Source organism: Kogia breviceps, chromosome 4, assembly GCF_026419965.1.
Source record: "Kogia breviceps isolate mKogBre1 chromosome 4, mKogBre1 haplotype 1, whole genome shotgun sequence".
NCBI lineage: Eukaryota > Metazoa > Chordata > Mammalia > Artiodactyla > Physeteridae > Kogia > Kogia breviceps.
The window spans coordinates 112,086,966-112,147,534 of record NC_081313.1 but is presented as its reverse complement, the minus strand read 5'-3'; the positions used below and the strand labels follow the sequence as shown (position 1 = coordinate 112,147,534).

The following is a 60,569-nucleotide window of genomic DNA, read 5'->3' as shown; positions in this document are numbered from 1 at the left end:
TTTCTGCATCGGGGGGAATCACAGAACTTTGGATCTGGAGGTGCCCTCGGGGACTTACCTCCTATTGCATCAGTGAGGAAACGGGGCAGTTCTCTGTGGTTAACAACTAAGTCAGCAGCCCCAGAAGCTACATTCCTTGAGTCTCAATTCAAGCCCCTTTCCACACAGCCTCCCCTTGGGTTCTCAGAGGAGGTTCTAAACCCCTCTGCACGTAGCTTAATCCATCTTTGCGCTTTGCCGAGCCCTCTACCCACAGCACTTGTTGTCCCTTCCTCCCAGCCAGCTCCCCTTGGGCGAGCAACTAGTTATTCTTCAAGTCTCCAACGCCTGGAAGCCTGGAAGCTCCGGGAGGTCAGGGGTCCTGGTGCCATCCGCAGTGTACGTACGACCCAGCACACTGGCAGAATGAGATGTATGCTCAGTAGACTAATTGTCAAGTGAATGAATGAATGCATGCATGAACGGAAGGTGTTGCTTCCTCAGAGTAACCTGAATGCACCCCTGCCCAATCAGTCCAGGCCTCCATAGTACCTCCCAGTTCCCTCATTGCGTCCCTGCTGGTCTGTGAGCTCCCCCAGGGCAGAGATGGTGGCTACATTCCCCATACTTTACAGAGCCTGGTCTGGAGTAAGTACTCAGGAAATAATGAGTGAAAAACAAGCCTGGGCAAAAGCCTTTCCTGATCTAGGGACAGAGGACTGAGTTTCCTCCCAAACCTTCCCACCGCCCCAGGTAGGTGGCTCAAGGGGTCCCGACTTTAACGCTGAACTTCACCTCTTACCAGGGGTGTGGCTTTGGGAAGCTCCATCATCCACTCTGAACTGCAGGGTACGACAGCAGTGAGGAGCAAATGAAACATGCCCAGTCCCAGTGCGTGCTGAGCACTTGCTACGTCCCTGGGACAGCCAGGGAACACTCGCTGTTTCACTGAACCTTTACCCCCGGCCCCCGGTGCAACAGAGCCTCACACCAGCCGGCACAGAAAACATCGCTTTATTAACTGCGTTTGCCAACACACGAGGAGTGCAGAGGGGTCCTGAAGACACGGGCCCTAGTGGGGGCTGGGCTCTGGAAGACCCCCATGAGTGAGCAGGACAGGATGGGACTGGGAGCTACGCAGCAGCGGCAACACAGAATCATGCAGGGCACGCGGGCACCGGCCACCCCCAGGCGGCCATACATTCTATTGCTCGTGAAGGGTAGCGAACATGGACAATGTACAAAAAGGAGAAATAGGTTTTTGCGTTAATGAAAAATACATTTTTTCTCTACAAAGGAATCTTTTCTAATACAAGAAAATAAATATTGCAACATAAGCCAAAAATAATTTAAAATTGCTCTTTTCAATATATTTTCAATATTTCTCTTGTATATTAACAAATGGCACATCACTTTCATTGAAACAAAGACAGAAGGTGTCTCCTCCTGTGACATTCATATCATCCCCCCACCCCGAGCCGATGTGGAGCACAGAGTGTTGTGCATCTGAGGGACAAAGTAGCAGGAAGTGCCTTAAAGAACAACCAAAGGTCCCAGACTCCAGCCTGGCTCTTTGGCCAATGTGGCCAGCTGGGCCAGGGGCATGGGAAGTGGCCTCCCCAAGGGCCTTGCTACAGGCACCCAGGCCATTCTACAGAGCTTCGGGTATGGGCAGAGGTTGGCCACAGCTGGCAGTAAGCAAGGAAATGCCAAATCCAGCTGCTGCCAACGTCTGTTAGAATCGAGCAGGTGATTCTCTAGCAACTGTCCCCCAGGTCCCATCGTGTGCCCATACACGACACACACAGGTACGCCTGCACTCGGACACACACAAGGTGTGCGCTCTGGAACAGGCTCACACATGCACAGTCCAACACCCGTGTTTGGAAACCTGGGTGGCTTCTCCAAGGAACCTGAGACCTTCACACTGCAAATGCTCACACACTGTCACCGAGTCAGAGCTCATTTAATAAAATAAACCCTTCTACCTTTCTTCTCCTTATTTGTTCTAAAATACATTTATGATCCATAAAAATACTTTCCGTGCACATTATCCTGTCTCACTGTGATGAGGGGGAAGGAGGTAGGCAGCGGGGACTGGGAGGGTGGTGATGACACAGCCCAGATGAGCTCCAGAGCAGCTTCTCCCTCCCTGAGGAGGGCCAGTGAGTGTGGGCAGATGCGGTCAAGCGAAAGATCTGCCTCCGCCTCTGGTCTGGAAAAGGCCTCCTGCCTTCTTCCCAGCTTCCCATCTTAACCTCCGAGGCGGCAAAGCCATAGGCAGGCTGGAAAAAGAGCGAAGGGGCTGTGGCTAATAGCAGAAAGGCCAGCAGTGGGAACCGGTATCCCTGTCCTCTTTGCAGCCCGGTGGACATCCTAGGGGTGGACAGGTGCCTGGCAAGGACAGCTCTAGGGTGTGGCCTGGGAGACCCCGGCCAGCCAGCCTTACAGACACCTGGACTCCGTGCAGGATGTGGGCCCGAGGCATAGCTCAATCCAAAGCAAGAGCCAATCGGGAAAAGGGTTGGAACCCAGAGGCCAACTTGAGTAGAGGCCCTCGGAAGAGTGCTGGCTGCCTGGCCCACCCAGTCCAGACCCTGGCCAGACCCACTACCTTCCCACCCTGGTTCTCTCCCTACCCTCACCCCCAGGGAGCCCAGACTCTGCCTCAGGATGGATGAAGGGTAAACAGGCAAGTACCGAGTCTACCAGACCCGAGCCATTCCTGGCACCCCCATCCCCCGGCAGAGTTTGGCTGTTCTTTAAAGCTCGTCCCTTTTGCTTCCTGTGAGGTCAGACCGAGCAATCCAGCGCAGACAAGGCTGTGGCCCGAGGTGACCCGAAGCACGGGGAAGGAAGGTCTATTCAAAGGCAGTAAACAGAGATGGGGTTGGGACGCTGATGCTGACACTGCACTGGCCACTACTACCAAGGCGGGTGGGCAGGCAGACTAAACTCTACATGGTAGCTCATGCCGTCCCAACGCCCAGAGTCCTCGAAGCCCACTCCAAGTCTGCCCCGATTGGACCAATCTGTCCGACCCTTTAAACTTAGTCATTGTCTTTGTTTCCTGTTTTGATAAAATTCACATGAAACTGAGTGTCGATGATCATGCCACTGTCGTACCTTGAAAATTTGGAGTCGGGGATGGGTGCTCGAGTTGCTTCCCCATCCCGCTGATTTGCGCTTTGTGTGTCACGTGGGGGCAACCCCATGGTAACACTTTTGCCACGCTGGTTTCGCCAATCAGTCTCCTCCCACAGTGAGTCTCAGAGTTCAGGAGAGCTCACAGTGGGCCCAGCCCGGTGATCCGAAATCCAACACCAGCAGCAGAACAGCATCCTCGTCCAAGAGCTTGGGCTCGCCTCTTGGATGTGTGCGATGAACATGTTTCTATACTTGGTTGCTAAAGAGCTCCATTTAAAAAAAAGTCCAAGTGACAAGTTGTCAGGTCCAGGCTGTGCTGTATTATGGTCAAAATATTCTTTGGCATCCACAGAATGATTCGACTGATTCACTGGACTTTTGCAAGGTTCTTGTTGGAGAAGTTCTGGCTTTACCAGTGGCAGAAGTGATCCAGGAGTAATTCATAAAAGAAAGAAAAACACGTTTTCACTGAATTCCTTTTTTTGTTTGTTCCCTGAGCTGTCACCCTGGGGCCACTCCACTGAAACTCTTCAGAGCTACTACCTGGGACCTAGAGGGTGGGGTGGGAAAGGCAGGACAGTGATGGCGGGGAGGGAGGGAATGGCTGGGAAAGGGGGTTAAGGCTCAGAGGGAGAGAGGAACCAGGAAGATCCAGCAAGACTTAAAACAGCCCCAGCAGGCCGTCACTGACGCGTCCTGGGCCCCGGGATCCCACTGCTTTTGTTGGAAAGAGGAGTTTCCAAAAGGAAACCGAGGGAGAAGCTCATCTCTTAGCAGGACTGGGAAACTTGAAAAGGCAAGTGGTCTGGTCTGGTCAGCTATGTGGGAGTGATCAGACCTCGGCCGAGACTGGCCCCGAAGGAAGGAAGGAAGTTGGAGTCCCAGAGCGATTCTCTGCAGTGGGCGAGTCTGAGCCCCACGCCCCCCTATCTGGGCACTGGCCCTCCCTCGCAGCCCTCCGCCGGCACTGGCGGCTGGCTGGCTGGGAGTCCCCTGAGAAAATGGCACAGCTCAGGAAGGATTCTGGGAAGCCCTTCCCAGAGCCGCCGGGCTGGGCACTGGCAGGGGCAGAGCAGCAAGGGAGTGGAGGGTCACGGGGTGGGTGGGCAGGCCTCAGATGATGTGGGTTGGTCAGGAACGGCTGTGGTTCCCTTGAAACCAGCAGGCCCTCTTCGCCCCCTCAGTGCTTTCTCGTATAAGCTCGTTGTGCTTGTGACAGTGAGTAGACTCTGGCTGGGTATCACTTAGCATACTTCCTTGGGGATCAGTGGAGTGCAGCAGGACCCCCCAGATGGACCCCAGTGGGATTTGGGGGCAAGGAGGGACAGGCCCTGGGCTGGCCCATCTGCCATAATAATGCCCAAATGACACTCTGTGTCACCCAGTGGCAGCGGGCTGGAGTCCTGAGCTCTTCTTCACCTTGCCTACGTGTAGCCAGGAGCCCAGCAATACCGCATGGGCCGGGCGGGGATGCTGCCGCGGCAGGGATGGTGCCCAGGACCTGGTGGTGTCCTTGTGGCCAGAGCCATGTAAGGAATCCTAATGTCCTGGGCCAGCACAGAGGAAAGACAATAGTGTGGAATTCGAAACTCTCTTTATATTAAAAATAAAACCACAACAGAGTGGCAGCCTCGAGGGTCTGAGACACTCAGCAGAGATTGGAAATGGCAGTTGTGACTGGGCTGAGGCCTCATGGGTGGACCAGGGCAGGGCCCAGGACAGGGGTAGGGGGTGACTTAGGAGGCCAGTACCCCCATGCGGACCACCTCCTCAGCCCCTGCTTCCCGGGGACCCCGCTGCACCCCGCTGTCCTCGGCCTCCACATCTGAGTCGCTCATCTCCCCGTCAGAGAAGTAGCCATCAGTCTCTGTGTCAAAGTGTAGGCTGACCTTTGGCCTCTCAGCCACAGCAGAAGGCGGTCCTGTCCCGGCATCAGGCCTGGCACTTGGCGATCTCCGGGTTCCCCTGCTCTCTCGGGGCGGCCGGAGCCGGCCTGAGGGCTTGGGACTCGCCGTAGGGCCAGGCACTTGGACACTGGCATCGGCAGCCACTGGGGCTGCCTCGTCCGGGGTCTCGGGGGCCAGCGGTGGGGGGCTCTCGGGAGCTGCTGGGATGGGACAGTCCTCGGCCGTAGGACTGGATGGCAGGTGAGAAGGCGTTCGCCGTGGTGGCTTCCTGGCAGGTGGCCCCTGACCCCCCTTGCCACTGCCAGCATCCTGGCCCCAGGGCTTCTTGGGGGTTTTGTCTGGAGTCGTCCGTGAACCGGGCCCATCCTGTGGTGGTTTCTTCTTGGCAGGCAGGCGGGTGCGGCCACGGGCCTTCCTGGCAGGGTCTCCAGGTCGCAGTGAGGGGTCTCGCATGAAGCTCAGCAGCGTCTCCTCGTCCTGCAGCAGCTCCTCCGACAGCAGCCCCGGAGCAGGGTCCTCGCGGTGCCCATTGTTTAACGACCACTCGCTCATGGCCATGTTCTCTGCCGTGATCTGCACCGACTGTGCCAGCCAGCTGTTGAAGAAGGTGCCGTCGATGGGGAACGAAGTGGACAGGCCTGGCCGAAGGGAGAAAGAAGGCAGGTGAGATGTCAGCAGGTGTGTGTCCCATTCTCCTTCAGGAAGCCCTCTCTGACCCTCCCCTGCACGCCACCGTGCCTTCCTCCCTCTTTCCCTCTGTGCTAGACCCTGATGAGTTATCTTGTTTCGTCCATGCATCCTGCCAACACCGCCAAAAAGCAGGCTCCACACCAAATACCCCTCTCCCCAGAAGGACGTCCTGCTCCTGGGATAGGCTTCACAGTTTGAGAAGCAGAGCGTAAAGTGAAAATGGGGCTCCCTGTTCAAAAATTATTAAGAATTTCAAAGTGGCAACAGCAGAGCATGAAACCAAGCGAGGGCCCTTTGAGATTGCACAAGGTGGATGCCCAGGCCTGCCCATCAACCTGTATCCTGGGGTCATAAGGGATGGAGGAATGAAGGAAAGCGCCCTCGGGCCACCAGGGGGCACTAGATTTTCATGTGTCACTTCTCAGAGCTTCCAAAGCAGGTAACTTGGATATGGGCATCAGGCGTGAACTGGACAGCAAGGTATATCTGGGTAGAAGGGTCCCTTTTGGATGCCAGGGCCAGCTCCAGCTATGGGCGCTCCCTCCTTTACTGAGGTCTTGGGAGGCGGCAGCTGGTGCGACTGGGCTGCCCATTAGATACCAAGTTGTTTCCTTCCTGAGACTGAAGAAAATAAAAGATGACCTGGGGCTTCTACACTAGAGGTGAGGTTGGGAAGGGGACACCACCTCTGCCCTGAGAAGTGCTCTAGAGGAAGCATGTGACATCCTAGGAGACAAAGCCCAAGGCTGAGGGTCCTTCTAGGACTGCTGTGCTTAACGGGGCAGCAGTAAATAGGTCTGTGACAATGAGATGGGCTGGGCCAGGGTCACTCCTATGGGTGTCTCTGGGTGGCTTCCGGAAGATTTGCTGGGGCTGAAGGGAGGCCCATTTGAGGACATTCTGGCAGAGGGAGACAGGGACAGAGAATTATGACAGGCCCTCACCTCCCAGCATGATGCTGGGTTCCTGGAAAGGCCAGGATGGCCTAGCAGTCCCTGAGCTCTTGGGCCCAGTCTCCAGTCTACAAAAGAGGAACTCTCAGGATGCCAGATCCCAGTCTCCTTTATGGCTGGAAGGACTGCGTGAGCAAGCCAGAGCCTGGCTACCCCTCTCGGGCGTCCCACTCTGCAGCAGGGATGCTCGTGGTCCCCATGGCCTTTCGTGGGGAGCTGCAAGTGGAGTGATGGTATGAGCCTGGCTGTGTGCACCAGGCCACTCACCAAGCTGCCCCAGGACTGAGTCGGACCCTGCCTTCACTTTCTCTTTCTTCTCGGGGCTGCCCTTCGGACCCTCGCGGCCTTTCCTTTTCGAGTCGCTCTTCTTGCCCTTTGCTCTCCTCCCAGACCGCTCTGTGTCAGGGAAAGAGAGAGCAGGAGGGAGATGGTTACCCCAAGAAGCCCAGCCGGAACTAAGACCACTGTGTGGCATCCAAGGAGTCCTCCCCATCAGCCAGTGCCTTGCCTTCTAGGTCACCTCCTCCTGCCTCTGTGGTCCAGGCTCTGAGCCATGTGGGACCCGGGATAACTGGGGCTCCAGTGAGTCAGGGAATAGCTAGTGTGGGAGAGAGGGGTAACTGCCCTTGAGGGGCTTGGTGAGGGGCATAGGGTCAGGAGGAGGGTAGAAGACCGCTTTGTAGGACCTGGACTGCAGTTTGATCTATATGGCCTAAAGGTCTCAGGACAGAGTCCTGGTGGGTGGCAAGGCTGGAGGTGAGTGGACAGGGCAGGTCCTTAAATGCCAGGCCAAGGAGCCAGACCTGAAGGTGGACAGGACACTCTGAGGAGGCAAGAGCCTTGGGTTCCACTCCTGACACAGCCATCAGCACCCTTGAGCAAGTCCCCTGCCTTGCTCTCCTGGTCTGCTTTGATGGGAGACTCAGGGTACACACCTGGCCCTCATATCCTTTTAGTCCATGACCACATGGGTTTGGGGAGCCGTAGAACACAATGGAGCAAGAGAGGGACATGTTGTGGTGGGAAGCTGCCAGGAATCTTCTCCCAGCTTCTCAGCCAGAGGCTGGAGGGCTTCCTGAGTAAGCGTTTAAGAGAAGGTTGAGGAGTGTGCCCCCAACTCTGGGAATCTTCCCAGCTCTGCTGTTAATTCCCTGTGTAACCTCAGGCCAGGCCTCAGTCTTCTCATCTATCACATGGGACCAGTGCCTAGATACTTCAGAGAGAGGCTTCTCAAGTCCCCCACTGCCCTCACCATGGTCTGAGCTCCTTCCAAGGGCACAAGACCTTGCACATCTGACCCTGGCAACCCCTCGGCCTCACTTCAGACGTTTTCCTTCTGCCCTAGTTGCAGATAGGCCAGTTTCCCTCCAGTTTCTCTAACAAGACATCTCTGGCCTCCAGGTCTCCAAATATGCAGTTTCCTTGCCCTGTCCTTCACCTGTCAGCTCACAGCTTAAATACACCGCCCCTGGGAAACCTTCTCTAGCCCCCTGGCGAGACAGGCCTCAGCAATACGCCTGTACCCCATGTCTCACCCCAAGGGTCAAGCATCACAACACTGAGGGCATCAGCTTCAAGCAGAGGCAAACCGGTCTTCTCTCCAAATGCCCTGCCCTGACCAAAAGGTGGCCAGTTGCTGCCACTCAGGCCTAGGAGCTGCGAATGTCTCCAGACTCAAATGCGGGGAGGCCGACCCTCCAAGCTCCTGACCATGGTTTTAGAATCCTGTGCCTGTGAGCACTGTACACCTTACCACTCTCCGCTGCCTTCCTGCAGTTGAATGTGTGGCCACAGTGAGTCCTAAGAAGGCTGAGATGTTCTGGCAACACCACCACCATGAAGCCATCCCTGATACCTCTGTCCCTGCACTGGCACCAAAGGCAGCCCCTTGGACACCACTTTCCCAGGTGTCTTTCCAGATGGTGAGCTCCACGAGGACAGGAAGCCTGTCCATTCAGTCCATGGCAGGGTGCTCGTAGTGCCCGGCACAGAGCCCAGCATCCTGTCTACACTCAATCAGTGCTCGTCGAAGGAACCGACAGATGAGAGGGAGCCTGGAAAGGTCGGGCAGCCAGGAAGCTGCCATAGTCCTTGAGGTACACGGTCAGCCCTGTCCTCTACATGGTTGTGACCCACCGTGACCCAGCACCTGTCCTGGGCAGCGCTGGCTTCTGGGGCCAGAGTGGGTGGTGATTCCAAAGCACAGTCGAGGCAGCTCAGCTCTTGGGCAGGGGTGGGGCAGTAGCAGGTTCTCAGTCATTGGCTCTGGTGGTGGCCCGGCAGCTCTCCTCCCTCTACTCCAGGCCCAGCCAGACCCATGGGCTGAGCTGGCAGTGGCAGCCCCTGGCTTAAAAATGTCTCCATCCAGCTATTTCTGCTGCATACAATTCAACATTAGAGTACCATTTTCTGGGCTAAGCACTGCCTTCCTTAACATGTAACCAGTCCAGGAAGGGCCCTGTTGTCCAGCAATATCCACAACTAATTAGTAAGACCACTGTCAGAGCTTCTCTGACCTTTGATTTCCAGATCTGTTAAATGCATGTGATGGCAAAAGCGTAAGACAGAGGGAAAAAAACTGTTGGCGCAGGGCCTGAATCCTGTCAGACAGGGTCCGGGAGAACAAATACACAGGTCCTCTTCCACCTATGGGGCAACTGCCTTCTTCAGAATCGAAACGCAGGCACACAGGGGTTCAGGGAAGCTCTCCAGCTTGAGCCCTTTCTGCCTCAGCACCAGCACAGAGCCGCTGGGACTTCTGGTTTGTACCTGTTCACGTGCAATTTCCTACTGAAGCACTATGGCCCAGCACTGCCTGAGCACCCTGTGAACCAGAAAGCTCCCCGAGGGCAGGCCCAATGCCCACATTGCATCTTTGCCTCCTTGCCTGCCAACACACACCTAGGACCCCAGCAGGCCCCCACCTGGGCCTACTAACTGGATACAGAGGGTAGGGGTGGGGGCCAGTGGCCCCTGACCCTGTACACATGCCACACCAGACCCCAAAGACGCACATCCTCCCTGGGACCCAGCCCCTTGAGGGTGTGCACAGGAGGGGTGGCAGCGGCCGGCAGGGGGGACGCCTACCTCGACACAGATCCTGTTCAATAAGTTTCATCTGCAGGTGGAATATCTGCTCCTGGAGTTTGCAGATGGCGTGTTTCGTTCTCTCGCGCCTTGTCACCATGTAGCACAGATTTCTAACCTGAGGAAGCACAAGAGAGGTTTTCCACCTTACTCACAAGCAACCACCCGGACCTCCCAGCTCTGAGGGGCCACCACTGCCTAACCTGCCCAGGACATCTGGGAATCCATACCCAGGCCCTGAATGCATCCTCAGCCCTGAGCTGCAATACTCTGATCCAAAGCACGGGGCCAAGGCTGTGTCTTGGATCAGAGCCAGCAGCGAGAGCATCTGCGGAGCTCAGGCTGGCGAATCTGCCTTCCTCTTCTCGGCCTAAACTTCCAGGCTGAGTCATGCCAGTGCCCAAGGCCCTTCCAATGTGGCTGCCCTGCCCCGTATACACAGTGCCTCAAGGCTTGTCGGGGCCTCGAGAGGTCACCAAGTTCACCCCTTGGCTCCTGTCCAAGGCTTCTTTCCATTGAAGAAACTTCAGCCACAAGCACCCGGGCAAAAACCACCTCCTATCCTGAGACACGAACGAATGACCGGCACATGAGTAGAGAGAGCTCCAGCAGAATAGCTCTGAGCGGACGGGCTGTCCCTGATGCACTGGGGTCCAGCATGCAGCTGACCCGTGTCCACTTGCTGCACTGGCCCTGAGCCAGGCCCACAGCTGCTCTGGTCAAGGGCCCAAGTGCACTCGGCCATATTCGATCGGCTAGAGACAGAACTCCTCAGGGGGAAGGGCAGGGCCTCTCTGACTCCCTTAGGCCAGCTAGGAAGAGCCCCTTAGGGCCTGGGAGACCAGCTTGCTTAGCCCATGCGACAGGGCCCACCCTGTAGCTGGTCTGGAAGCACCTGAAGGATGGGCCACGTTGCTCCCTGTCCACCTGGCACCTCCCTCTGACCAGTGTGCCATCCCTCACGGGCTGCTCTCAGGCTACATCACACCTCTGGGACCAAGACCAGGCCTCCTCCCCGTCAGGACACTGCCTTGCTCCGGCGCTGTCTTCAGCTTGGGTCACAGTCTCCAGCGGCAACGGGGACAGCGGGCCAGAGAGTGTGGAACTGGAATCCTGGGTCCCACCGGATTCTACCTCCAGCTGGGTTCCGTGTTCAAGGCCGAGTTCAGTCTTCATATCCTTAAACTGCCTGGGCATGACTTGAGAGTTCCAGAGCCCCTGCCTGTTGTCGTGACCATCACTTCTACTGCCCTGGGGTAGCCGTTATCAGACCTCTCTGCTGGCGTGGGCCTCCTCCTCTCCTTCCTGAGCTTAGTCGTGAAGGAGACCCCGGAACACCTGAACCAGGCTAGCAGGCCTCTGGTGAACAGGTTCTGCACGGACTCTCAGCAGCACTCTGCACCCCAGCCTAGACTGTGAACACTAGGCTCTCCTGTGGCTAGCACCTCCCCAAGGGGCAGCCCCCTGGCTCAGCCTGTCCTTGCTCCAGCTCACTGGCACCGTCTGACTTCCTTGCAGATCCCGGACTCCTCTCACATGTCCCTAGGCACAGGCTTGTGTTGGGCCCTGGGCTCAGCTGCGAGCAGTGCCACCAGGGCCCCTTTCTTCTGACAGTTTGCTGCCCAGCAGAGCAGAGAGATGCTGACCAAGTACTGACCCAGGCAGCCCTGACCCAGACTTGGGCGTGGTGAGAAGGTTCCCTGGAGAAAGGGGCAGATAGGCCAGGTGGGAGGTGATCACACAGGGGCACAGGCTGAAGACAAGAACCCAGAGGAAGGCCAGGTAGGGGAGAGGAGAGCAAGGCCTTGTGGCTAGAGTGTCAGGCTCTGAGGCCTGACTGAGCCAGGTCAGGGGGAACTGTGGAGGGATTTTGGTGTGGGGGGGCGGGGGGACAGGGAGCAGGGATGTTTAAGTGCTGAGACCCAGGAGTCATCCTTACGGACCCAGCTCCTCGTCATCTGTTCCCACAGCTGATCCATCAGTATGTCCCATCAGTCCTTCCTGGTGAACTTTTTTTTTTTTGGCCGCCCTGCGCAACTTGCGGGATCTTAGTTCCCCGACCAAGGATCGAAGCCGGGCCCATGGCAGTGAAAGCGCGAAGTCCTAACCACTGGACTGGAATACCACAGGGAATTCCCATTCCTGGTGAACTTGACTCCCTCCCATCCCAATGGCTCCCACCACCTCCTGGACACCCCCATCATCTTCGCCTGGATGGCCAGCTGTTTTTACCTCTCTGCTATCCTGGAGCAATATTCTTGAAATACAAATGTAAATCTTAAAATGTAAATCCTCCTCCCCTTGAAACCTCCAATAGATTCTACACTGGGTTGAATACTGCCCTTTCCCAAAATTTATGTCCACCTGGAACCTTGGATGTAATTAGTTAAGATGAGGCCACACTGGATATGAGTGAGCCCTAAATGCAATGACTAATGTCCTTATAAAAGGCCATGTGAAGACATACTGAGAGAATGCCATGTGATGACAGAGACTGGAGTCATGGGTCTACAACTCAGAGAACGCCGAGGGTTGCCGGCAACCACCAGACGCTAAGAGAGAGGGTATGGAGGGTTTCAGCCTCAGAGCCTCTAGGAGGAATCAACCCTGCCAACACCTTGATCTAGAATTTCTGGCTTCTAGAACTGTGAGAAAACAAATTTATGTTGTTTAAATCACGGAGTTTGTAGTACTTTGTCGCAGTAGCCCTAGGAAACAGATACAGCTTTCTTCCTGTCACACTTAAAAAAAAACAGCCGCAGCTCAGCGCCTTGCCCAATTTGACCTCCCACTGTCATCTCACAGTCTATGTCCCACGGTTCTCCAAGCTCTAGCTGCACTGCCCTCCAGTCCCCTTCTTTCTGTGTCCAGCCCACTTCTGCCTTGGAGCCTTGATATACATTCAACTCTTGGCCCCAAATGCTCTTCAACCCCCTCTTCCCAAGGCTAGACCTCATCCTTCAGGTCTTGGCTCAAATATCACTTCCAGAGGGCATTCCTGTCCACCACGTCTAAGCAGCCCAACCTTATTCTCCTCATATCCTGGTCTCTTTCCTCCTGGCAGTCATGTGGCCAAGTACGCATGGGGACAGTAGCGATGAAGAGAGGTGGATGGATTCGTGGCTACTTTGGAGGCCTAAGAACAAACCATTCAATATATCCAGCCTAAAAGCAGATCAGCCAAGGTCTACTTCCTATTAAAATACAGATGTAGTTTCTTTCTTTCTTTCTTTCTTTTTTTAAAAAAATCTTTTCAAAACACTAGAGCAAGGTTTCTCAAGGCAGGCTCAAATGAATTACTGCCCAAGATTACCCCCAAATCCCTGGGGTGGCTGGTTAAAAATACAGATTTCCCAGGCTTGGGGGAATCTCAAACTCTCTGGAGGCGGGGGCCCTCAAATATACATTTTACATAGCACCAAGGAACCTGAGAACTACTGTCCTAGGCCAAGGCCCTCCAAAGTGAGCTGAATGGGCTATTGATTTTAACAGCTCATCACAGTATAGGAAGAAAATATTGGAACTTCTTAGTGTTTGGGGGTTTTTTTTTGGTCCTATTAGAAATTCTGATTAGGTTTGCTTTTATAATATACCATGGAAGATACAAATGAGATATTGAAAATACATTATATTGGAGGTAAATGCTCAATTTTCTTTCCATGATAAGGGTACATACATTAAACAATCACTAATGTCTGCAGATTCCTGCTACGGAAGATTCTGTGAGAACCAATGGTGCCAACATTCTTTGCTTGGCACTTTGGTCACATTGTGACCCCTTATTCCCACTTCACCCGGGAATCATCCATTACTTCTCTAATTTCTCCCAAGATTCTTGGTAATATAGCTAGCTACCTGTTACTGAATGTTGTAAAATTCCTCGTCCATGATGGCTTTTGGGGAAAACTATAGATACCACCTTAGAAGCCCACCCAGGCTATCGGACTCCTTACATTGTTTTTTTCTTATTATAAAGACAAAATGTTCTCTTTAAAAAAAAATCAAAGAGTACAAACAAGAATCAAGTGGAAAAGTCCCCCTGAACTAGAGCAGGGATCAGTAATAAAAGCACGCTTTACTTTTTGATAAAATTGTTTTGATAACAGCAAGTTTTTCAAAGAGAACCTGGATGTGGGCTGAGGAGAGGAGAGGGGCAGTGAGGACACCCAGCCAGTTATCTTGAGCTAGAATGGCCAAGTGTAGGGGGCATTCATGGAGCCTGGGGAGGCTGTGGTGGGGACAGGGCGTACTGGGCATGAGATGCTGGAGCTAGGGAGGTAGAGGTGGGCTGGACCCAGCCTCCTGATGGTGAGGAAAGCTGTGGAGCAGATGCACAATGAGAGGTCAGACCTAGTGTGGTGAATGATCACTGGGACCAAGGAGGACTCAGAGAGGGAGCACAACTGGGGTATCGGGGGGAATCTGGTCAGAGCATCCACAGGAAAAGTGTTTCAAGACCAAGGGCATGCTTGACTGTGGCAACCACTGCTGAGAAGGCTGGGGGATGAGGATGGAGAAACGGGAGATGGAGGCTCTAGGAGGCCCCGGTGGAAGGTTCTAGAATATGGTGGTGGCAGGAGCCTAGGCAGAGTGAGAAGCAAGGAAGTAAGAACAGTGAGCGATGACAGAAAAGGAGAGAGAGTAACGAGGGTGAGAAACCCATGACTAGAGGGACACGGGGAGGGAGGACTTGCTTTTGAAGATGGGAAAAGGTAAAATGAATTCGGACACTGGAGGAATCCTGGAGATGGAGAGGGGGTGAAGACAAGATAGATACTCCTGTGGTGTGGTGTGGTGTGGTGTGGGGTGTGGGCTGGAAAGAGATCGCTGGGGGGTGGGGAGGGGAGGACATGGGAGAAAAGGGCAGAGAACAGCTACAGAGGGCACCACCGGGCAAGGAGTTGGAGGGTTCTGGTCTGAGGAACAGGAGGTGAGGTCTGCGAAGAGACGGGGGAGCCCTGAGGGAGGGGGGCAGGGGTGGAGACAGGTGGTAATGGGGGAGCCCGGAATGCTGCTGCCTAGTGTCCCACCAAGGTTGGCTGGCAAGCACCCTGGGGGGCTCACCTGCTTACTGCTATAGGATCGCTCCTGGTGGGCTGAGTGCCTCCTACTGGGTGAGGCTCTGCCTGGGGTGTGGCCTTTGTACAGGTGCAAGGGACTGGCAGTGAGCTAATGCCACATGGGGTGGGAGTGAAGAAAGCAGGGGACAGTGAAGGAGGAACCGAGCAGAGAGAATGGGAGGCTGTGGTGAAGAAGGGGGATTGGGGATTTGGGGCTACTGACCCAAAGCAGTTGGAGGGGGTGACACGGTTTGACTGGGTGGAGGGGCTAATGGAAAAAAAATCCTAGAGTTGGGAGCCATGGGGTTGAAGAGCTGGAGGCTGGAGGCCACGGCTGCCCAGGTAAAGACAGGCTTTGGTGGGAGGTTAAGGAGACACAACCCAGGCACCGAGGACAGAGTAAATGGGGTGTGACAACTGCCGAGGAATCAGGTGGCGAGTGTGGGGGAGGGCAGGACCTTCCTCTCCTGGAGAGAGCTATGGGGAGTTCCTACATGTCCATCCCCTGGGGCATGTGTGTCTGAGAGCTGCCCCTGCCCCCTCAGCTCCTCTCAGGCCAGGTAAAACCTTCAATAAACTCCTGGAAACCAGATCCAGAGCCACAGGCAGTGAGGCCCTGCGTAGCCCAAACTACCAGCACGGTTGCTAGGGGACACCAGCCGGTGGTGTTTGTTGGGCTGATCGCTGATCATCAGAGCTGCGATTTTTTTTGTCAGCTGTGAATAACTCTGGGCGGCTGCAGTGGCCATGCCTTCCTGTTGCCTGCCACAGCTGAGGCCTAAGGCTGAAATTTTAGGAAAGTACATCTTCTAGGCTGACCGTAAAATGGGATTTCATGCTGGTGGTAGCATGACCCCTGCTTCTCTCAGCAAAACTCCTGCCTTGGGAGGCAAATCAATCAGGGAGGATGCATGATTCCTGGGCCCTAGCACTGGGCCTACCCTTCCAGTCCTCCCTGGAGCCCGCCATCTGAGCAGCCCACCCTTCTAAGAGACAGAACAGCAACAATAACCACCACTAACAATGGACGGTAGTGTGCTAAGCTCTATCCCCCATCTTTCCTGGGATCTAAGGTCAGCTAGATCCTTATTCCCATTTTACAGGCAAGGAAACTGAAACTCAGAGAAGTAGAAACTGTAACTCAGAAGGCACAGAGCTGGAAGTGCTGGAACTGAATGTAGACCCAGGCTGCACACAGCCTCAGTCTCAACCCCTGCCTGGAATCCTTGATGGATCCAGCCCAAGCTGGCGTGGTGCCCAGAGACAGGCTGGATACTCTTGACTGTTGGCACAAAGTCATGGTCAGAGACTGGGCCTGCTGGCCAGGCCACCAACTGTCATGGTTCTTTGCAGAAAGCCTCCCCCATGGCATAGTTCTCAGCCCTGTTCACTCACTCGAGTCACCAACGCATGGCCGTGAAAAGATCTGAGGCTGGACCAGAGGGGGTCAACTGGCGCATGGCTGTATGACTTCCTCTCCTCAGCCTGCCAGGGCTGTGCACTCCCTGGCCTTGCACTCAGCTGGTGCCCTTCAGCCCAGCCTGGAGGCTGCTGGAGAAACAGCATTTTGACAGGGCCCTCCTGAGCCCTAAGAAGCTGCACAGACTCCAAGGCTGGCCCTGCCTCCTCTTCCTGGGAAAGAGTGGACCAACTCACACCTAACTTTGGAGGGCTTTGTGCCTCAACCAAAGGGGTCTGGGAGGCACAGACCCAGGAGCCCCAGAGCTACCTCAGTATCCTAGCCCATGACAATCTCAGCCCCTGGCTTCACCTGTACCCGTTGACAATGGGGTCGAGAGGTCGGGGGACTGATAAGGGGGTACTTTTGCCCAGGAAATGTACAGAATAGAGAATAAGCCAACAACTCTCTGACAAACTCCTCCCCTATTCAGACCTCAATTCAACTCAACTCTAGAAAACACACATTCCTCCAAGGCTTGCTTCACCTCTCTGAGCCCCACCTTCCCCATCTGCTCCTTAACGATGGCACTATCTACCTCTCATCTCTTTTTCCAGGATGATGGTTCAATAGGTGAGCCCGTCCCCTGACCTCTCCACACAGCCTAGCCAGGGCCAGACATGTGGGCTGAGCAGCACAGATCAGGGAGGTCAGATGTGATGAGTCGTTTGGAAACAGGAGGGCTAAAAGCAGTGTGTCCGTGCTCAAGACCCTGGGGGTGGAGACTCGAGGGTGGCCTGAGGACAAGTGTGGAAGAAGCTTTGGTCTCGGAAGGATTTGTACCTGATGGCCCTGGGAGACAGGAGGCTGGGCTACCCAGGAAGTGGTGACTGCAGCGTAGGTGGCCCTGCTCTCTGTCCTGGCTGGAGCCGTGGACATTTGGTGACCCTCCTGCCCCCACCCCCCGACCTTCTGACCTGGTAGCAGGCTGGCTGCCAGGCAGTCAGCTCCCTCCCAGGCCAACAGGGTCATTTCCACGTGACCAGGCCTCAGGGCAGTTGTGTGGGGTGAGGGAGGGTGGAGAAGCTGGGTCCAGTTTCAGATCTCTCCACCTCCATGCCCCCCTGCCCCGCCCCACCCAGCCCACAGCAGAACATCTGCTGAATTGCTCTAACCATATTCTACAGACTTGCCAGCTGAGACACGCCTAAGCAAAGCAGCTAGCCTTAAGTCACACACAGCCCCCTTGATGCTTCCACCCCAGCATGGTCTGGGCAGCGGGCGGGCATGTGAGTCTCTGTCCCCCTGACATGACCCCTCATACTCCGAATCCTAGAACTGAATGTCCCCCAGAGGAGAGGCCAGAACAGCACCTAGGGTTCAGAGGACCGGATCAAGGACTTGAGACACCCTGCTTCATCTTTGGGGTGCCCCCAACTTGGGGGGTGGTACTTTATCAGCTGGAGGAGTCAGGGGAGGGGTACCAAAAAAGCCAAGTTCGAGGGCTCGCTCCACAGAAGGCAGGACTCTTTCCCCTTCTTTCTGGGAGGAACAGCAGGCATCAGAGGCTTTGGGGGGGCCTCCATGCTCTAGGAAAGCAACTCTCATTGGTCCCCAACCTCCACGGCCCAGCCCAAAACCGAGGCGTCTGCACATCTTCCTCATCTCACTCAGCCCCCAAAGCGATGCGCCTGGACCAAGGCAAGATCACCTGCCTCCCAGGGCACAGCTGAGGGCTTTTGGCCAACCCACTCACTCCATCTGGGCTCTATGATTCCACCTCCAGGGCGAGCGTTTGGAATCTGCAGCCACAGCAGGACAGACCCTGCTTAAAACACTTATGCAGCTTCCAGACACACTTCGGTTCATCCGCCCAGCCCCATCCTTCCACTCCACACAGGCCGCTGCTGGTCTCCAGCCCGTGCCTCTGCTCACACTGTTCCCTCTATCCAGCACCCGCAGGAGCTGCACTCACACCCGTCTTCCCTGCTTTGGCCCAGCATGTGCTTATTACACTGATTCAACTCACTTGTGATTCCCAGTTCCTCCCCTGCCTCCGACTCTAGCAAAGCATGTGTGTTGGGACCGGGTGGGGCCCACAGAGACCACTAGGAGTCAGAAGCTTGGGTCCTTGCCCCAGTCCTGGTATTTCCCAGCTTCACGGTCCTGGCAGGGGCCCCACCCTTCACCAGGCCTGCAAAAGGGCTGGGACGGAGAGGGACTCAGAGACCCCAGAGCTGGATCCTCCCCTGTTCTACAAACTCTCAGTTACCCCAACCCTGTCTGAGACCCCGAGGCCCTCAGTGCCTTGGCCAGAGCTCACAGTCTGAATCCTGGTGAACCATGGCTGCTCCAGGGCAGCGAGAGAGGGATGGAAAGGCCTCCTGGGTTGCCCACCGGGCGGGCGGGTTGGGGGGCGGCAGGGGCACTCACTCTCTCCAGGTCCTGCCGCAGGTGCGTGAAGAGCTTCAGGCGGCGGTAGAGGACGTCCTGCTCCTGCTGGGCCAGGTTGTCCACCTCGTCGGTCTTGGGCGTCAGCAGTGGCTGGTTGGCGTTGGCTTTCCTCTTCAGCTTCCAGTACTGGTAGATGAAGTCGACCAGCGCCTCAGCCAGGTCCAGGCGCTCAGCCACCTCGGCTGGCTCCACCAGCTCATAGAAGTCTTCCTCCAGCTGCTGCAGCCGTTGCTTGCGTAGGGTCACCTTCTCCAGGTCCTCGCTGGCTGGGCTGGGCTCCACGGGTTCGGACGTGGTTTCACCCCGTGGGCCCCCATCACTGTGCTCCTGGCAGAACGACTTGAACTTGACCTCGTCGTTGTCTGCTAATATAGTCCTCATTTCCAGGCTGTGGTCAAAGGCGCATGTGACGTGGAATGCCGTGACGCAGGAAGGCATGGAACACTGGAGGGAGAGGAAGGGCAGCGTGAGGTATGAAGGGAGCCCTGGTGGGAGGGAAGAAGAATGTGGGGCGTCCCCCAGGGTTACACTGAGAATGCAGAATGCTGGTAAGACCCTAAACAAAATGGCACAGGCTGCCAACATCCTACAGGTGGTGGAGGGAGTCACGGAAGACGGGAAGGCAGAGCTCTGGGGGAGCTGGACAGCATCATATACCCCAGGGAAGTCAACAATCAGATGACGGACGACCCCTCTGGGGACAAGCTGCACCTCTGTGTGGACAATGACTTTGGATCTGAGGCTTCAAAAGAAAGAGGCTGTTGATGGGTCCCTGCCTCCTCTACTCCTGCAATGTTATCTAAGATGGGGAGCTGTGCCGCTCGCTCCCTTGTCCTCTGGGAAGAGGGGCTGGAGTTGGGTCCCTTCCTTCTTCTCCTGTCCAGGCAGTTAGGGCCAACTCAGGGCCTGAGTCATCTGGGATGATGGCTGTGGGCAGCTGACAACTGTTTCAGCAATAACCCATCGAAATATTAGTGGCCATTTACGCTGCACTCACAAACCATTCTGAAAGTCTTATAAATGGGTGGAGGTACATCTAGTGTTTACAATGACAACTGTTCCTGAAGAGACAAAGGAGAGAAAGGATGACCCTCCCACTTCCCGACCTGTAGGCCGGGAGCATCCATATCACATGGGAGCTTGCTAGAAATATGCAAATTCTCAGCCCCACCTACAGATCTACAGAATCAGGACCTCTGGGGGGTAGGCCAAGCAATCTGCATTTTAACAAGTCCTCTGGATAATACTGATGCGCCCTAGAATCTGGGAACCATTACTGTCAACAAACTAACACAGCCCTGCCCTGTGTAGGGAGAGCCTGTTAGCTTAGTTGGAGGAAAAGTTTGATTCTTACCCCTCTCACATGTCAAGTTTGACATCAGAAGAGAGGTCAATGTATTTATTAAGCCCACAGACCCTTGCTCTTGGGGAAAGCACCCTCAGTACTGTAACGGGGTGGTGAGCCTGACTCCCCAGGCCTGTGCCCCATGCCTAGTGGAACTAGGGACAGAAGAGTGCCCGGCAGGTGGGGTGCTGGCTCTGGTCCCTGTCCCAGGTGCATCAGTGCTTCTGTCTGTAGCACCATGGGGCAGGTGGAGGGTGCTGGCAGTGGCCTGTTTTACAGGGTGTTCCAGACACACCCCTCTGTGTAGCTGGCTCCTACATGGGCTCCCGGGCAGCAGCGGGGTGAAGGGGCTGTGTACCTGGATGCAGGTGCCCGTGCACTCCTTGCAGAGGCTGCAGGACAGAGCCCAGCGGCTGGCTGGGATATGCGAGATCTTGGTGATGGGCTCCATCTTCTCGGGGCACCCGATGCTGACCTGGGGCAGGACACAGGGAGCTGCATCAGGCCTCTCATCCCCAGCCTGCCTCCAGGATCACCTAAATGGGGGGCCTGTCTGCTGCAACCAGGTGGTGGGCAGACACGGCAGTGGGAGAGTCCCAAGTCCTTCCTGACTTCCCAAGTTGACCATGGAGTGAGTGTTAGTGTGTGCTCTATAGCGGCTAGGCTTAACCTGTGACTGGGAGAGTGCGCTTCTGTGTGTGTAACTGACTGAGTGTATGTGTGCCTGTGACTATGTGAGTCTCAAGACAGAGATGCTTCCGTGTGCAGATGAATACATGCAAGGTCACCCTCTCTTCTGTACCTCAGGCCTTTGTTAATAGCATCTTCAGAGTTCTTATTAGAACTTGAACTTATTTTACTTATTTTTCTGGGTGGCGACTATAGGTCCCCATGGTAGGATCTCCTCTTGGGGACCTCCAGGGCTTTCCTGGCCAAGGGGGATGTGCCTTTGTTTAGCCCCTCCTATGGGGACAGGGCTATAACCATGCCCATCTCCTGGGCACAGCCCACTCCTCAGCCCCAGAGGCAGGGTACATTTGCCTTCCTACTGCCCATGCCTGAGGAGGGAAAAAGGGCCCCTGTCCAGAGATCCTGAACCAAAGAGCCCCCACGGTAGGTCCTTGTTGATCCTCTGTGTCCCTGCTGTGCCCAGACTAGGTACACTTCAGAGGTAGTCCCAGACTTAAAGATGCTGACGTGGCAGCAAGTGACTATTGCTGACATAACTACTACGATCACAGAAACCTGTGATGTGGGTCCCAGCAAGGACTTTCAGACTGTGAGCCCAGGAAGGGGAGGGGCCACCTGCTGACAGGGCCACCTGGCTTGCTTCCGGGCACAGGCAGCATTGGAGTGGGGCCTCATTCTGGGTCAGGGCACACAGCAGGGAGAGGGCTGAAACGCCAGCGAATGTCAGCATTTCACATTTCAAATAAGACAGGAGCCCAGGGCCTCTGCTAACTCACTGTGGGCCCAGCCCATCATCCATGGTCCCCCCCAAGACTCAGACCTGGGCCCACCCCCCCATTCCAGCCACAGCCTTACCCTCCAATTTTAATCAGGCTCCCCACCTGATTTCCTTTTAGGTCATTTGGCTTATTTTCGTTTTAAAAAAAGCACTTGACTTTGGTTGGGACCACCACCTAGATTTGGGTAGACCCACAACCTGCTTTCCCCTAGAGTCGGCTGCCTGACTCCTGTCCAGCTCTCACACCTACCACCTGGATCCCCCAGTGGCTCATAATCCCATTTTCCCATGGAAACAGCCACCCAAGTTCTGCCTAGGTCCATGGGTAAAGTTCCACGTGGGCTGCTGCCTGAGCTCTTCCCAGGCTTGACACCTGAGATCCGCCATTTAACGTGGCCCATCACCTTCTTTTCCTAGTGCTCTGCCGTCGGGGTTCTGAGTTCTGTTCAGACCCACTTCCCCACGGCTGTGCCCCAGGGCCGCCCCAGCCCCACATCTGCCCACCTCAGGAATCCACAGAGCGCAGCTGACGTGCACCCACTTGGTCCCACTTCTAGTGGGCTTCAAGGCTCCTCCTCGCTTGGGGCAGAGCAGGCACTTCGGCTGGACACCCAGGGCACACGTCCGGCACAACCAGCTGCCTGTGGGCACCTTGAGGATCCCGTAGCATGCCTGGGGAAAGAGCAGGGCAGTCACAGGTCAGAGGCATTGACCAATCTGCATCTGGTCAGCATTCGGCTACGAATAATCCTAGCCCCAGCCCAAGCTAGGAGCTACAGACTGACACTGCTCCTCATCTCTGCCAAAGAGATCTCCTAAGGGACTATAATGCAAGGGCTCCAGGGATTCGCTTTGCCTGGGTTGTGCGTTGAAATGTCACCATCTCATAGGCCTCTGTGAAAGGGCTCAGCTCTGCCCTCTGCTGGGAGGACAGTCACTTCAGCAGAGGTTCCTGATTAGTGATGGATTTCAGGGGCATCCATGAACTCCCTTAAATTGAATACAACTTTGGGTACGTATGCTGCCTGAGGACGAGGCCCAGAGCTTTCATCTTTTTTCATAGGGATCTGCGATTGGGCACCCTTCTGGTAATGCCTAGGGCTTATGGACCTAAGAGCTGCTGGGTATAAGGGACGTAGATGAATGAGGAGGGTGGTGCACTGCCTACCAACCTGCCAGCCAGGTGAAGCCCTTTCAAGCTTCCTGGATGCTATTCCAGCAGAAGTGGGTAAGGGAGGGCCTCAAAGTTAGGGCCAGAGTGGGTTCACTGGGTTCCAGTCAGGTCTTCTACATCTTCTACAAACAAGCCCCAGAGATGCCCCAGACCTAGAGCCTTGGGGCCCAAGATCAAGAGGGGAGCCTAGTCAGGTGGCACCTGGTTTATAATACCAATAATGCTAACAAACACGAACAACTCTTACTACACCGTTCTAACCAAATGACTCATAGTAAGGAACTTAATCTTCACAACAACTTACTTTTATTTATACTTGAGGAAACAGAGGCTCAGAGAGATTAAGAAACTTACCCCAAATCAAATAGCTTGCAAAGGGCAGAGCCATGGTTTGAAACCAGATGGCCTGGCTCCAGGCTCTGCTCTCAATCACTACACTGTGCTGCCTCGTTGTAAGTTCAGGATGGTGAGAAGCAGAGAAGGAGGGGGTAGGATGTTCAGTGGGGAGAATCTGAGGGAGGCCGGCAGGAAAGGACAGAAAGACCATCCAATGAGCGTTACTCAAATCTCGCTGAGGGGGCTGAGCCGAGGGGCCCTGGGTATCCCTGGCACCACAGGCACTCACGCCATTCCCTTCCACCCCCTTGCCCTCCTTCTTAGGGGACCGTGCCCACAGTGCTGCTGCACCCCTACAGCCAGGGTGACCGGGTCAGGCAGGGGCCTGCCCGCACAGCATGGTGACAGCAATGGGGGCTGCCTACCTGGTGCACGCAGACGTTGCATTTGTCGCAGAAGACCATCTCGTTGCCATCTTCACCCTCGGGAGAGCGGCACACGTCACAGACGACATCCTCATCATACTCGATGCCCAGCCCCTCCTGCGTCTCGATGGCCCGCGCCATGTTCTGGTGGCACAGAGTCTCCAGCTCCTCCAGTACGCGCTCGAGCGTCAGTTCATCCAGCTCTGGCCTCTCTGTGAGGACAGCAGGGCAGGGTGTCAGGAGCCTGGCCTCTCAGGGCAGATGTACAGGAGGGTTTCCACCCATTCACTGGTTGCACTATCTCAGGACCCCAGCTCCATGGTCCAAAAACTGACTGCGCTGGACCACGCAACCTCAAAGGCCCCCGGGGCCTGGTGCGGTGTTGTGACTTCAGACACTTGTGCTTGTGACCACACACATGCTTGTGTACACACAGATACCACTGGAAGTGTCTCTGGGATGCAGCCGGCTCCGTGGGGAACCCACTGCTTGAGCTATGTGTATGGGGGGACCTGGGAAGGTGGCTGAATATGGCAGAGCTGGCCCTTCTTGGGACATGGTGGGCTCATAGCCAGAAGGCCCATACCAACTGACCCTGGCCCCATTTGTAATCCTACACTCCTAGCGCTCACTCAATCTTCATGCAACAGTCACACTTACTACAATATTCCCCCAAACCGTATAAATGACATGCTATGATTGCCTCCCTCTGAGAGTTACAGAAATTGAAGCACAGTAATCAGTAATGCAGCAGGGACTTTCCCCCCAGACCTGTGTAGTGCCAAAGCCCAGTGATGGCCACTGCCCTTCTGAGGGTGAGGATGCTGGGGTTCAGAAGAAAACCCTCCTTGGCCTGCCCCCACCCCATTCTCAGCTGGCGGGTCACCTACCCATCTCCCTGAGCTCCGAGTTGATGAGTTCCAGCCAGTAGGCGTCAATCTCGTCCAGGTCATAGCGGCTGCCCCCTGGCCAATCAGGCTGGGAGCCCTCACCAAGTTCGGAGCCGCTAGGGGACACCTGGGTAGGGGGGCCTTCCAATGGTGGAAGAATCCTAGGAAATCAAGAGAAGGTGTGAGGGGAGGGTGCCCTCAGCCTGCTACTCTTGCTGGGTCTGGGGGCCTTTAGTAAGTTGGCCAGCCTGGCTGAGGAGCTAGCGGGCAAGTGAGGTGTGAGACTGTGATGCCGAGCAGGGCCCGCCTCCTTCCATTCCCGCCTCCCCCCTGCCCAGCCGCAGAGGCTGTAGGAGGCATTCCAAGTGCTGTCCTGGGCAATGCCCAGTGCCAGCCACTTTGGGACCAGGGGGATAGAGCCAGCTGGCCTCCAGGTCCTTCAGCATACCCCTCAAAGCTGGGGAGAGGCCAGGGATTGTTCCCAGGCCCTCACAAGCTCTGGCCCCTCCCCCACCAATAGCCTCAGGGGCACTGAGGCCAGGGCTCCTCTGGGGTGAAGAGGATGCACCTGCTACAGTCTCAGGGTCACACTCCAGGTCAGCCCACCCTCAGGCCATAGCTCTGCCTCTGAGGCAGCTTGGAAGTGCCCTGACTGCAGGGTGAGGTCTTCAAGCCCAGCTCCACCACTTAATTAACTTCTCTGTGCCCCAGAAAATGGGCTAATGATAACAGCACCTACCTTCTACAGTTGGCATGAGGATTAAATGGATGAATACATGTAGAGCTATTAGAACTGTGCCTGGCGTGTAGTAAGCACTATATGTGTGTGAGTATGTATTTTAAGATATACACTTTGCTTCTCCTGAAATGGAATATGAGGGTGTTTTGCCTTGGGAGAGCACAGCTTCCTCTCTTGGATCAGCTGTGTACTGCCCCTCAGTTCCTGATGCCAGTTCAGAATGCCAGCTCTTCCCACCCCCTACCAGTTGCCATGGTTATTGCTGCGGAGCCTGGCCTCCATCTGGCCAGCCCTGCCAGGGCTGAGAGGCCCCTTACTTGCCCGAGAGGCCTCCTGGGGTCGAAGGCAGGGCTGCCAGGGGCTGTGACTCAGCGCCGACTGGGGAGGAGAAGGCAGGGCTCTGGATGCACAGACGTGGCTCAGCTGTGGGGAGGGCTCCTGGGAGCCAGGAAATGCCCCGGTGTCAGCAAGGGGGGCAGGAAGGATGAAGGAGACACAGGGAGGCAGAATGGCCTCCAGGCAGGAGGGAGGCCCAGAGGAGATTGAGGGAGACACGGAGAAAGGGAAAGGGCCTGGCCTTTTCCCACACAAAATGCCCAGATTAAGGGAGGTCTTAGGCAAAGATAATGATGTGATGCCCCCCTACCCCCAGATCGTCCCAAATAGAAGGAATATTAGTATTCTTGGTCCTATAAAATTCTGCCTTTCCTCATGAGGCTCTTATTTAAATTAACATATTCTTTGAAAAACACCGTAATTTTGCCATGGCCCTGCTTTGTTTGTGACCCCAGCATATGCTTAGCTGGGGTTTTGGATAACTCTTGCCCGAATGCCCACCACCTACTGGCATAACTACCCACACTTGTGTGCTCAGTCAGCTGCCACCTGGCCAGACCTCTTGGGGCCAAGATCACATTCCTTTCTCTGGGAAGCTGAGGTTAAAGGGCTCACAACAAAAAAAGGCATTTCCTGTACTTGCTGGAGCTCTCATCTTCATCTGTTTGGCCTCTTCTGGCTCTGACTATGGAGGAAACACTCCTATCAAGGGTGGACAGACCTTACCCTAGGCCAAGGCCTCAGTCTCAGCTGCAGCCAGTAAGACTGAGGTCAGCTGGGAGGAGGTGGATGGCTGGGCTGGGATCTGGAGAAGGGGAGGGCTCTCTACTGCAGGTGACCAGACAGACACCAGAGGATGGTTTTGCCCTGAGCTGAGTCTTTTGGCCACACCGAGGGAGCAGTGTAGGCCCTCCCTCCATTCATGATCTGAGAGTGAGAGGTTCTCATTATCCACAGAAGTTTCAGACCATAAGGTGGGCTGACCTGCTCAAGGGCCAGGGAGGACTGGGCAAGGAGAGAGGGATGGAGGGAGCCAGGGTAGCAGCAGGGGAGGTCAGAGTCAGCAAGCCAGCATGATCTGGGCATAAGACTCTCTTTGGGCCACACAGGGCAACCCAGGGCTTGTTCCCGTGGCCTGTGTTTTCCCAGCCCAGCCCACAAGGCCCTGGTGGCGGTCAGGCAGGGAATTCCCCAGAATTTCCTGACTTCCTCATCTATAGAATGGGGACAGCAATATGCCCTTTAGAGGGCCAATATGATAATTAAATGAGAAGATGAGTGTAACAGGCTCAGCATAGCAAGTTCTCAGGAACAGAGTTCCTATAACAATTCTGAGCATGGTGGCTGCTGTGCTCGCTTCCAGATGAGGGCTGTGTAGTGGAAGGCACCCCAGAAGATGTAGGGACCAGGCTGGAGGGAGACAGGGAAAGATGGGGCATAGAGATATCTCCACGAGAGCATCCCTCCCGCTCCAGTCTATCCTCTCCAAAGAGCATGGATAGTTCAGGAGTGCCTGGTTCTTGTCAGCCTAGAGCAGCCATGTGTATGTGGGGAATGTACCTAGTAGAGCCAGAGCTGTCTGAACACATGCTCTCGTCTTGATGTCAACAGGTAAAACACCAATTGAAGCCAAGCTACTGGTGTGGAGGCATCTGCAAGTAACTACCCAGGCCGGAGGATGTTTCTGGAACCACCTGACATTGACATCAAGGACAGAGGACAGACTGCTGGGCTGAGCCTAATCAGGACTCACTCCTCTCTGCCCAGCTGGTGGCCCACCCCTCTGCCTCATTAACCTGGGCCCTTGGCATGCGAATTCTCATTTAATCCTCACCACCACAGTATCAGGCATGTAGTTTTTAGACCCATTTTACAGAGAAGAAAACAGGTTCAAAGAGGTCAGTAACAGTTCTTCAGTCTGCAGAGGTGAGGGTGCAAAACTGGCTAGGAGGCTGACCCACGTTTTTGGCCCTGGGCAGAGGATGTGCAGAATAAGTTCTTTCTCTAAAATCTCGCATACACTCCCATCCAGAGAGGCCTGGAGCTTCCCTGATTCTCAGAGGGCTGAAGACAAGTGCTGGTAGGCATTCAGCCCTTGGGAGCCCAGGAGGCTGAGCACTGCCCAACATCCAATCCTCACTGAGCACCTAGTGAGTCTTAGAGTCTGCTTCGCCTCTGTAATCCCATGCCCAGCACAGGCCTGGCATCAGGCAGGCATTGGGTGTCTGTGAGCCAGTCATAGGTGTGGCTGCCAGGAAGCAACAGTGCCAATGTCAAGGGAGGTGACAGCTGAGATCTTTGCCCCAGGCCTGGTCAAAATGGGCCTAAGTGAGAGCCACAGGGCTGCCAAGGCCGGGAATGAACTGCCAATAACACAAGCTGCCCAGCCCAGGCAAGCTGGTGGGCAGAGGAGGCCAGGACAGTAGGCCCCTGTGTCCCAAGACATGACTTGGAGGGTTTCCCGGGGTGCAGAAAGAAGCACTTGGCTGAACTCTGTCACTGGATGCAAGGCTTACGGCCACAAAGCCACCTCCTGACAAGAGCACCAGGAGCCTCTCTGACCTACAAGAGCAGAAGGTACCAAAGCCCAAAGAGGACTCATCCCTGCCCCAACCCTGGCACAGCCCTGGCAGGAGGGCCTCCTCAGAGTCTGGTCACAGCAACTGCTTTATGAACATCTGATGTGTGTTCCAGGCACTGGATTCCCACCTGCTAAGAACTCCTTAAAAAGGTTTAAGAAGTCAAGAGCATGGCTTATCCCTATCTTAAGGACTAGTTAAAAGCCTGGAGATTTCCCTGAGAAGATCCTCTGGTGGGACCCAGTTTGGATCGACATCAAGCTAATCCATGGCCAGTTTTCACTGAGTGACCATGTGTGCCAGGTCCTGTGTCCAGGACCTTCCATGCATCGTTTCTCTACATCATCTCGACCACTGCATGGGGCAGGTGCTATTGTTATCACTCCCATTTTACGCATAAGGAAACTGACACCCAGGGAGATTACATTTCTGGCCCAAGGTCACACCGAATATGACTGGCAATTTGAACCCAGGATGTCTGGCTCCAGAGCTGAGCCCAAGCTCAAACCCTTGGCCTGAAGTATTTCCGGAATACTGCAATGTTTTTTAGGGCAAAAGAATCTAAGAATAGAGACACACTAGAAAGGAATCCCTTGACTGGTCCTAGCCTCCCCTTCATCCCCTGCCTATGGCCCCCCTGGCCTGGGCTTCCCGGCTCACCTCACCACGGGCTCTGGAATGGCCTCTGCCCCGGCGGGCACCTGCACACCTTTCTCCCATTCCTGTCGCCATGGGTCTGCTAGGATATAGTAGTCATCCGGGCTGAGCTGGTATGAGTCTGGAATCTTCATGGCTGTGATCAAGTCTGTTCGGAAAACCTGTGGGGAGCAAAGGTGGAGAGAGAATGGCTTCAGATTGCCTCAGTGTGATCTGCTTCACAGGCCAGGGCAGGAAAAGGCAAATGCAGGAAGCCCACTCGCTCAAAAATAAGAAGACGGCACAAAAGCAATAAGTACAAGAAGGCATCTTCTCTGAACCCAGCACAGTGCTTTGCACACAGAAGATCTTCAATAAATGTGTTGGACTGAAGTTATGTGCTCTGACCTGCCCGAGGACAGAAGTTGAGTGATGGACGGTAGTGGACCTCAGAGAGAAGAGGAAAGACTTGCCGAGAAAAGCAAAAACAGTGAGGAAAAATCAGATGGCAGAAAGGCTTCTGTGAACGCAATACTGCTGTGAAGTGACTGTTCAGAAATTTCTGCTGAAGATTCAAAGTTATGTTTGCTGTTGCTACCACAGTCGCAAGTGTCAAAGAGTCCAGGCAACTATGTGCCAGGGCCTCATGCAGATAGCTGAGGGAGAGGCCAGGGTTTGGGGCAGCCCAGAGAACAGCCTCTCATGGGTCAGGGTCTCTCCATGGTCTCTCAAGAACAAGGATACCGCCATGGCCTCTATGGAAAAAAAACCTAAAGAGTGGATATATGTATTGTGTATAACTGGTTCACTTTGCTGTACATCTGAAACTGACATAACATTGTAAATCAGTTCTACTCCAATAAAAATTAAAAAAAAAAAAAGAACACGGATACCATGAGCCCTGCTCGTTGGGAGCTCTGAAGTACCATTCTCTGTGATGGGGTAGGAGGAGCCTGTTGAATTCCTTCTCAATCAAGCCCATCCAAATTCCCTCAGGGCTAGGCCCTGAGTGGACACACCCTCATGCTTTGGTTTTCTTTTCAGCACCTGCACACTGGGTGGGGGGCGGGGACAGCTCTTCCCACATTCTGTCTGTTGCCCCCACCCCAGAGCAACCTTCAAGGCAAGCCTCAGTGGCACTGGCAGTGCCTCACCTGCCCTGGCTGCTCGGCCTCACTGGGTCCCCCACAAAGGGCTGCTGTAGGACCTGGTGGCAGCACTGGACACTATGTGACTTGCTTTGGTATCAACTTTCCCAGTGATCATCACATGAGAATCACAAGTTAAAGGAGAGTTCACATTGTGGAGAGAAGAGAAACCACTTCAAGGAGTCCTCCAGGCCTCAGACCCAGCTCCAAGCCCACTCCCCTCCCCGGAAGAATCAGCATCCACTGGCCTTCCAGAGGCTCGTGACAAGCCATTCAGTGGTAATCTCTGCCTGCAGGAGGCCCCACCCGCTGGCTGTGTGTCTCACTTGAATCTAGGGCTGTAACCACAAGGAAACAACTGAAATGGGGGCACCAAGGGGGCTCAAGGCAGCTTCTTGCAGAAAACTAATTAATGTCTGCATCTAGCTAGAGAGGGCCCTGGCTTGCAAAAGGTCAAGTTTCTTGAAGACTCTATTTGCCAATATAATTTAATTGTTAAGACTAACACCCTAACATTTAATTAGGGTGCCAGTGTGAAAAAATTAAAATGAGATTACGATTAAATGCAAATTAAATAGAAGATGAAATGTGCAAAGATTTCACAGCCCTGATAATTTGCATATCTTATTAGCAAGTAGCAAGACGGCTGATAGAAGAACACAAACTCAGGTACTGGGTGCTTCTGTGGTATCCTTTGGCACCTCCCTTTGCTGGCTGGGGCTGGGTTATTTCCCTCTGGGGCCCAGTATAGGACCTGGTGGGGGTAAACTGAACCCACAGTGGACTGGTGACTGTCTCAAAGTTCTCCCAACCCTGGCAAGCCACGTGGTACGACATCTAATGCCCTGTTGCTCCGATGCCAAAAGGAACCGCCCAACAGTGAAAGCCTGTCATCTTGCACCGGAAATCAACCGTTCAAGAGCCGAGTGTCACTGTGTGCCCCTCCAAAAAGGCACAGGTGAGTTTGAAACCTCTTGTTGTTCCCTGATCCTGGGCTGTAGTTTAAATGTCACCTCTGAGGGATCACCCTGATCACCCTGACTCAGGGCCGCCAACCACCCGACAGAGCCACTTTCCAGCCCATCATTCTGCCTCATGTCTCAGTACTTATACTCCTGAAAATTAACTGGTGTATGCATGTTGCTTGCTTCTTGTCATCTCTCTTGCCACACCTGTCCTATTCTCTGCAGCATTCTCAATGCCTGGCAGGGTGGCTGGCACATAGTAGGTGCTCAATAAATAGTGACTGAGTGGATGATTAAATGAATGAATGAACGAACGGGCCCTTCAGGGCCCCAGCTGGCTCCTTGGCAATGTTTTTTGAACCCCCATGAACAGGTGATACACATCATGGATATATCCAGAGCTGAAATAACCCAAGCACGTGGACTGAATGGAGCAAGAGGCAGCCCAGTCTGCAAGGCACAGACAGAGTGCCAAGCCACACCAGCGGGGGGAGAGGTGGCCCTGACCTAGGAACAGGCTTGGCATTGAGAACTCAAGAGCTGGAAGTGATCCCGTGCTCAATTCAGTCAGGGAGATTCAGGAGAGAGAGAGAGAGAGAGAGAAAAAAAAAAGAATCCAGTCCCAAGAGAGTTGCAAGTTTCATCTGCGGTCACTCAGGCAGCAGGGGGCAGACTGGACACCAGCGGCCATTTTGGGCAGAGGACTGATGGAAGCACAGGAAGGGCAGCACTATCTTAATGGTACCAGTCAACACTTAAAGAGCACTGTGTGCCCAGCGCCAGTCTAATGGCTGTTCTTGAATTATTAGTCCCTATACCAACTCTGTGAGGTGGGTGCTACCATCATCCCTATTTTACAGTTGAGAAACCCGGGACTCAGGTTAGTTTAATAACCTACACAAGGTCCTTCATGTTGGAAGTGGCAAAGGAACCCAGACAGACAACACTGGAGCAATTCAGCACCCCTGCACAACCCCAGCCCCTCTTGGCCACCTGCTCATTGCCAATGCCCTTGAGTTAACCCTAAGCCAAATCAAGTGGTTTCCCCAAGGGCTGGAATATGCAAATCAGACAGTGACCTTTGCAAGTTCCAAGCTCTCCAGTGGCTGTCTACTGTCTTCCCACTGTCCTCAGGCTGAGCTGCGGAGTCTACCAGGCCCCATGGCCACAAGGATGAACGGGTAGTCTCCCTCCCAAGTACTTTTCATCATTGGCACATGAGAGGACCCTGCTGGGACACTCTTCTCCCTGCCAAAATGGGGGCAGCCTGTTTCATGCTTAGGGTATTAGTCCAGCCCACATCTGCTCTGGGAAGCCTTCCCTGATGCCAGGCTGAGTTCTGGGCTCCTCTGAACTTCCACAGCCTCTGTACCGGAATCTCCTCGTCTCTTGCTGCAGCAGTGCACGCGTGGGGCCTGACACATGCTAGGTGCTAACCAAGGCTGAATGACTCAAGAGCCTCCCATGGGTTTGCTACCACCTTTCTGGGTAGCTGCCCAAGGCTACAGCTCGGTACTCTGTACCTTCCAAAGGAACCCCTGTACATTCACATAAAACCTGTCCACAAATACGGCAACCCAAACATCTTTCAGTTTTGAACTGCCAAAGGTTAGGCTTAAAAAAAGGCTCGATTATTCTCCTAAAATGCCTCTGAATTATTTATGAAAACTAAATAAGGAATAAAATGGACACTGATGAACTAGAGGCCTTGCCATGGCAAGGAAGTTGGAAGCTGGAAAACAAGCAACTTTCTAAGAATGTGAATGTTTACTATTTTTCTCTTTTGGCAGAAATTGACAAATTGTCTTTAAAGGTCTGCTGCCTAGCAACCAAGTTCTGCTGAGCTGCTTGGGAGATGTTAATTGTAGCTTCCTCAAACAGTATGAAGAATGTTTAAAGGTCTAAAACTCTAATCTAGTATAACCAATTTGAGTGCCAGAGGTACCAACACAGCTCTGAAGGGAGCTGAAGACCCTGCTCTGCCCAGATCTGGGGAAACTGCACGTGGCTTGCCCTCTAGTTCCTTTTCCCAAGACTGCAGTCCACAAGCATTGAAAAGTCTATTGAGCTTTCTGTACCTGTTTCCCCAGAAGAACCAAAAACGGGCTATGCCAGAAAGCATGTCATGTCTGGAGTCTGACATGATGTCCAAAAGCAAATAAAGACAATGACAACAGGCAACTTTCACTCTGCTATGCTAAGAGTTTCTGTATATGATCACAAGATTTATGAATATTACTTTAACATTTCATCCTGGGACCTTAGTTTCTGCTTCCTTTTCTCAAGGCTTAAGTATTATATCATAGTGTATTTCAGACCAAGAGGCACAAGGGGAAGTTCAGTCACTTAAGGAAAAGCTCCAACACCTATCATAATTACAGAATATTATTATTTGTGTAATTATTTGTTTAATGTCCATCTCCTCTAATAATCAAGCTGAGAGAGGCAGAGACTGCATGTGTTGTGCTTATCATTGTGCCTGTTTGTGGCACAGTGCCTGGCACATAGCAGGTACTCAAAAAATGCTGTGGAACAAATGAATGAGTAAGTGAATGAACCCCAGGATTGGTCTGAAGTATGACTAAACTCTGAAACTTCCTGTCCTGTCCTCCTAGGAGAGAGTGTAGACAGAGGGCTGGCCCAAAGGATTCTTCCAGGTGGAACTCAGGAACTGGTCTTGGTCACTGTGCCAAAGCCAATGAAAATGGCTTTGGCCAGGACTGCCTCTCCTTGACTCTGTCCACATCAAAAGTCCCAATGCAAAGCTAGGAGTGCCCCCTCTCTCTAATCTCCCAAAGGATATTTGACGGTCTGTCCTGAAAGAGCCAAGTAAAATTACTACCGGTACCTCATATGAAATCACAGTTTTTTTCTGAGCACCTCATCTCATTAGAAAGAACAGCTAATAGTGAAAAGTGATTGCCCTGTTATAGTATGCCAGGTGCTGTGCTAAATGCTATATATATACAATCTCACCCAATTCATATTACTCCCACTTTACAGATGTGGAGACCAAGACTCAGAGAGGTTAAACCACTTGTCTAAGGTCTGCACTGTCCTTTAACCAATGTAATGCTGCCTGCAAACCAGTCAGCTATTTCTTCTTTAAAAAAAATCTCTTTCTTGGGCTGGAAACTGATAAAGAGTATCTCAGCCAAGAGCATACTTACTTAAAATTAGGCCTAAAACACCAGAGAAGGGCTCTGGAAATAGCCTCCCAGTCCCATTCAAGCTACCACTAGGCTAATTTGGTCAGACATTTACACACACACACACACTCTCAACATCTTTCTCTTTCACAAGGATAACAGCACTTTCTGCTCTTAAAGATAATTTATTACACACATTTCTTTTGCAAGACAAGTCCCAGAGGCCAGGAGGCCTTTCCAGTTGGCGGGAGCAGCAATGTTTCCAACTATACAAGAAGTGGATTCTGCCCCCCACCCCAGAGGAAGGCAGTAGGAGGCTCAGAGAGCAGGCGCTTAGCCCAGCGGAAGGGCTCCCCTCACTGCCTGCCTGCTTCCCAGGGTAGCAGAGGAACTGTTGGCTAGAAACACCGCTCAAAACCACAGGGGCAAGCAAAAAACTTTTTTTTTTTTTTTTTTTTGGAGCCTCCTGTTTTACCTCTCAAGTTTGGGAGCATTTTGCTACAGCATACATCATCATTGTTTTAATATAAAATATGTTATTTCAAACATCTGGGTAACACCTCTGGCTTCTCCAAGAATGCACCTTATTTATCCTGTGGCTTTGCACCCCAGCACAATCTGGTCACCCTTGCCTTCACCCAGGGAGGAAGGGGTCCATTTTCAAAAGCAATGGGTCAAGCAGATATACTGCATTCTCACTCTCCACTCGCTGCCTTTCCTAGGGAAGGCCATCCTTATAGAGGAACTTTCACAGATCCTGGGTCAGGAAGACACTCCAATGGTGGCAGAGGCTGTTCACAGGGTCACCTCCTTCTCCTGGGCCCATGTCCCAGGGGTGAAAGGCTGAGCACTGGTGAAGGGCCCCTGTGGACCTGCAGAGAAGCCCCATTCTCTCATATAGGGGTATATACAGTTTGTCACCAGAGCCTAAAAAGGAGGCCAGCTCCTGCCCACCCTGTTCTGGGACCATCCAGGCTTCCATCCCAGGGAGGCCAGCTTCACTTCCACTCACGTCTGGGATCTCCCCCACCCTCAGGCTCCACAGGTCTCAGGACAGGACAGTCCCATCTACAGAACAGTAACTGCAGGGCAAGGCTCTATAGATGATGACCCTGAGGCTCAGAGAGAAACTATCACTTGCCCAAGGTCACAGAGCTCCTTAGTGGCAAAGCGGCTGCACCTCTCATAACGGACACTTTCCTGTAGAGCACCTGCATCCTGCTAACAGTCAGAGGACAAGCTCCCCAGGGATAGGGCCTGCATTTTCTGTGCCCCTAGCACTAGGCTGGGCCTAGTAGGTGCTCTCAAGTGTCTGCTGAGTTTAATCACTATCACTAGTTCTAGGGTCCTCAAGACCTATGTTCCTGCCCACTGGCTGACTTCTGGGGACTCTTGACTTCCTGAAAACACAGCTTTCAGCTTTCTACATCAAGACAGTCTGCCTAGGGGAAACCCTTCACTTCTCGGACTGCCCCTCCAGCTGCCTCTCTGTCCCAGGCCTGAGGAAGATACAGCTTCAAACAGCAGCCTCCAAACCACAGGACGGCCTCCAGGTCTCTTCTCAAACTGCCCTTCCCACCTATGCCAGGCGGAGGGCTTGGCAGTAACCTGTCAGTCCCCTGGCTGCTCTGGGAGAAGGGGTGAGCTGCGGGATGATCCTACCCACACTCCCAGCCTTTGTTTAGCTCATGGACCCAGGCTGGAAGGCCTTCCCTTCCTCCCTCAACTTCCAGGGAGTACCAAGCCACAAACTCCTGTCTTAGCAGATCAGGGGAAAAGGTCTATGGCAGTAGTTCTTTTTATTTTTATTTTTTTAATATCTTTATTGGAGTATAATTGCTTTACAATGTTGTGTCAGTTTCTGCTGTATAACAAACTGAATCAGCGATATGTACACATATATCCCCATATCTCCTCCCTCTTGCATCTCCCTGCCTCCCACCCTCCTTATCCCACCCCTCTAGGTGGTCACAAAGCACGAGCTGATCTCCCTGTGCTATGCGACTGCTTCTCACTAGCCATCCATTTTACATTTGGTAGTGTATATATGTTACTGCTACTCTCTCACTTTGTCCCAGCTTCCCCTTCCCCCGCTGTGTCCTCAAGTCCGTTCTCTATGTCTGCATCTTTATTCCTACCCTATGGCAGTAGTTCTTAAGTCTGGCTTCCAGCAGGAGGGCTTTTAAAAAGTACAGGTACCTGGGGCCCTACTCCAGAACATTTAAGTCAGAATTCTTGGGAATGATAAGGGATGGGGGTCTGATATTGGTATTTAAAAAAATAATCTCTGGTCTGTGATCTCTATCAGGCTCTCACAGACATGACCCACTAAGTTATGTTCATGCTATTTGGTGAGACAGGCCAGGCCAGAAAGCCAAGGCCTCAGCACGGTTTATGTACTAACATCACCTCCCCAACCAGACTAATCCATTCCTCTCCTTCAGGACTAGCCTGGCCAACTCAAGCCCCAAGGGACAGATCTCAGCTTTGTTGGGATCCTGCTGGCAGGCAGAGCAGAGGAAGGCAGCAGCCTGTGTTCTTGGGGTCAGCCCCACCTTTCCCCTCCACTGCCAAACGGGATCCTGGGGCCAACTTCAGACTCAGTGTACTTGCACCAAAAATCCTAACCCAGCCTCCCAGGAATCCCAGGGCCTGTTCTTTCAGCCCCCAGTACTGAGGTCTGCAATCCCCTTTCACTCAGGATGAGGGAGACCACCCACTGGTTAAGGGCCAGAGGGAAGCTGGGCCTCAAGGCCTCGGCCCTGTCCAGGGTCCTGACTCCTGGTCAGAGCACTTTGTTCCAGCCTGGGGCACCTCCCTCTGGTGTATAGGGCGCTCCTTGATCTGCACCCTCAAGAGCGCACAGGTCATTCCAGGGGCAGCCCTGCCAGTGTCGCCTAAACCCAACCCCAGCTCTTCCCATAGCTGGTGGCTTCTCTACGTGCCAGTGCTGCTGCTATGCTAAATACTCCTAATCCTCAAATCTCCAACCATCACTGTCCACCTTCACAGATGAGGAGACGAAGTAAACCATGGGTCCCGTGGCTCTGCAGCCACCAGGAAGGAACTCCTGCACCACACACATCAACTTGCAAGCACTGAGGCTGGGAACCTGGGCCAGACCGGGAGCAGACAGTGTGAGCAGCCTGAAAACGACCCCACCGGCTTCTTACTCTGGCGACTGAGCAGAAGGGACTCCAGATGCCCTTTCACCAGGTGTCCACAGCCCTCGGCCCCCAGATCCAGCAGATTATAAAGGCCTTCCTCTCCAGCCCATGCACAGAAAGAGAAGGGACAGCCCAGTGAAGAGATTTACTGCAAACGTTATCTGCCGCCAAATCCTCGCTTTCATCTCCGCCTTCTCATGAGCCAAATAATTTGGAAGCTTTCATTGATGGTTTCCTCTCTGCCCCACGATAACTTGGAATTTATGCCGGCTATGGCTCAGCCTCCTCACTTAGGGGACGAGGGAAACCTCGCAGGCTGCTCTCCAGCCTGCTGTGGGAGGAAAAGCCTGTCCTTGGCGACAGTTCAAGGCGGGGAAGACTTCCTCAGCTCTCCTGGAGCCTAAGACTTGAGGGCGGGTGTCTCCAGTCAGGCCTCAGAGCCCCCTGCAGAGGCTCATGGGTTTGAACCCAGAGCCGTGCACGGCCAGTCCCCAGCAGGGCTGGGGATCAACACCCTTGCAATGGTTTGATTCTATTTTTAGGTGGGGAAAGGTTCAAAGGCCGTGCGCTGGAAAACCCAAGAGGCAGGGGAATTTTCAGCCCCATGCAAATCACCCTTTCCCCTCAGCCTTTGCTTGACACCTGTTTCCCCCCAGCCTGCCTGCCTATCCCCGGTGTAGATGGCAGCACTGCCCCAGGGATCTCCGCCCTGAGAGGAGGCTCTTCCTCCCACTGGGGCTTGAAGGGAGAGTCAGGGGAAGGGATTAAGCCAGCCCCAGGGCCTCCCCAGAACTTCCCCTCTTTTCTCCAATCTGAATAGCCCGTGAAAGCAGGGGGCAGGTGGGATTCTGAGAGGCAGGTTCCTCAGCTCCAAAACAGGCAGAACAATTCCTGCCTTCCAGGATCAGGAAGGCACAACAGTTGCCTATTGTTTTACTAATCCAACCCTAGTAGTAATTGGGAGCCCCTACAGCTCTCAAGATGAGGGTGGGGGTAGAGGGGTGGAGGGGTGGTCCCAGGGACTCCCAGGGCCCTAGAACACTCTGCATCCTACTTCCCAGTGCACATGAGCACATGCCTTCCACCCACTGAGCAGGGCTAGACCAGGAAGTGCCAAGAGCCTCAAGAACAGCATCCTCCCATGCCCACCCCCCCCACCCCCGCTTTCATTCCAGTCCTGACTGCATTCCTGGAGATATCTCCTTCCATCTCCACCGCTCCCCTATAGGGCCAAGGGAGGACACTAGGTTGGGGGATGGGAATGGGAGGTTTCAGGTCTCAAAGGTGTCCCCACCACCAACCCCACAAAAGGAGAGTCTCAGGCTAGGCCAGCTCCCGGAGGAGGCGGGGAGTCCTTTTTCAAATGCAAGGTTCTTCGGAAGACCCCCTCTAGGGACTGGCTAATGATAGCAGCTCCAGGATGGCCCCTGCAGTGAGGGAGGGGAGAGGAGGTTGCCAGGCTCAGAACAAAGATATCCTCCCTCAACCCGGGCCAAGTGCTCTGCCCCAGAACTCTAAGCCTTCCCACCCTTGGCGCAGTTGGCCCCAAGAACCTCACATCTTGGCTGTATAACCTTAGGATCCTCAATTTCCTTATTATAACAGGAGGGTTAAAAAAGTAGTGACTAGCCCAGTGCCTGGCTACTCTGTGGGCTGCAGAACAATCTCTCTCTTAAGGGTCCGATTCAAAAGTAACCCCCTTCTTGGGTACTCAATGCTCTGGAAGCCTCATTTGTGCCAAGGGTCTCTTCTGTGCCCAGTGCAATGCATTAAAGACCTAAGAGGGAGCGATGGGGCTCTAGGATGCAATTTTTCAGGGGCTGCAGAGGCAGGATCGCACATCCATTTGTCTACGCACCCCAAAAACTCTTCTCCACAGCTCCAGAGGCCATAAGTCCCTCTTCCTGTCCCAAGAAACCGGGTCAAAGTAAGGAAGGCTTAAAGGGCAGATGCATGTGAAATGTGCATAATAAGGAGCGGATGACCTTGAGGACCACACCCTTCATCCCCTCCATCAGCAAATCCTGTCACTCTTGGCTCAACCTCCAGAAGGTCCCAGGTCCTACTGTTTCTTACTCTACTGCCATTATTTCTTTCCTGGACAACTGCCAAAGAGTCCTCCCCGCTCCCACCCTTTGCCCCTCATATTCCCTTCTCACAGCAGCCAGTGGGACCTTTCATTAAAACAGCAGACTATATTATTACCCTGCTTATGATCCTTGAAAGGCTTCTCCTCTCACTCAGATCAACAGGAACATCTTTACAACAACCTACAAGGTTATGAGAACTAGCTCCCCCACCCCTTCCTCCCATGCACTCTACTCAGCCATACTGGTCTTGTTCTGCAATGACTGCACCCTCTGCCAGGAATCCTCTCCCCCCACTATATATCTGCACTTTCCCCATACATCCCTCCCTCTCCTTTCTACCTCGGTTTTGTCTTTCTCCAGGATACTGGTCACTACCCACCTCTGAGGGTTTCTTTTCGTTCTGCCGGGGCCAGCCTGATTTGGTGCTGCTGGGCAGTTTGGAGCATCTTGATGCAGATGTAGCGTGACCTGCAGAGAGAGCACAGCCCATGAGGGGCCCCTGGAAGGCCAGAACACCACCCACCCATGTCCAAGGAAAGGAAGCCTGTCAGGAAAGCTCTGGCTTGAATGTTCAGGAGGTGGAGACCTCTGTAACACCTGGTGGACTGTCCCTGCTCTGGGCCTTTCCAATGATGAATGGGGACATGATGCCTCCTCTACTCACCAACCAGAAGAGGCCTGGGACGTGACAGGCAGTTGGACAAGGACTCAGTATTAGCTTCCTGTGTGTGATCCGTGACAAGTGCCTTGCCCTCTCTGGTCCTCTGATTCCTCCTTGGTGAAGGAGGGCTATAATAAGACTTCTGTGGCCACTCTCCACCCCCACTGCTGATTAGACACTCTGGGATGATGCCCAGTGGGTATGCAGAGGCGAGACAAGGTAGTGGGAAGACTGCTGCTCTAAAGTAGACCCACTGCCTAACCTTGAGCCCTGGCTCAGCCACTTACTAGCTCCTCACCCTGGACGAATGACTTACGTCTCTCTGAGCCTCAGCTTGCTTTTCTATAAAATGGGGGCAGAGAATAACTATCTTCAAAGAGTTGTTGTGAGAATTAAATGACATCATGCCTGTAAAGTCTTAGCACGGTCCCTGGCACACAGCGCTGCCTTGATAAAGATTACCTATTATCACTAGGGTCTAGAGGCCCTCGCTGGACTACACTCAGGTTGGCCCCCACTCCTACAGGTCAAAGGAGCAGCAGCTACAGATGGGTAGTGGTGGGGACTGGTGAAAAGGGAGGATGCCTCAGCCTGGCCCAACTCCAATGCAGAAACAGGGCTCAGCTGCCCAGATGCTCTCCCTTGCGGGCGCCTGGCCCTCAAGGCTTCCTTTACCTGAAATAAAGTTAGAAGCAGAGGATGCAGTTCTTCCTGGCTCTACTGAAACAGGCCACAGGCAGCGTGACTGCAGCCACAAAGGGCCGGACACTGTGATCTACTACTGCAGGGAGGAACAGCGGGCCAGGTCAGACACCACAGCCAAGCTGAGCAAACAGACCCCAAAGGACAATGTGTGAAACCTGGAGGAAGAGAAGGGGCTGGGACCTGATTTCTTATTCTAGTGCATGTGTCCTCAGGCTCCGGGGGATTAGAGAACTCCGGGAGCTCTAAGGGGCCTTGGAGATCTCCCCAATCCCAGTTGCTCACCACATACGTGAACAAACTAAGGTCTACAGCTGCAGGGCTCCAGGCCCGGCCTCCCTGGCAGTGCAGGCTCTTCCTCAGCCTGGGCTTTCACCGGAAGGCACCACTAAGTGGGATCTTCCTGGCAGAGTGTCTCTCCTACACAGGGCAGAATGGAACTCTTTACTCCGACTGGCTCATGCAGGCCAAGGTTCTTAGGGCATCTAAGAAGAGCTGCCTTCTAGTACCAGAAAAAAGCCCTCACCTGACACAAACCACCCTTTTAGCCTCCGTATTTCAGAAGAGGCTCCCTAAGCCCCATTTTCTCTGTAACAGTGCACCACCCCCCATATCCAGGGCTGGCACACCCAGACCCCGCACAAGTCTACACTGAGGTTCTGTTGCCAAGATCCCATGAAGGTCAGACTCCTTCATTAATTTTTTCAGCAAACATTTACTGATCACCTATTATGTGCCTGATCTAGCTGGATACAGCAGTCAGCAAGACATGACCCCTCTTACCAAAGAGCTTACCTTAATAAGGAAATGATACTTATCAGGTCACTATAATGAAGAGTGACAGGTTTTTTATCTGTTGTGTGGACACTTCTACAGGGCCCTGACCCAATGGCAGGGCCAGAGGGAGAGGGGTGTGTTCCTAGCAGCCAAGAACAGCATAGGCAAAGGCCCAGAGGGGAGTTGATCTGTTCCAACCAGAGCAAAACACATGGGGCTGAGAGCTAGAGGGTAAAGGGGAGTAGAGTAAAGAGGACAGCAAGGCCCTGGAGGCCACAGTGGTGTGGGGATTTTCTTAGGAGCAGAGGGACCTGGCCTGATTTATGCTTTCATCAGCATTGAGACCGTGGGGCACTGTCCCCCCATCTGGGCCTGTGGGCCTGATAATTATGCAAACACTTTCCCTGTAGGAGCCCCAGATGGAAGGCCTTACTGTCGGTGGTGTCAGAGTTGTCGCTGCTGATGGAGTACTTTCGCCTCTTCTCTTCCATCTGCAATGAAAGGCAGGCCCCATTATACTCACAGGCGGCTTGGGAAATCTTCAATCTCTCAGAAAATTGCCCAATAACCTACCTCCCCACACTCACCCCACTGCAGAGAAAGAGTGAGAACAAGGTGGTGCCCTAGCCTTCTTCTCAGCAGCCTCACCCTCTCCCTGCCCACCTACATGGGCCCTGGGGCTGGGAGAGGGGGCGGCATCTCCCACCTCCTGAGGCCAGAGCCTCAGACAACGGAGAGTCTGGTCAAAGACGACGGAGGGCAAGGGGGTCAGCAGCCCCAGAATGAACAGAGACCAGGACCTGCCCAGTGCCAGCTTCCACTCAAAGAAACTCAGGCCCACAGAAGAATCCACTCTCACCTGCAAGTTACAAGTGGTACCCTGCTGGGTGCTGAGGAGGGAGGGCACAGGAAACAAGACTGACTCTTCCAGGAGGACCAGGTTATCGGAGTTGAGGGACAAGCCAGTCCAGACAGCACTGAGGGCACATACTGAGAGCAGCAGCCAGAGGGGTGTGGAAATGGGGTGGGGGCAGGGAGGCTCCAAGCTGGGTGCCTGAGCCACACCAGACCCAGGGTGAACGGGCTGGGCTGGGCTGCCCTCCCTCCCCTCAATGTCCTTCTCCAGATAAAAGTAAAAACCAACTTTCTCTCCACTACAGTATTTAACTTCGAGGTTGGAAGGGCAGCTCTCCCATACTGAGCTCTTTCCCCTACCCATGCTATCTCAGTTCCTAACAACCTGGGGAGTTGTGAGCTATTAGCTTCTTTTACGGAGGAGGCTCAGTGCCTTGTCCTGCTAGTGACTGGCTGAACTGGGATTTGAATCCACGTGGTCTGATCCCTGAGCCCACACTGAGCTACCTTTGTGCCCTTGTCAGCTCCTGCCTCTTGGAAGTGCTTTCCCACCCACTATTTCCTCTAATCCTGCAGCGTCCTGGGTGGCAGAGCCTGCTCTTGTCCCCTCTTAGAGGGGAACACACTGAGTGGCTTGTTAACCAGCCCTGGGTCTCACAGCTAGTCAGTGGCCGAGTCCTAACGTGAGAAGAGACCTGGGGCTCAGGGCCTAGAGTACTTTCCACCGTGCTCCTGTCAGTCTAGACCCTGGGCTGCCAAACTGTCCATAGCAAAGGACAAGGAGCCAGCGTCAGTAGGGAAAAAGCCCCGCTGTCCATCCCAGCTGCAGGCCAGCCAGGCTCCCCAGCCCCACTCGGAATCCCATTTGCCACCTGCTGTCATCCCACGTCTGCTCATGCCCAAGCCTGGGGGTCACCTTATTTGACTGTGGCCCTGCAGAGACCAGGGAGCATTGGCTCTCTAAGGTGGGGTGTGACTACCCAGAACTCTGAGCTACTCAGAAGTACCCTCCTGCCTCACACTTGACCTTAGCCAGGAGCTTCTCTCCACCCCTGTGTCCCCAGTAGCAGGATCAGGATGACAGGAAGGTTCACTGGGGCTGCTTGCTGCCCAGCTCCAAAGGTGCAGGCAAAGTGCTCTCTAGAGGGTGTGGGGGTATGGAGGGATGCCTGGTGGTAGCATGGACGCCAAGGAGGCAGGAACAAGAGCTAAAACTGCTAAGCACCCATTGCTTGGGGAGGGGGTGCATCCTGGTACACAGGGACCTCACTGAGGCCTCAGAACAGCCCTTTGGTGCTGGTGGGCCTGATGGTTGCTTCCCTTTTGCAGCTGAGGAAAATGAAGCTCAGAGGTTAAGTGACTTGCCCAAGATCACAGTGCTTGTAAGAGGTCTGACTCAGGAGACCATGTTCTTGACCTTTAGGCTACCCTGACTCTGTGCAGCAGATTGCAAGCAGCCCAGTGGCTCAGGTCATATACTGAATGGGGCAATAATGCTCCACCACCCACAGCTGCCCATCTTGATGTCCTCCGGGATCTGAGTGTGATGAGGTGACTTTAACAGAACTCTGACTCTAACCTACATCTTGCCAACCCAGCCCTGTCACAGGTGGAACGGAGTAGGGGGAGAGGTCCTCTAAGTGCACCCACCCGTTTTCTCCTGCAATCCTCTACATGAATTGTATTTCTCTTCATTTCCAGCAAAGGGGCACTTGGCAAGCCAGGCTCTCTCACAGCATATGAAGCAGGAGCACTGGATTCAGGGAGGCCAAGTTCAAGTCCTACCTGCCCCCCTCACTAGACCAAGGACCTTGGAAAAGACATACCTCCCAAAGGACACAAACTGGATCTGGAATTTTACATAAATCTCCTGAACTTAAAATGTTGGCAACAGATGCAGATTTTTAAAACACTTTGAGAGGGCCAAACTAAACACATCTGTGGGCCAGAATCAGCTGGTGAGTAAATGAGAGCAGTATAAAGCCCTTAGCACAGTGGCTGGCACTCCCTATGAGTGCTGGTTCTTAATTCCACAGCAGACTCGGGCCAGGTGGACAGTCCTCCTAACCAGCGCCCACCTGAAGACCTCCTCAGCGAGGCAGTGAGCTTGTACAATAAGCAAGGTCCCCTACAACAGGACCTCTTGACTGCCAATGACCTTCTCACTGCCTAGGACCAGAGTGCTCTGTCGGCATGAAGACCTGCACCCCACCCTCAGCCAGCCGCCCATCCAACCTGCCCTCCGTGAAACACCCCAGAGTCCTCCTTAGCAGGGTGTTATTAAGGGAGCAGATTCTGCGGTGGCTTAACTGAAATAATAACTAGGCTTCAGAGGGAAACCACTGCTTTGCTTCTTTCCTTTGAACCAAGTCTGTTCCAAAGGCCTCCCTGCCTCAGGTGAGCCTCTACTGTCAGTGGCTAATGAAGCCCCAAATGAGGCCTAGGCTCCCCTGCGGCATAGCCTTTTGCCCCATGAAGGCCCTCTCCAACCCAGCAAAGGGGACAGGGAGGACTCTTTTACCAAAGCTGAAATCGAGGGCTATACATGCAGGTGGGGGATGGGAGTGCCAAGACATGGTCTTGGCCTCTGGTTTTCCTTTTCCACTGCCTCCCCCAACCTCTCCCAAAGCAAGGTCTGCTCTGGGAAAATACCTCGGGGTCACAAGGCACTTGCTTTTAGGGACAGAAAGTGCTCTTGAAACCTTACCTACAAGGAAGACTCTGGGAAAGAAAAGTGTCCCCTTTTCCTACCATTGCCACCAGCCCACTTGCACTCCCACACCATCCCCAACATGGAGACACCCACGGCTCTCCTTCGGGTCCCCTCTTTGAGTCCCCTCAATGAGCAGCAGCCCACAGCCTCCTCCGCCCCACCACCAACCCTTGCAAGTCCAGTGGGCGCTCCCTCCAGGACACAGTGAGTATCCACCCACCTTTCCCCTATCTCTACTGCTACCATACTGGTCCAAGCCAGTCTCATCTCTTGCAGGACTCCTCATTCATCTTCCAGATTCTGCTGTGGCTCCCTCATAATCCAAGATCCACACAGCAGCCAGAATAATCTTCAAAAAGCATAAATCAGATCATGTCATGCCCTATTTAAAATCTTTCAAAGGCTTCCTGCTGCTCAAAGGGCAAAACTCAAGCTTCTGACCATAAGACCCTACGTGATCTTACCCCTGCCTACCACATGCTGACCACCGCCCCCATCCTCACCACTTCCCAGCCAAACTGGCCTCCTTCCATTTCCCGAAACAAATCAAACAGTCCATGATTCAAGACCTGTGCACAGGTGTGCTCTCTGCCTGGAATGGTCTACGCAGCCTAAGCACATCTGACTTTTCATCCTTCAAGTTTCAGCTTATGTCACAGAGGTCTATGCCAGCTGCCTTATCTACAGAAAGCCCACCACCCAATCAGCCAGCTTCTTCAGAGCACCCATCACAATGTGTTTGTTGAGCTACTTGTTGAATGTCCTTCTCCTTGGGAATATACATTCCTTGAGAGTAAAAAGCGCAACTATTTGGATCCCTGCTGGCGCCCCAGCACATAACAGGGGCTTGGTACACATGGAGTGCCGAGAGCGTGTTCTTGTCTCCTCCCTCTAGAAGTGTGGGACCACACAGCCCAGCTGGCCTGCTCGCAGCTTGCTGGAGCAAACACCCCAGCCCAAGATTTCATCCCGTTTGCACAGCCAGCCTTCCCTGTCTTAACCTCACACATTTTCCAGGAGGCTTTATTTGGTTGGGCCCCTGGCTAATGATCAATGTCAACTCAGTAATAGGGCAGCAATTTGGTGGCAGATGTTTTCTTGGCAACACTAGCCATTGGTCTTAGTGGGGGCCTTGGGTCTGGACTTGAAACACCAATGCCCAATGCCAGCCCCCTTTTAAAGACCTCTCCACAAATAAACTCAAATAAACACCCTGGGCCTCCATTAACGCCCTTCCAGCTGACCCTGGAAACAGTGGGCCTTTCAGGACTGCTACTGCAGCAGCTCCCCAGGCAGTTAAAACACCCCAACCTGGCCTCTGGCCTCTCCTCTCTGGGGGCCACCAGGCCTACCCAGCCTGCCACCACACACAGCAGGATTTCGTCTTCCTCCTTAAAAAAAGGGGGGGTGGGGAGGCTTTCAAGCAGGCAATTTACCATTCCAGACACAATCTTTCAAAGAGAAACAAAAACTCTCCCTGTCTGAGGCAGACCACTAAGGCGTGTATGTAATAAGATGCTAATACAATTTAATCATATTTCGGCTGGAAAACCTGTCCTCAGAGCCTGCTTGTGTTGGGAAGGCCAGACATTCAGAAAACAAGAGCTGCACACTGTTAAACCATTTTAAACAGGGGTCAGAGCCCCACTCTTTCCTATCTATCATTAACTTTGATGCCTTCTCAGGGACAGTAACTGCCATGACAAAAATGATTTTGTATACACAGATGCTCAAACTTACTTCTCCAATCATGGGGGAGCCTAACCCTCCTCCAACACCCATCATTGCCCACCTGCAATTCCAAGTGTCCCAGGGGGCACCCAGCTCCCCTAGAACACACTGTCCACACCCACCCTCCAGACCCAGTTCTGGGGACATACCAAGGGGATCCTGGGAGACAGAAAGGGGCTTTGTCTACTTTGTCCTTCAGCACCTTCGCACCCTACCCTCCACCTCAGAGAGGGCAAAGCTCAGTCCACTCGTTCCCATGGATGGCTGCCCAATGGCAACTGCAGGGTCCTTCTGATCCCTTCTTCAGAGAAGGGAGCTGGCTCTCTGGCCTAGCCTAAAGGGGAGAGATCAAAGGTCAGCTGCATTTGGGTCCTATCCAGGTCATTAATAATAATAGTAAGAAAGGCTAATACTAATCAAGTGCTTACCACATGCCTGGCTTTGTGCTTAGTCTTCTTTATGCAATATATCGCTTAATCCACACACCCACCATGAGGCAGATACTGTTATTAACCCCAATTACAGATGAAGAAACTGAGGCACAGAGCAATTGCCACAGCTGGTGACTGCAAAGCTAGCATTCAAACCTAGACTGTCTGGCTCCAAATAGTGCACCTTACCCCCCGACAGGGGGTACGGGGTACAGTGTACAGTGCACAGACCTACAACTCCCAGGTATGGCTGGGGTATTCCAGATTCCTATGGGTTTTCTGAGAATCTTCCTGGGTTCCTCATCTTTGAAACATATAGTGAGGGTCCTATGTGGAGGACAGGACAAGCAAGGGGGACCCCCCTTCCTCATAACTCTGACTTGGCCTCCCCTTGGAGAACCTAAAGGGAAAACTGTGAGGACCACAAAGAGACTGCTGGATGAGCTGTTAAGAATTTGGACTGGAAGCCTCTGACTTGGGTCTTGGGTATAAGACAAGTACCTCCCTGTTAACTGGAACACTGATTAACCAGAATACCTTGCCCCCAACCTCAAGGATGTGGAAATCAGTGTCAAAAGCCTAACCTCATGATTCTGGAAGAACTTGGGGGCTGGGGATCAGCAGTCCCACCTCACCTGTCAACGAAAGCTAAGTGGAGATTTCTGACAGCCTCTTGGATCAGTGTTATTGGCTGTTTAGCCAGGCAATTTAGGGAAAGGAAAAGCCCGTTGGATGGGAAATGTTCTGGACACATTTGCTGCATCCCGAGCCCAAACAACTCTATCCTTAAACACTTCAGCTCCAAAAGTGCTGGGGTGACCCTTGGCTAAACAATTTCAAAACCAACATTCACTGCAGTTCTTGCTGCCTGGGGCGAGGACTTCCCTCAGTGAGGCATTTGCTGTGGAACCAAATGCTTTTCCACTCTAAACAACAGCCAACAGCACTTGGGACAACTGAGAGGCCTCCAGATCAAACAAACATCCCTTTTTTCCCCTACCATGCAAACTTTCTCAATAAATTATTCGCCCACTTCGGATCAAAGCCTGTTTTTGCAGCCTGTGACCTAAAAAGCAAATAGCATCTCTTAAACATAAAAGCCCTCCTCCTGCATGGGTCGGCTTTATTACTCATTCCTTCCTCTTACAGTTACTCTGTTGTTATTTTCCTTCTCTTCTTGTTAGATCACTTTGCGAGTCCCAACCCGCCTGAGGAAGATGGGATGGGAGGGATGGTGCCTTCACTTGGGGCCCTAAGGTGGGAGATGAAGTCAGGGTAGGGGAGAAGCCAGCACCCTGGGAACCCAGGAGACAGGGCCAGGCCTGGTTGGCAGCTCCCTGCCCAGCTCTTCTGCCAAATGTCCTACTGGGAATTTTACCAGTGAAGGGAGTTAATGCCACCCTGGCAGGAGGGGCCAGGCAGGCCTACCACCACCCAGGCCCAGGACTCAGTTTGCAAACATAAACGTTAAAGGGACATCCTCACAGCTTGTCTGGACTCAAAGCTCAGGGCTCCTCCCCCTTGCAACAAAGGCAAGGTGGCAGGTCAGTCGTGCCCACTCAGCTCCTCAGCTAGGAGTGCAAACACGACGCCTCCTGATGACACCCTGCACACTCAGACCCTGTATGAAACTTTGTGTCTTGGAATCCCGCAGTAGATGGGGGCGGCGGGGGGGTGGGGTAAAGGAGTGGGAGAGAATGTTAAGCGCGGGGCAAGGTTTGGGAGTCTGCAGAGACGAGAGGCGCCGGATGCTTCCTGCCCTTGGCACCGAGCAAAGGGAAACACAGCCCTTCCCGTTCCCAGTAGCCCAGGGCAAGAGATCTGTGTTCAAGGTGCTAAGGAAAAAATGTCCCGGCCGGCAGCAGAGGTTAAGGGGATTGGGAGGGGGTGGCGCGCGCCTCCAGCCTGCCCCTAAAGGCAGTCCGGGGGACAGCAGGCTGGAGGCGCGCCGGCGTGATTCCGACCGCGGGAGCCGGGAGGAGGAGCCGGAGGTGGCTGCGGGGGGCTCCGGCCCAGTCGAAGGAAGGGCAAGAAGCGGTTCGGGCCGGGGGTGGCGCCAGGAGGTGGCCTTAGCCCCCGGGGCTGGAGGAGGGGCTTAGGCGTAGCGGGTGAGGGCAGCCGAGCCCCTTGGGGGGTAGCAGCTGTGTGTGTGGGGATGGTGTGTTACGTGTAGGGAGGGTGGGTGTCCTGGGCCTCTAGAAGCTATAGCGAAGGCTTCCTGCTTGTCTCGCAGACATTCCCCTTTTCTGACATTAAAGCTACGAGTCATCAGGCTGACCCTCTCTCATCCCTTGGCCTGAAGAAGAGGGTGTCTCAGGGCCCAGGGATAAGCGGGAATGGACCGGAGGGAGCCACAAGTCTGCATCCAGGCGGGGAGGAGGCGGGCAGGAGCGGCTCCGCAGGCGCAGGCGAGTGGGTGGGAAGGAGGGAGGGAGAGAGGGGAGAGGGAGGAAGGAGGTGAGGCCGGGAAGATGCCTCTGCCGGGGGCGGGGCGGGGCCGGGAATCCGGGAGAGGGACTGCAGCGGTGCTTGGTGGGGGCGGGGGCTGCAATGTCACTCATTTGGGAGTCAGGTGTGTAAGTCCCAGGCTCGGGCCGCCGCTTGCCTACATCTTCCCGGTACTACCCAGGGCTCAGGGGTGGAGGTGGACGGCAGGGGACTGCAGAACCGTCCCCAGAACGGGACGCGAACCGGCAGACTTGGGAGAAGGTAAACAAGGGCCACGCCCCCTGCCGTCGCCCCGCGGGCGCGCACCCGCCGCTCCGGCCGCCGCCGGTACATTTCCACTCCCAGCGCTTCTCCCCCGCTGGACTCTCGCGCAGCCCTGGAGGGGGGGCTGCCCCCGACCCCCAGCCCGCGCCCCCCGCGCTGGGGCTGCGCACCCTCCATACTCACCTGGAAAGGGTATCCCCCGCCCCTCCAAAAAACTGTGCTTAATTTGTGCAGAGCCTCCGCGTCCGGGAGCTGAGCATGCTGCCCCCGCGTGCAGAGCCCGCGTGCACCCAGCCCGGAGAGGGGGCGACAGGGCGGAGGCGGTGGCCCCCGGAAGGTGTCTGGGACCGGACCGGCTGCACGTGAGCCCAACGCAGGGTCATGTGCACCGGCTCAGCCCGGTTCGGCGCCCGGACGTGCTGCGTATCAACAAAATAAACTCGGGGAGACAGGAGGGCAGATAGCCCCGGGTCCTCCGAACCCACGTCCCCGGCCGCGCGACCTCCTCTCCGCACAGGTCTCCCGCCGCAGCCCCTCCGCCCTGCCAGAGCCCGCGGGGCAAGTTGCAGCCCCGGCGCGCCCCCGCCCGCCCGCGCCCCCTCCCCGGCCCGGGGGCGCTTTGCCGCAGTCATTAATAAAGAAGGTCGCCAAGCTCACCCTTCCAAAAGTTGTTGTTGCATGCGCCCCTCTCAGCCTCCCCGCAATGTACTCTTTAAAACACGACTGACCAACATGCGCAATCTCTCTCCCCTGTGCTGTGCATCGGCACCCCCCCCCCCCCCGCGCGCTGGCTTCCTAGAACAAGCAGCCAGCAGGAGAGAGAGGGAGCGAGCGAGCAAGAGAGAGAGAGAGCGCGAGGGAGCGAGGAGCGCTGGAGATCTGTTGCAAAAACACAAAATAACGCCGTGGAGATGCGCAGGGCCAGTCGCCGGGGGCTGGATCTTACCTTGCTCCGCGGTGCCCTTCCGAGGGCCGCTAACCCCGGCTATGCGCCGCGGCTGGGGCCGGCGTGGGAAGGATGCTCCTGAAACCCAGAGCTCCTGGGGCCGGCGCGGGCGGGCGGGGGGCGCGCATCCATCCGGGGTCGTGGCGAGGGAGGCGGCCGGGCCCGTGGGGTCCCCGGCACCGCACCCGGCCGGGGACTGTCAGCCCGCCAGACCTAAGCCCTTGCCGCTAGGAGTGGGTGCAAAGTAACTCCATGGACGCTTCTAACCCACCCCCCCCAAATAGCCTCCAACTGCGATGGCCGCGGTCGGCACCATTCACCAACCCCCCCTGTGTATGTTTCTGTTTCTTTTTAAACCAAGACTTCCTTGTGATCTCTTTAGAAAAAAAAAAATGTGTTGGGGTGGGGGTGGGGTGGGGGCGGGCGGGAGGAGCGAGGGAGGGGGAGTAGCCACTTTTTTCTTATTCACTCGGATTTCCACTCCTGACACCCCCCCCCGCCCCTACACCCCCCCCGCCCAGTTGTTTGGCTTCAGCTGCGGGTTCAGGTAGCACTGCAGGCCTCCGGGGGGAGGGTACCCTGCCGGACCGCCCTCTTGCCTGCACCTCGGGCCTGGACTCCCCACGGGCTCTGGGGCGCCCCCAGCCCGCCCTGTCCCCAGGGCCGGGCCCAAGCGGCGGCTGCGCCCGTGCAAGTCCCATCAGGTCTGCTCACACTTCACACACTCACACACATACCCCGCCCCTCCACTCTCTCACACTTTCTGCTCACACCCCGCCCCCTTCGCGCCCCAGACCCGGGCGGCGCCCCCCGCAACCTTACAAAAAAAAAAAAAGCAAGCTTATACTTAAAAAAATCTTTTGGCGCCATATTAATGACGTACTTAAAATTTGCCATTTCTCCCTGCGTCAAAAAGACGTTTCTTTGCAAATAACAGCCTGAAGGCGACACTCGCGGAGGGAACGAGGTTTGCACTGAGCACCCCGCCTCCCGGGGTTCCAGCGCTGGAAGACCCTCGCTCTAGGCCCTGATCCTGAATCGCTGGTTTTAAAATGCGAAACGAATAAATCGCGTGGCGTTTCGCAGCGCCAGAAGTGAGCAGAAAGTGCTGGCAGGAGCGGAGGGGAGGGGCGCGCGCGAGTCTGGGGGAGGGGGCGCGGCTCTCCTCCCCCACCCACAGCAGATGGAAACTAACATGCCGGGCGGGGGAAACTTGAAATTGTGGGCGACCTCAAGAAGGAGGGGCGGTCCGTAGAGAGGGTCCCTCTCGGGTTCGTCGCCCCCTCCCCCCGCCCGAGTGCCTCCTGGCGCCCAGCTCTGCCCCGCATTTCCGGGGGGTAGGGAACGCAGTGATGGGTGGGTGGGTGGCTGCATGTCCTGGGCCCGGTAGGAGTTTGCCCCGGGGTAGCTACCTCCCCCTTGCTCGTCCTTCCCAGTCCCCCTAAAGGGTTAAAAACCAAGGGGCAACTTCCAAGGATTGGCACTTGGCGAGGAAGCGGGGCGCCCCTCTCCCCACCCTTCGCCTCCTCGCCCCTCCTCCTCCGGCTCCACTTCCCGACTTGACCTTGTGGTGCACAAACAGTGCGCTGGGATCCTCGCAGTTTCTGGAAGAAGAGCTTGCGCTCGCCAGGCAGGCGGGCTGTCGGGCGGCTCTCGGGCGGTGGCGGGGCCTTGGGTCCGTTCCCGGAGCCGCGGGCCACACCCACCCAACCCGCTGCGCCCGCCGCGCTCACCTTCTCTCGAGGAAGGAGCAGGGCTGGCCTTCTGGATGGGGAGAAGTGGGGGGCAAGCTGCAGCCTTCTCAGATGCTCCCAGCTAGGGAGGGGGTGGTCTGGTCTCAGGCGGGGTTTTGTGGGGGGAAACCTGGAAGCCTGGCCCAATATCCTCAAAGCATCATTGCCAACTTTTTCTTCCCCCTCCTTTTTGGCTGCCCCTCAAAGATGATCCAATAATTTCTTCACCTCACCTTTGGCTTTGAAGGCACGTGGATGAGTTGTGAAGTGGGACCGAAACCACCTTCCCTCTCCAAGACTGAAGTTTGCTTATTCTTTCTTTCCCCTCCACCCCTTCTGTGGAAAGATAAATATTCAATTTACATAAGATGACATTTATGTGACAATTAAGAAGATTCCCCGGTGGAATGTTGTGAACACATTTGCTTATAGGAGAAATAAATCTAATAATAAACAAACTCATAATAACAGCACAAATCCTCTGACAGGGTGGATTGTCTACACAAAAGAGGGAGATGATGGATGCTGAAATAAGCACTTTTTGCAACAGGAAAGAAATACGAGCTCAAAGAGAGTCACTGCAACATTTCCTTGGCCTTCATTCACAAAGTCTGGGGAGGCTTGTCTGGCAAGACTGAGGGGCTAGGTATCACCTCCCAATTAGACCTGGTTCTAGCTTTTAGTGGTCAGTTGGTAGGATTTTCCCAACCTCAAACTCAGTGCCTAGAAACAGATGCTGCAGGTTGTGAGCACGTAATGAAATGGTTAAATACCTGGGCTCTATTCCTGGCTCTGAAGTTCAGAGGCTGCTTCATGTGGGCAAGTGAATTCATCTCTGGGTCTCTTTTTCCTCTTTTGTAGAATGGGGTAGTTGGAGGCTTCCTGAGGCCCTGTGTGTGTGTGTGTGTGTGTGTGTGTGTGTGTGTATACACACACACTATATGTGTACAGCAGGGCCTGGCTCAGAGTACATAGTGCACATTAGCACTTTTTCCTGGTGCCTACATTTTGGAAGGGTGTGAATACACTCCCTGAAAGCTCTTAGCACTGAGAAACTGAGGGACATACACAAGATCTCCCAGTGTGGGCAAAAGGGAAGGCCAGGAGAAAAAACTGTAAATGATTGTGGCCTTCATGGTCAAGATCCAGATGGTAGCCACACATATGAGGTGAGAGTGGAGGTACCAATTTACAGTGCCCCAGTTCAAGGGGACTGCTCTTGTTGGGTCTAGTTGCAGAGGGTTTACATGCAGGAGAGGACTGGACAGGCTCCTCCTCTTAGCCATCAGGATCCCATGGCAAGCAGTTATAAAATGATCTAGAGGAGGAAGAGGGAGTGGATGACCATTTACAGGGCACCTGCTCTGTGCTGTGGACTGTTAGTCATCACATTTCATCCTCACAAAAACCATGCTACCTATTCAGAAGGGTTTAGCAGCTTACCAACAGTCACACAGCTAGCAAGTGGTGGCAGAACAGGCACCTAGTCCAGCAGACCCCAGGACCTATGTGTTTTCCATTTTACCACACTTTACCACACCAGAAATAAAAAGAATTAGTATTATTGGTTTGATCAGGGATGGGAGCCTCATCTCTATATTGGCAAAAAGAAGGAATTTTATGAGCAGCACTTTGTTTCTGAGGTGGTCCCCTGAGTCTGGGTACGATCCAGATCACCTAAAGAGTCCTTGGAAGACACTTCTTGTTTAGGATCGGGCGCTCCATCAGAATCCTTGACTTCCCACAGCTCTCTGCTACTGTTTAAGGTTAACCTTGGAAATGTAAATAGAATGATAGCATTAAAGCTAATTATAACTCCTTAATCCTTCTTAAAAGTTGCACAAATCATTCATTAACTTTTTACAAAAAAAAAAAGAGAAGAAACATGGTGTCCTTGGAGATGTAATCATTCATTTTTTTCAACAAATATTTATTGAGTGCCTTCTGTATTCCAGGCATCATTCTGGGTGCTAGGAACACAGAACAAACATGACAGACAAAAATGCTTATTCTCATGCAACTCACTTTCTACTTAAAGGAAATACACAATTTTTTTTTTTTTTTTTTTTTTTTTTTTTTTTGCGCTACGCGGGCCTCTCACTGTTGTGGCCTCTCCCGTTGCGGAGCACAGGCTCCGGACGCGCAGGCTCAGTGGCCATGGCTCACGGGCCCAGCCGCTCCGCGGCATGTGGGATCTTCCCGGACCGGGGCATGAACCCGTGTTGCCTGCATTGGCAGGCAGACTCTCAAACACTGCGCCACCAGGGAAGCCTACAATTTTTTTAAAAGTTAAAAAAATATTATATTTGAAGGTAAGTGCTGTGGAGAAAAATTAAGTAGAAAGGGGGATAGGGAATGTGAGGATGCAATTTAAATAGAGTTCTCAGGGAAGAGCTGGCTGAGAAGGTGGCTTTTGAGTAAAAGGAGGTGAAGGAATGAACTGTGAGAGTTTATGGAGGAAGAGCATTCTAAGCTAGGGCTTCTTAACCTGGAGTCATAGACACCTCCCTCCAGAGGTCTGAGTATAGAATTCAGGGGGTCTCAACCTTAGACAGGAAACAAAAACTATTTAAAAAAAAATTTTTTTTAAACATCTTTATTGGAGTATAACTGTTTTACAATAGTGTGTTAATTTTTCCTTTACACAAAGTGAATCAGTTATACATATACATATGTTCCCATATCTCTTCCCTCTTGCATCACCCTTTCTCCCACCCTCCCTATCCCACCCCTCTAGGTGGTCACAAAGCACAGAGGTGATCTCCCTGTGCTATGCGGCAGCTTCCCACTAGCTATCTAATTTACATTTGGTAGTGTATATATGTCCCTGCCACTCTCTCACTTCGTCACAGTTTACCCTTCCCCCTCCCCATATCCTCAAGTCCATGCTCTAGTAAGTCTGTGTTTTATTCCCGTCCTACCACTAATCTCTTCATGACATTTTTTTCCCCTTAGAGTCCATATATATGTGTTAGCATACGGTATTTGTTTTTCTCCTTCTGACTTACTTCACTCTGTATGACAGACTCCAGGTCCATCCACCTCATTATAAATAACTCAGTTTCATTTCTTTTTATGGCTGAGTAATATTCCATTGTATATATGTGCCACATCTTCTTTATCCATTCATCTGTTGATGGACACTTAGGTTGCTTCCATGTCCTGGCTATTGTAAATAGAGCTGCAATGAACATTTTGGTACATGAGTCTTTTTGAATTATGGTTTTCTCAGGATATATGCCCAGTAGTGGGATTGCTGGGTCGTATGGTAGTTCTATTTGTAGTTTTTTAAGGAACCTCCATACTGTTCTCCATAGTGGCTGTATCAATTTACATTCCCACCAGCAGTGCAAGAGGGTTCCCTTTTCTCCACACCCTCTCCAGCATTTATTGTTTCTAGAGTTTTTGATGATGGCCAATCTGACCGGTGTGAGATGATATCTCATTGTAGTTTTGATTTGCATTTCTCTAATGATTAATGATGTTGAGCATTCTTTCATGTGTTTGTTAGCAATCTGTATATCTTCTTTGGAGAAATGTCTATTTAGTTCTTCTGCCCATTTTTGGATTGGGTTGTTTGTTTTTTTGTTATTGAGCTGCATGAGTTGCTTATAAATTTTGGAGATTAATCCTTTGTCAGTTGCTTCATTTGCAAATATTTTCTCCCATTCTGAGGGTTGTCTTTTGGTCTTGTTTATGGTATCCTTTGCTGTGCAAAAGCTTTTAAGTTTCATTAGGTCCCATTTGTTTATTTTTGTTTTTATTTCCATTTCTCTAGGAGATGGGTCAAAAAGGATCTTGCTGTGATTTATGTCGTAGAGTGTTCTGCCTATGTTTTCCTCTAAGAGTTTGATAGTGTCTGGCCTTACATTTAGGTCTTTAACCCATTTTGAGTTTATTTTTGTGTATGGTGTTAGGGAGTGTTCTAATTTCATACTTCTACAGGTAGCTGTCCAGTTTTCCCAGCACCACTTATTGAAGAGGCTGTCTTTTCTCCACTGTATATCTTTCCCTCCTTTATCAAAGATAAGGTGACCATATTTGTGTGGGTTTATCTCTGGGCTTTCTGTCCTGTTCCATTGATCTATATTTCTGTTTTTGTGCCAGTACCATACTGTCTTGATTACTGTAGCCTTGTAGTAGAGTCTGAAGTCAGGGAGCCTAATTCCTCCAGCTCCATTTTTCGTTCTCAAGATTGCTTTGGCTATTCGGGGTCTTTTGTGTTTCCATACAAATTGTGAAATTTTTTGTTCTAGTTCTGTAAAAAATGCCAGTGGTAATTTGATAGGGATAGCATTGAATCTGTAGATTGCTTTGGGTAGTAGAGTCATTTTCACAATGTTGATTCTTCCAATCCAAGAACATGGTATATTTCTCCACCTATTTGTATCATCTTTAATTTCTTTCATCAGTGTCTTGTAGTTTTCTGCATACAAGTCTTTTGTCTCCTTAGGTAGGTTTATTCCTAGATATTTTATTCTTTTTGTTGCAATGGTAAATGGGAGTGTTTTCTTAATTTCACTCTCAGATTTTTCATCATTAGTCTATAAGAATGCCAGAGATTTCTGTGCATTAATTTTGTATCCTGCAACTTTACCAAATTCACTGATTAGCTCTAGTATTTTTCTGGTAGCATCCTTAGGATTCTCTATGTATAGTATCATGTCATCTGCAAACAGTGACAGCTTTACTTCTTCTTTTCCTATTTGGATTCCTTTTATTTCTTTTTCTTCTCTGATTGCTGTGGCTAGAACTTCCAAAACTATGTTGAATAAGAGTGGTGAGAGTGAGCAACCTTGTCTTGTTCCTGATCTTAGTGGAAACGGTTTCAGTTTTTCACCATTGAGAATGATGCTAGCTGTGGGTTTGTCATATATGGCCTTTATTATGTTGAGGAAAGTTCCCTCTATGCCTACTTTCTGCAGGGTTTTTATCATAAATGAGTGTTGAAGTTTGTCAAAAGCTTTCTCTGCATCTATTGAGATGATCATATGGTTTTTCTCCTTCAGTTTGTTGATATGGTGTATCACGTTGATTGATTTGCGTATATTGAAGAATCCTTGCATTCCTGGAATAAACCCCACTTGATCATGGTGTATGATCCTTTTAATGTGCTGTTGGATTCTGTTTGCTAATATTTTGTTGAGGATTTTTGCATCTATGTTCATCAGTGATATTGGCCTGTAGTTTTCTTTCTTTGTGATGTCTTTGTCTGGTTTTGGTATCAGGGTGATGGTGGCCTCATAGAATGAGTTTGGGAGTGTTCCTCCCTCTGCTATCTTTTGGAAGAGTTTGAGAAGGATAGGTGTTAGCTCTTCTCTAAATGTTTGATAGAATTCGCCTGTGAAGCCATCTGGTCCTGGGCTTTTGTTTGTTGGAAGATTTTTAATCACAGAAAAACTATATTTTAATTTTCACTAGTTAAAATTTGGCATGTTCTTTGATTATGAATGTAGACAGCAAATCACAGTGATATTAGCAGCACCTGTGACACTGTTGCCAGTAGAAATCACGGATATTTTCACATCACATTATAGTTGTTGCAAATATCTTAAAATACCATGACACTCATCACTACTTCAAACTTATGCTGCTAGCTCTTGTAATTTAATGAATTAATAAGAAACACATACATTACTATATTACACATTTTAAAAATATTTTGAGAGTTGTATTTCAGTATAGTTGGTCTTCTTTATAATTTATGAAGCTTATTTTATGGATTTAAAGATATTATACTCAGGAGTCCACATGCATCACAGGCTGCCAAAGGGGTCCATAGCATGAAATAAAGGTTAAGAACCACTGTCTACACAGATACCAGTGAGTGCAAAAACCTTGAGGCAGGAATGTGCTTAATATGTACACGTACAAGGAAGAGATTATATAGGGCATTGTTAAGAATTTGGCTTTTGCTAGGGATAATATGGAGGGTTTTGAGCAGAAGAATGACATGTTCTGACACTGGGTTTTGCAGGTCACTCTGCTGCCAGATGAAGGACAAACTGAAGGGGAAAGGCTGAAGCAAGAAGATCAGTTAGGAGGTCATAACAATAAAACAGGTGGGAGAGGATGTTAACTTGGACTAGAGTAGTAGCAGTAGAAGTGGTCAAATTCTGTATATATTTTGAAGATAGCTCTGACAGGATTTGTTGATGGGGTGTGAGAAAACAAGAAGTCAAATTTGACAATAAGAGTGTTTGCCTTGAACCAATGCAAAGAGGGAGCTTCCATTAACCTAGATGGGGGAAACTGTGGAAGGAATAGGTTTGGGGGAAGAATAAGGAGCTCAGCATTAGACATGTTAAGCTTGAGATGCATATTAGGTATCTAAATGCAGCCATCCTGTAGGCAGCTAGAAATGGCAGCCTTAGCCCAGGGACCAGGTCTGGGGAAGATACCATTTGAGAGTCTTCGGCAGATGGATGGTACTTAAAGCTATAGGGCTGTTTGAGATCACCAAGGAAGTGGGTGTAGAAATAGAAGAGGTCCAAGGATGGCAACTTTGGGCACTGCAAGGTTAAGAGGTCTGGAAGATGAAGAAGAATCAGCAAGATGGTGTTTAAAAAGAAGTATCCAGATGTTTCTCCAAAGAAGAGATACAAATGACCAATAAGCACAAGAAAAGATGCTCAACATCACTAATCATTAAGGAAATGCTACACTGAGGTACCGCCTTACACCCCTTAGGATGGCTACTATTAATCAAACAAACAAACAAACAAACAAACAGAAAATAACAAGTGTTCGCAAGGATGTAGAGAAATTAGAATGATTGTACACTGTTGATGGGAATGTAAAATAGTACAACCACTGTAGAAAACAGTATGGCAATTCCTCAAAAAATTAAAAATAGAGTTACCATATGATCCAGCAATTCCATTTCTGGTATGTACTCAAAAGAATTGAAAGCGGGGTCTTGAACAGGTATTTGTACACTCATGTTCACAGAGAATTATTCACAATAGCTAAAATGTGGAAAAAAACCAGTGTCCACTGATGGATGAATGTATAAGCAAAATGTGGTATATATACGGAATGGAATATTTTTCAAATTTAAAAAGGAAGGGGGCTTCCTCGGTGGTGCAGTGGTTGGGAATCTGCCTGCCAATGAAGGGGACACGGGGTCGAGCCCTGGTCCAGGAAGATCCCACATGCGGTGGAGCAACTAGGGATGTGCGCCACAACTGCTGAGCCTGCGCTCTGGAGCCTGCGATCCACAACTACTGAAGCCCGTGTGCCACAACTACTGAAGCCTGCACGCCTAGAGCCTGTGCTCCGCAACAAGAGAAGCCACCGCAGTGAGAAACCCGCGCACCGCAATGAAGAGTAGGCCCCTCTCCCCGCAACTAGAGAGAGCCCGCGCGCAGCAACGAGGACCCAACGCAGCCAAAAATAAATTAAATTTTAAAAAATAATAAAATAAATAAAATAAAAAGGAAGGAAATTCTGCAATAGGTTACAATGTGGGTGGACCTTGAGGTCCTTATGCTGAGTGAAATAAGCCAGTCACAAAAAGACAAATGTTGTATGATTCCACTTGTACGAGATATCTAGAGTAGTGAAATTCATAGAGACAGAAAGTAGAATGGTGGTTGCCAGGGGCTGGGGAAAGGGGAAAATGGGGAGTTATTGTTTAACGGATATAGAGTTTCAATTTTACAAAATCAAAGAGCCCTGGAGATGGATGGTGGTGATGGTTGCACAATAATGTGAATGTACTTAATATCACTGAACTGTACACTTAGAAAAGGTTAAGATAGTAAAATTTATGTTATGTATATTTTCCCACATTAAAAAAAAAAATTGAAAAAAAAAAGTGAAAAAAGAAGCAACAGCATTCAGAGAGATAGAAGGAATATCCTGGAGCCAAGTGAAGAGAGTTTCAGGAGGGAGGAAAGCCCTATGTCCAAAGCTGCAAAGGCGTCAGGTAAGATAAGGACTGACAATTGATCATTAGGTTCAGCCAGATGGAGGCCACTGGTGATCTTGACAAGAGCCATGTCAACAGAGTGGCAAGAGCACAAGTTTGAATGAGTGAAGACAGTGGGAATATTTATAGTTGTTACAGCTTATTTCAAGATACCACCTGAAAATGAGAGGTAATCTGTATATACATGATTGTAGAAATGGATAATTATATACGTGTAGAAATGCAATTGAAACTACTTTTGTTGAGGACATT

General features: G+C 52.6%; 1 protein-coding gene and 1 long non-coding RNA gene across 14 annotated transcripts; one reads left to right on the top strand and one right to left on the bottom strand.

The window, feature by feature from the left end:
• Nucleotides 1–976: 976 nt before the first annotated feature.
• JADE2 (jade family PHD finger 2) lies at nucleotides 977–52,319 on the bottom strand. Of its 12 annotated transcripts, XM_067031653.1 has the most exons (14): nucleotides 52,216–52,276; nucleotides 46,712–46,896; nucleotides 45,052–45,180; nucleotides 41,697–41,754; nucleotides 39,503–39,591; nucleotides 28,629–28,786; nucleotides 24,315–24,475; nucleotides 23,425–23,636; nucleotides 21,994–22,161; nucleotides 20,380–20,496; nucleotides 18,656–19,120; nucleotides 9,764–9,881; nucleotides 6,944–7,072; nucleotides 977–5,671 (listed from the first exon to the last, which is right to left on the bottom strand). In XM_067031653.1, exons 3-14 carry the CDS (start codon nucleotides 45,115–45,117, stop codon nucleotides 4,863–4,865), a joined length of 2,550 nt encoding a protein of 849 aa, XP_066887754.1. In that variant the 5' UTR covers nucleotides 45,118–45,180; nucleotides 46,712–46,896; nucleotides 52,216–52,276; the 3' UTR covers nucleotides 977–4,862. The 12 variants fall into 12 exon arrangements, with proteins under 12 accessions (XP_066887754.1, XP_066887757.1, XP_066887756.1 ...); XM_067031656.1 differs by lacking the exon at nucleotides 6,944–7,072; XM_067031655.1 differs by lacking the exons at nucleotides 20,380–20,496; nucleotides 52,216–52,276 and adding an exon at nucleotides 50,652–51,363.
• On the top strand, nucleotides 48,931–50,367 carry LOC131754406 (uncharacterized). 2 transcript variants are annotated; one of them, XR_010840238.1, is made up of 4 exons: nucleotides 48,931–49,101; nucleotides 49,227–49,401; nucleotides 49,623–49,702; nucleotides 49,940–50,367. It is a non-coding gene; the product is annotated as an uncharacterized lncRNA (long non-coding RNA). The 2 variants fall into 2 exon arrangements; XR_009335267.2 differs by having other exon boundaries at nucleotides 49,566–49,702; nucleotides 49,940–50,352.
• Nucleotides 52,320–60,569: the final 8,250 nt, after the last annotated feature.

Bases quoted from the DNA above. Each gene is read 5' to 3' on its own strand.
- JADE2 (XM_067031652.1), bottom strand. From the start codon at position 41,754: ATGGAAGAGAAGAGGCGAAAGTACTCCATCAGCAGCGACAACTCTGAC. The intron at 22,162-23,424 runs GTAGGCAGCCCC...CTCTTTCCCCAG, and splicing joins GCAACGTCTGCGTGCACCAG to GCATGCTACGGGATCCTCAA. The intron at 9,882-18,655 runs GTGAGTGCCCCT...GTGCTTCCTCAG, and splicing joins TGCGGCAGGACCTGGAGAGA to GTTAGAAATCTGTGCTACAT.